At 47.8% G+C, this 70,376-nt stretch overlaps 3 protein-coding genes across 3 annotated transcripts; 1 reads left to right on the plus strand and 2 right to left on the minus strand.

Moving 5' to 3' along the window:
• The first annotated feature begins 3,114 nt into the window (after positions 1-3,114).
• TMPRSS9 (transmembrane serine protease 9) lies at positions 3,115-18,251 on the plus strand. The gene is made up of 19 exons (XM_051639870.1): positions 3,115-3,238; positions 4,132-4,259; positions 4,692-4,759; positions 5,658-5,836; positions 6,937-6,978; positions 7,292-7,405; positions 7,972-8,143; positions 8,601-8,875; positions 9,021-9,157; positions 10,279-10,600; positions 11,436-11,607; positions 13,315-13,586; positions 14,273-14,409; positions 14,964-15,309; positions 15,404-15,520; positions 16,210-16,381; positions 16,687-16,952; positions 17,460-17,596; positions 18,090-18,251. The coding sequence occupies exons 1-19, from the start codon at positions 3,115-3,117 to the stop codon at positions 18,249-18,251; spliced, it is 3,342 nt and encodes a 1,113-aa protein (XP_051495830.1).
• Positions 18,252-19,866: 1,615 nt separating this feature from the next.
• Positions 19,867-21,530, minus strand: TIMM13 (translocase of inner mitochondrial membrane 13). Its single transcript, XM_051639918.1, has 3 exons — positions 21,347-21,530; positions 20,689-20,757; positions 19,867-20,617 (listed from the first exon to the last, which is right to left on the minus strand). The coding sequence occupies exons 1-3, from the start codon at positions 21,482-21,484 to the stop codon at positions 20,519-20,521; spliced, it is 306 nt and encodes a 101-aa protein (XP_051495878.1). The 5' UTR covers positions 21,485-21,530; the 3' UTR covers positions 19,867-20,518.
• A 3,426-nt stretch (positions 21,531-24,956) lies between these two features.
• LMNB2 (lamin B2) lies at positions 24,957-57,733 on the minus strand. The gene is made up of 12 exons (XM_051639886.1): positions 57,410-57,733; positions 49,860-49,996; positions 42,674-42,830; positions 41,902-42,027; positions 39,140-39,310; positions 36,867-36,992; positions 35,981-36,201; positions 35,222-35,513; positions 34,618-34,725; positions 33,611-33,730; positions 31,230-31,331; positions 24,957-30,093 (listed from the first exon to the last, which is right to left on the minus strand). Exons 1-12 carry the CDS (start codon positions 57,608-57,610, stop codon positions 30,052-30,054), a joined length of 1,803 nt encoding a protein of 600 aa, XP_051495846.1. The 5' UTR covers positions 57,611-57,733; the 3' UTR covers positions 24,957-30,051.
• Positions 57,734-70,376: the final 12,643 nt, after the last annotated feature.

Raw genomic sequence — 70,376 nt, forward strand, 5'->3', positions numbered from 1 at the left:
TACATAAATGTGCTTTTATTCTGAACATTTCTACTGGAAACTCACGCTTCTCTGACCATTAATACTCAATTTGTGCCCCCACCAACAAAGTCTACTTTTCACTCATCTGATTTTATGCAACAATAGTTTTCAACATTTATAGCTCCTTGCTGCTCATCTCCACTTTGTATTAATAGATGTTCCTCATCTTCTTTTACTATAAAAAATTCCAGTCTCTATTTAGCTCTTGCAAGCTGGGCTTCCCATTTACATGTCTTTTAAATTCTTTTTTAATTCCCACCTCTCACACCAAAACAAAATAAACTTTCCTTATGCAAAGAAGACCAGTTTTGATCATTTGTCCAGCCAAAATGCCAGTGCAATCAACAAGAAAAACTTCTTCCTAGGGTCCCAAGTACCTTTTATTGTAGTATAACTTACCATGCATCTAAGACTAGTTCAGACTAACTTGTGTTGTCACAATAACTTGCAGCCATAGCCAATTTTGTCTTGATGTTAATTTTTTTTCTCAGACACAGTTTTCCTACCCCTAATGTCCATCGATAGTAGGTCAGCACACCTGGACTAGATTTCTGAACTTCCACGTTCAGCAAGAGAGCCCATGACTCCAAAACCCACTGACACAGCAGAGAAGGGATCACTCATCTATATGTGTTCGGGCCACAGGTACCTCTGGGAAAAATGTTTCCTGTTTCCTCTTAGAGCTGAATTGTCCAACTGGAGATCCCATTAGCAAAGCACAGGGGCCCAACCTGCCCATCTCTGCCGGGCTCAGTTACAGCTGAAAAAGAATGTTTGGAGTCTGTTCTAAAACAGAGGCATCTTGGCTGGACTCTCCCTTCCTCTCCCCTTTCCCTCTGTGTTGCCTCACAAAGAAGTGACTTTTCAAAATCCCTTATCAAGAAACTTCAGTTTAAAGAGCTGAGTTTAAAGAGCTGCTGACGCTTCTTGGAAACCACTGAAAAGCTCTTCTGAAGCTGCTGGTCCCCATCTCCTGGGTCCCTTTTTCCCCCTCTTTCATCAGTGGATGCATTTGTATTAGAAAAGGCTGTTCCTCAGCAGCTCCTGTTTGCTGAAGTCACAGTCTGATTTATGGCATTAGTAAAGAGCCCAACCACTCACAGCATCTTCTGAACTGGTAGGAAGTGGCCGGGGCTGAAGTGAGTAGATGAGATGTTCCACAGCAGGACAGAATTTGGGACTAAGGAAGGAAAAGCTGAGTTTCATGCTCTTGAAGCTGTTAATATCTAGACTGAGTAAGTTTGAGAGATTAATTTTTCTTGCCAAGACTCTTCTGTAAACCTGAAGTTTCCCAGCAGCTGGAGGCTGAGTCCTAAAAACACTCACTCTGAAGCTGAGGAACTTTGGAAGGCTGAACTGCCGTGTATTTCAACTCTGAACAGCCAAAGTGTCCTAGATAGCCTTTTTGTGTGCCAGTCTGAATGAGAGGATTGTGTCTTCTTACCACCTGTGAGGGAGGAATATTCACCCTGTAATTGAATACCTTCTAGGGCCAGAGGAAACCAGTGCCCCTTCTTGTCTTGTCAGGCTTCCTGCAAAAACTGCGATGGCTGAGGCGAGGCTGATGGAACAGTGTGGGTAAAGCAGGACATCCCAGGCTGTTTCATTCCTTGCTGATGACATGCAAAAGGACTGGCAAGAGTGCAGAGAGAAAAACAAGAGAAGTGCCCTATTCTTGGCACTTTTGAGATCACATTTGGAATATTGGATTCTGTCTGAGCACCTTCAGGGCTTGAAAAGCATTGACCCCCTGGATCAAGCACAGCAGAGGCCACTAAGTTCACCTCAGGAAGAAAGATCACATGAAGGTGCTTTGGTTCCTGTGCAGGATTGAAGCAAAATACTGGAAGCATCAGTGCCAGTGGTGACCCCAGGGAAAAGGAAACTCCTCCTCAGGATAGTAACACACCTGTTATTAAAGCACATATTAATTTTACTTAATTACTGGGCACTAGGAGTTCTCTGCTGAGCACTGTAGTGAGTTTTGTAATCTGCTGAAATCAGTGATGGTGGTTTTGTATTTCCTTCCCAATTCTTGCAAACATATGGGATCACATTGGGCTATAAATGAAACCTTACCCTGGAACCTGCCTCATAAACAAGTACAGGGTGAGGTTTAGTAATTAGCCAGTTTAAATCCACACCATGGGGGTACCAGTAGCCCAATGTCAGGGTTTCAGTAGCCAGATCAGAATGATTCAGTAGAAGCAGCCAAGGATTCTGGAGGTTTTTCAATGCCAGTTGGCTTGGGTACATTGAGTGGCCAGAGTCCCAGGCAGGTCTCTCTCCACAGCTCCCTACTCAGCCTGCAGAATTCCATGTAAAAGGATGTGACTGCAGCCCAGTCTAGTTACTTACTGGGATAAATATTGTGCTTTCTAACCTAACTGCTCTACCTGCTACTGCAGCTCCGTGACTTCCAAGCAGCACCAAAGCATCTGCTAGTGACACTGGTTGGTTTTAGGATCTTTCCTAGGGGTGATGTCTGAGGCAGAAGGAGCAAGCCAAGATGCCAAGCCTGGTCCATGCTGACCCCTCGTTATGAGCTGGCATGGCAGTGCCCCCTGGCATCATAGGTGGTAGGACCTTGAACCCTGCTGCTAAATCAAGCCTGGGGGACCTGCCTGCTGAAGAGCAGATGCCATGTCCTGCCCTGAGGTAGGGCCTGTGATGCTGGGACACCAGTTCAATGCTCACCCAGAGCACGTGTCACCAAAAGCACCTGTGCAGAGAACAGAGATGGAGGCATCGGGCTGGTTCGTGCTCACAACAGACGTGGCCATGCTGAGTGGGGCCAGAAGAAAGGAAGAAAAGGAAGGGAACCCAGTCAGGGAGAGGCCACCATGGTAAAAGAGTTCAAGTCCTACAACCTGAATATAAAAGTAAAATCTCCTGAGTGCAGCCTGAGGCACATCCAGGGGATGCAGTGTGGATCCATCCTTTCAGTTGTTGTGAGAATGCACTGGTGAGAATCTCACTGTTGTGAGAAAGCTCCTGGGGTAACCATAGCTGGCATGTCACTTTTGATCCCAGGCTTGTCCTTTTTCTCCTCTTCTTAATCACAGAGGCCATCTGCAGAGCTGCTCAGAAAGCATGGACCAGATAAAGCCAGTGCTAGGGCCCCAGAGAAGGGGCCTGAGGGTCAGCTGCTGGAAGGTAACCATTGCTGCTGCCGTGGTGGGCAGTGTGGCAGCCCTCTACCTGGGGATCCTGCTGGGTGAGTGTGCAGCTGGGTATGTTCTTTCAGTTTATGTGCTCCAAAATAGAACTGGTCTGCAGAGCCCATAGTCCTCATAGCAAAAATCCCCCAAAGCCTTTTGCTGAGGATAAAGTGCTGTCAACCCTCCCCACTAAAGCAAACAAAGTGGAAGGGCTGTAGTCAACTCATGCTCTGAATGTCTGACTTTGAAGCACTCTGTCTTCAGTGTCACATGAGATGTGTGCTCTGTTCCTCTCCTCCAACCTCTCCCTGTGACTCCCCAAGTTCCTGTCACTGGACCTTGCTGGCCCAGCCATCTCCTTTCACAATCTCTTGCAGCCACTGACCACTGCCTGCTTTACTGTCCCACTCCTGGGCATGACCACTATCTCCTCACCTCTCCCACCTCCCTCCTGCAGTCTCTGGTGCCACATGGCCAGATGCCACCTCAGCCAGCACCCTGGTGAGGACCCCAGCCTGACAAGACTGACAGATCCCACCAGCACAACTCTGCTGTACAGCACAGCTCTCTAAGCTGACTCTGGAACCCAACACACCTTCCCCAGCTGTTTCTGCAAGGACATGGCCAATCTGGGATTACTCTGCCAGGCTGTACTTACTCAGCTGTTCATCAACTTTTGCTTCAGGCTTAACAAAAATCTACATTTTCAATTTCAAATTAGTCCAGTGCAAAATTCTCCTGTTGCACATTGCAGGGTAGACTGGCATGGCCATGGGGACCCTCAGGGCAGCCAGGGGGGTCAGGGACAGTCAGGCTGCTCTAATGGTCAGGGTCTAAAGGACCTGATGAGATCCATGTTCCAGAGCAGATGGTGAGGAAAGCTGGGTCCAGCCATAGCCCCAAACCTCCACGTGTCCTTTTTGCCTCTGACACCTTCCCTCTCTGGCAGCCTGCCATCCCACTGGAGAGACCAGCTTTGAGCACACGGTGGAGCTGCAAGGAATCCCGTTCGACAGCAGTTTGCAGCTGGAGAGCTCAGACTACTACAGGGTGCTGACCCCTGCTCTTGAGAGGCTGGTGAGTTGACTTGGGCTTGCCAGGAAAAGACTTGGGAAAGACCATGGTGGTTCCCCAGGACCCAGCTCAACCATCCTCATTCAGCAGAATCTGGATTCCAAGGGCAGGAGGAAAACAGGGTTTTCTTAAACATCAGCAAGGTACATGTGGGGCTGGGCTGAGCTTCAAGGGGCCCTAAGAGGTATTTGTGGAGCGGGAAATGTGAGCTCAGGTCTGTTGCTTGCAAAAGAGAGTGGTAGGAAGGCCTGAAGAAGGGATGTGCCTCATGTCCTGAGCCAGAGTGGGAGAAGGTGGACACAGGTGCTCCTGCAGACACAAGAGAAGATACTTCAGCTGACTCCAGCTCCCTGCAAAATCCCAGGCACTTTCTAGTCCCATCTCCCTGGGGTCTTCTGCCTGGTAAGTGTGTGACCATTGTTCTTTCCTTTGCAGTTTCTGTCCAGTTTCAAGGCCTCTCAGCTGGACTGGAGCTGCACTGGTTGCACCATCCTGGGCTACAGGTGAGTGGAGGCAGCTCTGGCCACAGACTGTGCAGCTTGTGCTTCAGGGCTTCTGACAAGCTCCACCAATACAATGAGCTCACACCTGCGGTCTTGTTCAAAACTAGTACAGAGAAACTGCTTTTTGGTCAAGGCTGGATTTTCTTCTGGGATTGCACCAGTGTTCTGGAACCTTTTGTTTGGAAATGTAGACAGAAAGGCAGAGGAAAAGACCTTTGTTCAACCAAAGCTGAATTTCAGGCCAAAGAAAAAAGTGCCAACGACCATTTCAACCCAGAGCACTGCTCAGCACTGGGGAGGCCTCAGCTCCAGTCCTGGGGGCAGCTCTGGGCCCCTCACTGCAAGAAGGATCTGGAGGTGCTGGAGCAGGTCCAGAGGAGACAACAAGGCTGGTGAAGGGACTGGAGGGAAAGTCTTACAGGGAGAGGCTGAGGGAGCTGAGGTTGTTTATCCTGGAGGAGACTCAGGGGGATCTTCTCACTCTCTACAGCCACTTGAAGGGAGGTTGTGCTCAAGTGGGGTCTGGGCTCTTCTCCCAGGCAACCAGTGACAGGACCAGAGGGCCTGACCTGAAGCTGCTCCAGGGGAGGTTTAGGTTGGATATCAGGAAGCTCTTCCTCATGGAAAGGGTGATCAGACATTGGAACAGACTGCCTGGGGAAGTGGTGGAGGCACCATCCCTGGAGGTGTTGAAGGAAAGGCTGATGTGGCACTTAGTGCCCTGGTCTGGAGATGTGGTGGTGTCAGGTCATAGATGGACTTGATGATCTCAGAGGTCTTTTCCAACCTTGGTGAATTAGTTTTGTTTCCCTGGAGTTCCCTGGAGGCAGCTAGCACAAGAGCCTGTCCTTTGTGCTGACCATGGAGCCAATGTACCCACTCATTCTCTGTCTTCCAGTAGGAATGGAAACTCAAGTGTGATTGTCCGTTTCCGCCTCCGCTTCGCCCCGCAGGATTCCCAGCCCCTGAGCTCCACCATGGAGGAGGAAGCTCTCAGGCATGGCCTGGCAGCTGCTCTGCAGGAGCAAGGTCTCTCCCTGGCTGCCTATGGGACTATATCCTCAGCTTCTCTGACAGGTATGCTCCTCACACACCTGCCGGGCAGCCAGAGCAGGGTGCCCTGTGCTGGTGCTGCTGGCACCAAGGGTCACCCTAGCACAACAACACGCTGTGTCTCAGGTAGCCAGCCTGTCACAGGGCTTCAGCTCTGGGTGTCCACTTAAGGCTTCATGCCCAGCAGCAATGTCAGACCTTGAAGTGCTGTTGAGCACCAGAGCAAACCAGCAAGAGATGCTCTGCCTGACTCCAGGTGCTACCAGCTTCACAATGCTGAAAGATGATCTTGGCAGCTGCTCAACGGACCCAGGAGTCCTCAGGTCTCCCTCCAACACTAATGCTGTCCTGCTGCTTTCTGCCCTGTAAGAGCAGCTTTGGGGCCCTGCAGCAACAGCAGAGCCTCAAGCATAACCTGCAGCTTCTTTGGCATTTCTTGCAGCAGTTGTAACCAGCCCGAGGAGCAAGAGATCCAGCCTCAGATGGTTGATTGCTGGGCTGCCTGTATGTGCAGTGCCCAGCAGCCCTTAGGCACTGTTCAGAGGTGTAGCAATAATTCCTGTTTGGGAAGACACTTCTCATATTTGAATTATTCTCTGAAACCTTCTGGCTAGAAATTCTCCTTTCCTTCAGTGCCTGTTGCATGTGATCACAGAACCTCAGGTCCTGAAAAAAACCCACGTCTGGAAACACGAAGGTGTGTGTTCCTCTGCAGCTCCCTCTGCAAGGGTGGCCCAGGGTCCCTGGATCTCTGGGATCCTTGTGCAGCCCAGGTGGAAGGTGCACAGATAACCTTGGCTTTAGGCAGCAGCCGTGCACAGCTTCAGCCTTGGAGCCTGGGAGGCTACAGCTCTTGAGAAGTCCTCCCTGTACCTCAGATCACTCCAAAAGCCTGCAGGGCCATAGAGGCAGCTCTGGGCCCCTGGTGGAGCAAACTGAGAAGGGGTCTTGGGAAGAGGACTGTACCAGGAGCTCACTGGTGGCTGTGGGGCAGGGAAAGTGATTGCTAGGCAGGAGGAAAAGATGAAACTAAACCTCTGCCCACCCTGGCCCTGGAGAAGCATGGTCCATGGGAGCCCCCACAGGAACACTCACTGATCCCCATTCCTTCCACTTCATCACAGGTCCCAGTGAGGCTTCTCCTCCCAGACCCGGACTGAAATCAGGTAAGAGCCTGGCAGCAGGAGGAGCCACCTGCCCCAGCTCCTTTGGCTGCACTCTGCAGCCTGACCTGTAGCCTCTCCCTGGTGGTCTGCAGATACCAGAGATGCTCGTGCCCCATCTTGTTTATAACTTTAGCTCAGGGCCTGCACCCCTTTGCCCCTGCAAGCTCAACAAGAGCTGCAGCTCCACTCCCAGCTCCATCCCTGCCAGGGAGCAATGACACGGATATCATGGTGGTTGCATCTGGGGAAACCTGGGGATGGTTGCTGGGAGGGCTGCAGAAGACACAAGTGACTCAAGCCTTGCTGTCCCCAGGGAGCTGCCCTGGAGACACGTTCACCTGCCTCAACACCCAGTGTGTGCGGAAAGAAAACCCTGAATGCGATGGGCAAAAAGACTGCGCCGACACCTCTGATGAAAGGGGCTGTGGTGAGTCTCTCACAGGTCTCCTGGACATGGGGGACAGGCCACAACCCACTGCTGCAGACCTTGACTGCTGTAACACCATCAGGGCATCTTGGCACCAAAGAGACCCAAGGACACAGCACAATTAGTCAGACCAATAGTAGATGTCTGCATCAGGGTGAGGGGAATTGTACCCCAGGAACAGCTTGGTCCCACCACTGACTGCAAAGGGTCGTGACAAGGATCACCTTCCTGGGGGCTGGCATGCTGGACAAGTGCCACATGCCCAGAAGCTGCTGGGATCAGATCATGAGGCAGTGACTAAGCTTGTGAAACTAGCCAAGGTATTTCTCTCCAGCATTCCTTGCTTTAGAAGATGATCAGGGAGGATGCTCTCATGGCCCAGTGCTTTGCAGTGCTCTTTTCCAAGCCTGCAGGTTGAAGTCTGCCCTGACATAGATGTCCTGCTGCTTGCGCATGTGTTGGTGGCATGGACGGAGCTTCAGCAGCTTTTCCCACTTGCCAGTAAAAACACTTGTCTGGGGGGGGGCATCCTGCAGGGTCCTGACTGGCTCCCTCCTCCCTTTCAGACTGCGGCAGCCGCCCCGCCATGCAGACTGCCAGCAGGATCGTGGGAGGCTCAGAGGCATCCAGAGGGGAGTTCCCATGGCAGGTCAGCCTGCGGGAGAACAACGAGCACTTCTGTGGTGCTGCAATCCTCACGGAGAAGTGGCTGGTGTCTGCTGCTCACTGCTTTACCGAGTAAGCTGGTGCTGCTGGCACAACCAGCACTTACACTAGCACAACCACAAACTGTGTCTCAGGTAGCCAACCTGTCACAGGGTTTTAGCTCTGGGTGTCCACTCAAGGCTTCATGCCCAGCAGCAATGTTAGACATGGAAGTGCTGCCAGGCACTGAAGCAAACCATGCTAGCTTGTCCCAACTCATCTCCAAAACCTGCTGTATTTTCCAGCTCAAGCTCCCACTGCTCTGCTCTGGCCCCTTGTTCTGGTTTCCTTCCCCTGCCAGATGGAGCCTTGGGGGGTTGCTGGCCCAGCATGAGGGCAGGATGGGCAGGTTGGGCAGGATGGGCTGGATGGGCAGGTTGGGCAGGAGACAGCACCACCCCCACACACACCTCCACCCCCCGACCCCCGTGGCTCTGTTCTGCAGGGCGATGCAGCAGCTGGTGGGTCTCACCAACCTTCTCTCTCCCAGGTTTCAGGACCCAGCCATGTGGGCAGCTTACACAGGGACCACCTCCCTGCGAGGCTCAGACGGTGCCGCGGTGAAAATGGGCATCGCCCGGATCATCCCACACCCCTCCTACAACACCGACACGGCCGACTACGACGTGGCTGTGCTAGAGCTGAAGAGACCTGTGACCTTCACCAAGTACATCCAGCCTGTGTGCCTGCCAGATGCTGGGCACCACTTCCCCACCAGCAAGAAGTGCCTCATCTCTGGCTGGGGCTACCTCAGGGACGATTTCTGTAAGCAAAGCGTGGTGGGCAGCAAGGGGACGTGGGGGGCTGAGGGGTTCCAGAGGCACCAGGGAAGGGAACTCAGCTCTGGTCAGGCTGTAACATGGGCAGCTGGTCCATCTGGGGAGCTCATGGCCACATCTTTCTTCTTTAGTGGTGAAACCCGAAGTCCTGCAGAAAGCAACAGTGGAGCTGCTGGACCAGACGCTGTGCTCCAGCCTCTACAGCCATGCTCTCACAGACAGGATGATGTGTGCTGGCTACCTGGAGGGGAAAATTGACTCCTGCCAGGTAAGCTTTGCCCAGGAAAGCCAGCACACCTCCCCACAGGAGACTTTTGCCTCCCAGTATGCAGCAAGCAGCACTTCAACAAGCAGAATCTGACACCTTGCACCCAAGTAGAGAGCAGGGACTGCAGAAGATAAAAATGAGTATGTGTTCTCTAGTGCTTAGAGCAGGGGCTCTTCTGGCTGTTTATCTGCTTTTCTCTACTTCCTGAGCTGTAACCAGGGCTGGCACTGCCACTGTAACCTGGCAGGTCCTCAGATCAAAATCCAGGTGGCTAAGGGAGGCAATGGAAACTTCAAACATATACAACAGTTTTTTGTGAACTCAGTGTTTTCTCTAGTTAGCCTTTATCCAGCTGGGAATTGCAAGTGGTCAGCTGGAGAAAAATCCTGCCTTTCACACCTTGTGGGGAGAGGACTGTGATTTCCACAGCTGTCCCTATGGTTTGGCAGGGCCCTTCACACACACAGCTGCATGTCTCTGGTGGTGGCGCTTGATATTTCTGCACCAAATGCAGCACAAACACGAGAAAAGGTGCCAAGAATGGAAGATTTGAGGTTGGATGAGGAATGTGACCCATCCTGTTATTCATTACTCACCTAGAGCTATCCGGCCCCTAGAAGGCACTGCCAGCTTCACAGACACCATGTCCTACATCGGTGACACTCATGTGCCCCCCAGTACGAAAGAATTAAGCAGGGAACCAAAGACCAAATCAAGAAAACTGCCAAGTTCAGCATCGTCTCCCTGGGTTGCATATCATGTGATGGACGCCATCATCTGGCTGTTCAGGGGATGCTGGGCTGAACCTTTAAGAGCAGAAGTTTAAAAGTGATTAAAGCAGTAGAAATGCTTACCTTTGGTTTTATGGAAGATGTTCTTGTGCTCTTCTGGCATATCAAGGGCACAAGGCTACTGCCTGACAGCAGGACAGTGTGCCCAGGGGAGCAGCCAAAGGCCAGCACAGGAGATGCTTCACTTATCACTAGGGCAGAGTAACTAAGCAGAGGTGAGCTGGAACACACAGGGGCAGAGAGACAGAGTCTGGCAGGAAATGTGCTGCGGGTGGCCAGAATGAGCTTGGAGCATCCCAAGGAGAGCTCACCATCTGGCTTCTCTTGCAGGGTGACTCTGGTGGGCCTCTGGTTTGCCAAGAACCATCTGGCAAGTTTTTCCTGGCGGGAATCGTGAGCTGGGGGATTGGATGTGCTGAAGCCAGGAGACCCGGGGTTTACACACGTGTTACCAAACTCAGAGACTGGATCTTGGATGCTATTTCTGCCTTCCCCACCTCCATAGCCCGTACCAGCCCTCCAGTGCACTCCAGTACCAACAGCAACGTGGTCAGCTCTGAAGAGCTCAACACCACCACCACCACCAGAGCAGTGCCCACCATGTCACCAGCCCCAGCTGCCAGCAAGCCAGTGACTGCATCAAGACCACAAGGTATGAGCACCCACAGGGTGGGTGCACCTGGGTAGAACTGGCTGGAAAGATCCAAATGTCAGATTCATCCTTTGACTGAGCTGAAATCACCTTCAGTAGGGTGACCCACACAAGCCTTGCCTAAGTGCTCAGGGCACAAGTGACAGCAGCTGGGTGCCCCAGCTTAGCCCAGAGCAGCCTGGTACAATCACTCAGTGCCTGTGCAGATGAGTTTTGTGGGCTCCTTTGCTTTTGCAACTGAATGTGTAATTTTGTCTGCTGTCTGTGTAACTGGTCTGCTCCAGCCAGCCCAGGACAGGGTACTAAGACACAACAGTGTCTGACACTGTTTCACCTGGTGACCACTCACTTTTTTTGGCCACCTAAGGATCTCCCAGCAGTTCAAGGTTGACTTCATAGCAGCCGTGCATCTTCTCTCTGAAGGGAAGGAGGGCAAGTGTCTACAGGATGGCCTGTCAGCTCCAAGGAGCTCTCCCAGAAGCTCTGCAGGGAAATGCAGGTGCAGGGTATTTTTCTAAACTTATTAAATTTTGATCTGGAATGGCAAGGCTGAGAGGCACAGAACTGCTGGTTACCCTGTCTTTGAGAAAGGCACAGGATTAAGGACTTGCCAAAAGGAAGATGCAGAATAGCAGCTAGTGTGAAAGTCCATGTATGGCTGTGCACAGCCACAGTCAGGGACCACCATGATCAGCAGGCAGGCCTTGGGCAGGTGCCTCACCCTTCAGCCCTGAGCTGTCCCTTGCACAGACTTAGCTCTTAGAGAGAGCAAAAGTCTCTCCTCGCTTGTCTTCTGCTAGGAGAACTCACAAGTCATACTTTGCCTTTTGTTCAGAGTGTGGAGGACGACCTGGGTTCTCTAAACCCAGTAAGATCGTGGGAGGAACAGATGCTTCCAGAGGAGAGATCCCCTGGCAAGTCAGCCTGAAAGAAGACTCAAGTCATTTCTGTGGAGCCACCATAATTGGGGACCGCTGGCTGCTGTCGGCAGCTCACTGCTTCAATGAGTAAGAGTCCAGCCCTGCCAGCCCTGCAGCACAGCCTGGGCAGCTCCAGGAGCCACACAGCCCACCCGTGGCACAGCCTGGGCAGCTCCAGGAGCCACACAGCCCACCCGTGGCACAGCCTGGGCAGCTCCAGGAGCCACACAGCCCACCCGTGGCACAGCCTGGGCAGCTCCAGGAGCCACACAGCCCACCCGTGGCACAGCCTGGGCAGCTCCAGGAGCCACACAGCCCACCCGTGGCACAGCCTGGGCAGCACAGCCTGCTTGGCAGCCTGACCCACAGCTGTGGCACGTTAGTCACTGGGGAAGAAAACCAACTCAACACATTGGATGTGAATTCTTGTCAGAGCCAGAGATTCATAGCAGAAGGGAGTTAGTGGGGAGGCTGGGATGAGGCAAGGAGCAAGAACAGCACATCTAACAGGGGTGGAAAAGGACAGGTGCTACAGGAGAGTTTCTTCACAAAATTTAACCTTCAAAATTGGCTGAAATACAGGAAATAGAGCTGAAAAGGGAACATGGTTGGTTCAATCCTGCATAGTTCTATTAAACAGCAGGAGCCCAAGCCCAAGGTTAATTATAAATAACCTACAGAAAGCCATGAGTTACAAGAGGAGGATGTTGGTCAAGAATGAAAATTCCTGAAGGCAGAAAGGGGAACTAACTATGAAAAGTTTCAAGACAACCTGATGCATTAAATAGCTGGGCAATAACACAGCAAGTGAAATGCAAGGTGGGCAAGTGAGTCACACAAGTCAAGTGAGGCACATCACAAAAAAGCAGCATCACTGTCTGCAGATGGTGATGGATCTGCAGTAGCTTTTGCCATTCAGATAAAGGTGAGAAATACTGTGGATATTGTCATGAGAACAGCAGTTCTGTGGGCAGTGGCAATTAAAGAGCAAGTGAATGCCAGTAATTATTAGAAAAACTACTAAGATTGCTAGGATGCTGCTGGTAAGTCACAGCACAGAGACATGACAAACACTGCATGCAGTGGTAGAACAACATTGTGAGAAGGTTGAGATAAGACACAAAGATGAGTTGGGGGTGGAACAGCATCCACAACAAGCATGACCAAATAGATCAGACTAGACTTGGGAAAAGAGACAGCTGGGGGAAGGGACTGTTTGATTACAACAGGTACAGACACAGTGTCTAGGGAATGTCTTGTGACTGGTTTGCTAAGACATGAAATAAGCCCCCAAGAGCAGGTGCGAAAAAATCAGAAGGAAGCAGTTCTTCATGAATGTCAATAAATTGAAGGTTTAAAATTCACATGAGGTTAAAAAACAACAAAACCACAGGTTTAGAAAAATCCAACTAAAACCCCCAAATCCAACAAGGCCTACTGAATATAGAAGCACCACCTGTATGCCAGAACACTCCTGAAATCTCAAGTTTCTGGAGGTGAGGAGAGCATCACTGTATGTTCACCTTCAGGAGACATCCAACATGTGCCTCTGCTGGAAAGTTTTTTGGGGCTGACTTAGCAGGACTTCTCTCCTGCCTGCTGGGCTCTGCTTTAGTAAAAGAGGGTTTTGAACTCTGGTCATTTAAACTTGTCTGCAATGTAAATGTCAGAATTCATGCTAGGCTTGTGTGGGTGAGCACACATAGAAATCATAGAATGTGCTGAGTTGGAAGGGACCCACCAGCATCATCCAGTCCAGCTCCTGTATTTGTATGGACCATTATGTGTTTGCAGGACAAATCCAGAAGAGATCGAAGCCTACGTGGGAACAACATCACTGAATGGAACGGATGGGAATGCAGTGAAAGTCAATATAACAAGGGTGATCCAGCATCCCCTCTTCAACCCTCTTGTTCTGGACTTTGATGTGGCTGTACTTGAACTGGCAAGACCCCTTGTCTTCAACAAATACATCCAACCCATCTGTCTCCCACCTGCTGAGCAGATGTTTCCTGTTGGCAAGAAATGCATCATTTCTGGGTGGGGTAACCTTGAAGAAGGGAATGGTAAGCAGTGATCTATTACCACTTGATTTGCTCTCCAGCAAAGACAAACTCAGCAGCTGAGCCTGTGGCACTGCAACTCAGAGAGACCTGGGAGCATCCAGTAGAGGGGACAGCAACAGGGACAGGCAGGAACTGACAGAACTAGGGCACACAGAGCACTACCTTAACCCACAGCTATTCAGGAGCCAGCAGCAAACATGGAGAGAGCAGCTTGGCAGGAACTAGAGAAACCTGATGGGCTCATCACTAGTTCTCCCATACTAAGCAAGAGTGGGGCACTGCCTTGGTGGCCTCTGTAGCTCTGGCAGGACAGTATGTTACCCTCTGCAACCACGCTCAGTCACAAAAATGTTCCAAGCAATTAGAAAAAGCAAAGGTCCTATCATAGGGAGAAGGTCTGAGGGTGGCACCTGTGCTACCAAAGAAACTCTACTGTCCCTCTAACAGTTGACCAGGAGCCAAAAGTTGTCAAGACAACAGGAATTGCTGACTTTGTGCAGTATCCTTTGCACAGGAATGGAACTTCACCCTGGGGTGAGCTAGGAGCTTGTGGGCTGCTGAGAGAGTAGCTCATACAGGCCTCAACTTCTGTGTGAGAGTAGAGCCTGTTTTCCTGGAGTATGTCTTGGGTCAGTCTAAAAGCCATTATCTCCCACTTCCCTCACTAATCCATGGTTTTCATGCAGTCACCATGCCTGAGATCCTGCAGAAAGCCTCTGTGGGCATCATAGACCAGGAGACCTGCAACTTCCTCTACAACTTCTCCCTCACTGACCAAATGATCTGTGCTGGTTTCCTGGAGGGGAAGATAGACTCATGCCAGGTAAGAGTCTGAGGTTTCTCTGCTCCTATGTGGATTCTTCCAGAAAGCTGTGCTAACTCACACAGCCTCAGCACCTCCTTGGGAAATATTTTCAGAGCTGCTCTGTTCAGGCTGTAATCCCTTAGCTCAAGAAACTCAGTCCATTGCCTTGGAGCTTTAGGAAAGCAGATAAAACTTGAGCAGGACTTTAACCAACATCCCACTCCTCTGTCTGGCCAAACCAGAGTCCTGGACGATGTAGGTCTCCTCCTGTGGCAGCAAGACAGTTGTAGTTGGTGGTGGCTGTCCTTCACTTGTGGAAGGGGGCTGTCAGGACCTATTAACTTGCATGACAAATGTCACTTGTATCTGTGCAGCCAGATTGAGACACAGACCCTAGTTTCAGTCTCTGCACACTCAAGCCTTGCACACCCTCTGCGTGGCAGCAGCCAGCCTTGCAGGGCTGGAAGAGTCTAGGGCTAGCTGAGCCCTCCCAGCGCGGCTGAGGAGCAGCCCCATCTAGATCTGTCTCGCGGAGACTGGGCTGAGCAGCCATTGCTTTGCTTCTTCTTCAGGGAGATTCAGGTGGACCCTTGGCCTGTGAGGTGACCCCAGGAGTGTTCTATCTGGCCGGCATCGTGAGCTGGGGAATTGGTTGTGCCCAGGCTACAAAACCCGGTGTGTACTCTAGAATTACCAAACTCAAAGACTGGATCCTAGATACCATCTCTCAGTTGCCCAGGCCTGGCACAGGCACCCCTTCCAGTTCAGCCATCACTAGAGCTCCCACTGCAGCCATCCTCACCCGCCAGCCCAGCACAATCAACAGAATCACCCTGGGGATGAAGATGACCACAGCCATGAAAGAAACCTCTACAGCTCTGATAACCACTGAGCCTGCCAAGCCCACCTATTCACCAGGTAAAATTTGCAGCAGATTTATTGACATGTCAGTAGGAGACCTTCAGCCCCAGAACAGATGGTACTGAGCAGACCATGGGTTATTGTCTTCCAGTGGTGCCTTGTACCAGCCTCACCTTCAAATGTTCCAGTAACATCTGTATTGGAAAGGAAAATCCTGAGTGTGATGGAATTGTTGACTGCAGCAACGGCTTTGATGAGCACAACTGTGGTGAGCACTGCTTTGCAGCCTGCAGCTGCTGCCCAGCCTGCAGCTGCTGCCCAGCCTTATGCTCCATGGACCAGACTCCCCAGTGCAACCCACCAAATTCACATGGGCTCTCTTGGGCCTCCAATTATATCCTGAGGGCTTGGGCCAGCCCCTTGTGGTCCAGGTTGATCTGCCAACCTTGTGGTGCTTGGTCTGCCAGAGTCTGTAACAAGATAAAGCTGGATGAGCAGGGTTCAAATTTTCTGCCAGGGAATGTGGCCCCTTCTCCTGTGCTACAAACATGAGAATTAATTTCCCAGCAGACAGGCCTTCTGGCCAGTCAGTCTTCTAGTACATGGTGGCAAGACAACTCTGGCACAACGTGGCAGCCCAGAACATGTCTTGTCATCCCCAGGACTGCTCCTTGGTCAGCACATTTCTTGCTGTGTGACAGCTGAGCCAGTCCATCCAAACGTCCCCTCCTCATGTACCTCAACCTTTGAAGGTGTGATCTGTGATAACAGTAGAAGTATCCAAACCACACCATGTCTGCCAAGCCTTGCCCTCAGATGGGTGAATGAAATCCATGGCTTCCCCTGCCCTGTGTGTCTCCCCAGAAGGCTGCCCCATGGCACGGGCTGTGGAAGGAGGGCAGACATCCCTTTCACTTCCAGTTACTAAAAACCACGGTGCCTCTTCTTTTGTCCCAGACTGTGGGTTGACCAGTGCTCTGGCCTTCAGCAAGATCGTGGGTGGCAGCACTGCAGCTCGAGGAGAATGGCCCTGGCAAGTCAGTCTCTGGCTGCGGCGCAAGGAGCACAAGTGTGGAGCTGTCCTCATCGCCGCCCGGTGGCTGCTCTCTGCAGCTCACTGCTTTGATATGTAAGTCTGTGGTGGGCTGGTGAAGCTTTGGCCTCACTCTCCTCAGCCCATCTGCCCTTCCCCCCCCCTGCAGTCCAGCCCCATGGCTGGGAGGCTGTGCCCCACTGCCTGTTACAGATGTGCCCCTACAGGTAAGCATGAAGAGGAATGAGTGGAGCAAAGCCTGGGTATGTCCACAGTGTGATGGAGACAGGGGTCCTGGCCTCACAAGGTGTGGCCATAGTGCATCCCAGCCCCACAAGTAGAGGAACATCCCTCCTTGTGAGGCCATGCCCCTAACGGCCAGGTTTACTGTCTTTCTGCAGTTACAGTGACCCCAAAATGTGGGTGGCCTTTCTAGGAACACCCTTCCTGAGTGGCATTGATGGCAAAATGGAGAAAATACTCCGCATCTACAAGCATCCTTTTTACAACGTCTACAGCCTGGACTATGATGTGGCACTGCTGGAGCTGAACACACCTGTCAAGTTCAGCAGCACCATCAAACCTATATGTCTCCCAGACAATTCACACATCTTCCATGAAGGAGCCAGATGCTTCATCACAGGCTGGGGCTCCACGAAGGAAGGAGGTAATGGCTGAGAGGTCTCCCATCATGGCCAAGCTAAGTGCCACCTACCCTGTCAGCCCAAACATCTGTGATTCCCACTCCCTTGCCCCGAGCACTCCCTGTGCCAGGCCAGATGCTGCAGGGGACACCAACCTGGGCAAGGTCTGGTGTCACCACAATCTCCTGTCCAGTTGCCATGCACTCTTCCATTTGGTTACACCTCTGTCCTCTTGCAGCCTTCCCAAGCTTTCCACATGCCAGCCACAGTGCTGCCCAGCCCTGCAGCAGCTGCTCCAGCTGTGCTCCTGCAGCACAAGGACCACCATACCATTTCTGTCTGGTCAGCCAAGCTGCCTGACAATCTATGCACCAGAGACCTTCCTGTGCTTGCTCTGCCAGGGAGAAACCAGATTGACTTTCCCAGTGCAGGTCTCTCCCTTTGGCCAGCAAGGCTGCACAGACCCCACTTCTACACACGCTGCTGTTGCTTCTCCCACATTCTGCACCAATTAACACTTGCCTCCTCAGGTCTCATGTCAAAGCATCTGCAAAAAGCAGCAGTGAACATGATTGGAGACCAGGCCTGCAAGAAGTTCTACCCTATGCAGATCAGCAGCAGGATGGTGTGTGCTGGCTTCCCACAGGGCACCGTCGACAGTTGTTCAGTGAGTGCAAGTGCAGCAAACGCTGCTGCTGGGACAGAGCAAACTTGTGCCAAGTCCCTGGGCTACATTCTCTCAGGAGGCCCTTGTCCTGCCTCCCCTAGCTCAGCTGTCTGTCCATCCATCTCTACTGGCTGTCACTATTACCCAAGTCCAACCTACACACATCTCATTCTGCTCACCCCACCAACCTGTGGCAGGCCAGGGAAACATGCAGGCAGGTAAAGCCAAGCAAGAGACCACAGGGATGCGATGGAGCCTGTTTCATAACCCTGTTGTACCTCCAAACATCATCTTCCATGTTCCAGAGCCCCTACCTCACACTGTGCATGCAAGGACATCACTGAGTAGTCCTCCATCTCAGAAGCAGGCTCCTGGGGAGGCGGGCAACAGGACAGCAAATGCTCCTATGTCCCAGAGAGAAAGAATATCTGACAGCTGGGGGGGCTGGGATGCCTTTTGGGCTTGATACAGGAGGACCCTTCTCTCTCCACAGGGCGATGCAGGTGGGCCCCTGGCATGTAAAGAACCCTCAGGGACGTGGTTTCTAGCAGGAATCACAAGCTGGGGCTATGGCTGTGCCAGGCCATACTTCCCTGGTGTCTACACCAAAGTCACAGCTGTCCAGGACTGGATTGCTCAGAACCTCAAGCTCTGAAGCTGCATCTCACCACTCAGGGAAGGCAACGAATGAGAGGAGTCATTGCCAGAGAATGCACTAACCCCTCAGCTATTGTACAGTTTTTTGATGCTGCAAAAGGGTGAAGATGGCCTGCAGGTATGAAGCAAATGCCAGTGTTGTGACCCACTGCAGCTGTGACACCAGGGCATTTGATAACTGCTTTGCATAGAAAGGTACAATCCTAGGTATTTTCTATAAATAAATGAGGCCTGTCCCATCGTAAGACCTGGCCAAACATCCTATGCATTAAAACATGGCCTTTCTAGTTTGAGGGCCTGAAACATCTGCTGGAGATCCGTGTGAATTCAACTGACCTCTGTCTCTGAGCTGTCATCCCCAAGCCAAGAGACAAGTGAGCTTTGCCCCAGGCCTCACTGCCTTGATGGAGCTGTTACCTTGTGCAGTGGCTTTTGGAAAGGGTGTGCTCCTCTCTCCACTGAATGTTCGCCTGGTTCCCCATTTCATCACAAGAGAAGGTATGACTAAAATATTGGTATTTAAGGCTGCACAGAATCTCATGTGTAAGAGAATCAGGACAGGCTCCTCATGCCCCCCCCCCCCCCCAGCTCCCTTTGCATAAGAGAACAAATTATTAAATTGACAAAGGTCAAAGCACAGCCCCACAGATCAGTTCTGGTTAAGGTGGGTGGGAAGAATTCAAAGTGCTGAGAGAGTGGCCCAAAGATACAACTCCTTCAGTGGGAAGTCAAGTCCCACCAGCCACCACAAGGCACACAGACTACCTCTGTTCACAAAAACTGATGCAGAGCTCATGTACCAAGTCTTGGGCAGGCTTAGACATCTCATAAATCTGACAACCAAAGCAGCTAGTAGCCCAATCCCCTTCCTAGTCTTTGACACGTAAGCTCTGCATTAGGGTACAAGAGTTGTCTTCCTTCCCAACCCAGCTGGCAGTGAGATCCCTCACTTTCCCAGCAAGGTGGGAGAGACCTGGCTTCCAGGAATAGCTCAGCTGGAGATGGGTTCAGATCAGGCTGGAACACTTGTGGCACACTCCCCTCAGAACACAGGGGACCCTGCACAGCCAGTGCCACAAAACTCACACAGCCATAAAGAAAAGTAACAAGGCCCTAAGCAAACGTGGCTAGAAAGCACTGTATTTTCAAGTAGTCATTCTGCCCACTCTGGATGGGAAGCTCCAGTTTCAATTAGTCCAAATATCCAGCTATCTCCTAATTTATCTTATGTGAGACTTGTGTGACTTTAAACCCTTCACAGAAGCTCCACATTGGGAGATTAAATGAAATTAGGTCCCACATCCCTTTGAATCTCCTAACAGCTGAGAAGACATCACCTTCCAGTCTGTTTCCCTGTTCCAGCAAACAAAATTCAAATCTCACTACAGGGGCTTGGGGTCTTTTAATCTCCAGAACTCTCCTCTTCCATCTGCTGTCCACACAACATGAACAGACCTTTCCAGAGAGGGGTATAAGCCAAGAACAATAGAGAGCTCAGCCCCAAACCAGACCCAAATCCTGTGTTGCAGAAGTCCTCCCTCAAAAATGATGCCTAGAAGGTAGGCTTCAAGATGGAACATCTGTGCCAGGGTCAAACCAGAAGTTACAGAATATCACAGCCACACAATATATTTTATTCTATAAATAAATAAATAAAAGTACTTCCCAACCCCTTTCATCCCCAGCTGTGCTTGTACAGCTATTTTCAAGGCCATTCTGCAAACCCAGTAAGAGCACCCCTGCCTCCCAACACTCTGCTTCAGCTGAGTCACACCCCACAAGCCCAAAAGTGAGCCCCACATACCCCTACACAAATACAAGGGAAAAAAGAGCCAAGTGTGGCATGTGGAGCATCTTATGGCAGCTTTTCCACTGATGAGAAGGGACTGGGTGACTACCTGATGGCTGGGTCCATGCTTGCTTCCTGGGCAAGGGGACTGTGTTGCTGGCTTGGCCTCCCTTTTCCTTGCCTCTCACAGCCTCTCAGTAGGGATTTATCAACTGCTGTATGTAGTGGGCAGTCTGGACCAGTGGGAAGGGCATGAAGCAAACCAAGCAGCTCACGGTGGCTCTCAAGGCTGGAAAATTCACTTGCTCCTGGGTCTGGTGCTAATAAAAGCCAATGGATGCAAAATGTTCAGTGAGGGTTTATTGCTCTGCCATGGCAGGGGCTGGAAAGGCAGCAGGATTTTGCCCCCAACCACCTGGACTGGCCACTCGCCCCTTCCCCACATGGTCCCTCCCTGGTCCAGGAGCTGGGGCACTTCACATGTTGGCTCTCTCCCGCTGCAGCCGAGAGTTGTAGGCTCGGGAAACCGTGTTCCAGGAGTCCATGTACCGATCCATGCACATGGCGATGCACTTCTGCGGGACAGAGACCCCTCAGCGGCAGCCCCGGGGCGGCCGCGGGTCCCGCTGCTCCCGCCCGCGCTCACCTGCTCCGAGTTGTCCAGCGCCCCGCCGGGCTTCCCGATGCACTTCCGAAAGCATTTGTCCGTCATGCGCTGCGGAGAGAGGCCGGGAGCCCGTGAGGGGCCGGGGGAGCCCGTGAGGGGCCGGGGGAGCCCGTGAGGGGCCGGGGGAGCCCGTGAGGGGCTGCGGGCCCCGGCCAGAGCAGCCGCCGCGCCGGGAGCCCCGGCCGCTGCCGCGTCCCCTTCCCCGCACGCCGGAGGGGCAGCGGCTCGGCTCGGCTGGGCTCGGCTCGGCTGGGCTCGGCTCGGCACGGCTCGGCTGGGCTCGGCACGGCTGGGCTCGGCTCGGCTCGGCACGGCTGGGCTCGGCTCGGCTCGGCACGGCTGGGCTCGGCTCGGCTGGGCTCGGCTCGGCACGGCTGGGCTCGGCTCGGCTCGGCACGGCTCGGCTCGGCTGGGCTCGGCTCGGCACGGCTCGGCTCGGCACGGCTCGGCTCGGCTGGACTCGGCACGGCTCGGCACGGCTCGGCTCGGCTCGGCTCGGCACGGCTCGGCTGGGCTCGGCTCGGCTCGGCTCGGCTCGGCTCTCCCGGGCCGCAGAGCAGCCCCCGCTGCCCAGCAGCGAGTGGGACCAGAACAGGACGGGACCCGCCCCCGGACAGGCCCCGCGTCCCCTCCTGACCTGCAAGAGCTCCTGCGCGTTGGCCACGGCGATCTGCACTTTCACCTGCTCCATGATGAGCCCCGGGTCCAGCTTCCCCCCGCCGCCACCCCCGGAGCCGAAGTCGGCGCCGAACCCGGAGCCGAACCCGCCCTCCATGGCGCCCGCGCTGCGGGAAATGGCGGCTGCTGGGACCGCGGCTCCCGGCGTGCCCCGCGCGGGCACCGCCCGCGGCTGAGGCGGGGCCGGGGCCGGGGGGGCCGGGGGGGCCGGGGGGCTCGGGGGGCGGCGGGTCCCGCCCCGTGTCGGGAGCGGCTTCGGTGCCAGCGCCGGCTGCGCCGCAGGGGGCCCGAGCGAGCGCCCCGTGCCGGGCTGGCATCGCCCCGTGCGGGGCTGCATCGCCCCGTGCCGGGCTGCATCGCTCCGTGCGGGGCTGCATCGCCCCGTGCGGGGCTGCATCGCTCCGTGCGGGGCTGGCATCGCCCCGTGCCGGGCTGCATCGCTCCGTGCGGGGCTGGCATCGCCCCGTGCCGGGCTGCATCGCTCCGTGCGGGGCTGGCATCGCCCCGTGCGGGGCTGGCATCGCTCCGCCGGCCGCCCCGGGTGTCCCGGCCGGGCGGGTCCTCCCCCCGCGCCTCAGGTCAGGGTCAGGGCGAGCACACCTGAGGTGCAGGTACTGGGTTTAAACACAGCCCTACATGTTACCGTTCTAAACACAAAGTGACTACGTTCAGGCCAGTTAACCTCCCCTCTGTCCCCGGGAGGGGATGGAGCGACTCGTTCTGGGTGAAGAGGTTACGGGAAGCGTTCAGCACAGGTTTGCCGAGAGTAAATCGTGCTTGACCAAGCTGCCAGCCTTCTATGATGGCATAACTGGTTGGCTGGATGAGGGGAGAGCAGCAGATGTCATTTACCTTCAGCAAGGCTTGACACTGCCTCCCATAGCATCCTCATTAGGAAACTGAGGCAGTGAGGGCTAGATTAGTGGACAGTGAGGTAGGTGGGTGGAGAGCTGGTGGTGTGTGACAGAACTCAGAGGGTTGTGATCAATGGAGCAGGGTCAAGTTGGAGGCCTGTAGCCAGTGGTGTCCCCAAGGGACAATATTTGGTCCAGTCTTCTTCAACATATTCATCAATGACCTGGATGAGGGGACAGAGTGTGACCTCAGTGAGTTCACTGGTGACACCAAACTGGGAGGGGTGGTGACAGTCCAGAGGGCTGTGCTGCCATCCAGTGTGACCTGGACAGGCTGGAGAGCTGGGAAGAGAGGAACCTCATGAGGTTTGACAAGGGCAAGTGTAGGGTCCTGCACCTGGGGAGGAAGAACCCCAGGCACCAATATAGGTTAGGGGTGGACCTGCTGGAAAGCAGTTCTGAGGAGAAGGATCTGGGAGTCCTGGTGGATGGTAAATGATCCATGAGCCAGCAAAGGAGATCATTGGAATCCTGGGGTGCATATCTCAGTGTGGGTACGAAGAGGATGGAGCCAGACTCTGTTCAGTAGTTCCCAGTGTCAGAATGAGGGGAAATGGGCACAAGCTGGCACATGGTAAGTTCTATCTGAACACGAGGGAAAACTTCTTTACCGTGAGGATGACAGAGCCCTGGGACAGGCTGCCCAGGGAGGGTGTGGAATCCCCTTCTTTGGAGACATTCCAAGCCCACCTGGATGCAGCCCTGGGTGATGTGCTCCAGATCCAGCTTTAGCAGAGGAATTGGACTAGATGGTCTCTAGAGGTCCCTTCCAACTCTGACAACTTGGTGATTCCATGAAGGAAACATTGTTTATGGCAGGTTTGTGCAGAGCTGGGGGCTCAGTGCACTCCCACAAATCAAGCACAGCTCCCTCATAATACAGGGTTTCTTTTATACAGCAAGTGCACCGATACTGACATCTACACACCTACCTGTCGAGTTCTTTTGAGGAGGGGATCCTTCCTGGTATGTTTAACTACACATTGTTCTCTGCTACCTGTAAGACCTCTCTCTGGGTCTCTGCCCTCACTAAGTTACATTCACACCAAGAAGCACCCCCTTCCCTTGGTCACACTGGCTTCCATCACACACACTGCGACAACAGAAAGGGACTTGAACAGGCTTCACCACAGAGAGAAATGCTGCACAACTCCATCCTATATGAAATATGAAACTCCATCCTATATGAAATATGAGTATTATGATCTGAGCTCCCTATAGAGAACAACTCCCTGGTGAATTGTCTCTGGAATTAATAATTCTCTCCTTTGAGGATATGACAACGGTTCTCTCTGCCTTAGGTGACTCTTAAGAGCACATTCCATGATGGTCCATCCTCCATTAAATAGGAAGGTAAGAATGCTGTGGGAGTTGGTAAAAGCAAATAGAATCATAGAAAGGTTTGGGTTGAAAGGGACCTTAAAGATCATCTAGATCCAACACCTCCCACCAGACCAGGTTGCTCAGAGCTCCATCCAACCTATCCTTCAACACTGCCAGGGATGGGGTTTTCACGACCTCCCTGGGCAACCTGTTCCAGCATCTCACCACCCTCATAGTAAAGTTTCCTCCTAGTATCTAATCTAAATCTCCAAGTTTTAAACCATTGCCCCTTGTCCTCTCACTACGTGCCTGTGCAAAAAGTCCTGCCCCAGCTTTCTTGTAGGCCCTTCAGGTATTGGAAAGCCACTAGGTCACCTCGGAGCCTCCTCTTCTCCAGGCTGAACCACCCCAGCTCCCTCAGCCTGTCTTCACAGGGGAGCTGCTCATCTCTGATCATTTTTGTCCCCCTCCTCTGGACTCTCTCCCAGAGCTCCATGTCCTTATGCTGGGGGCTCCAGAACTGGACACAGTGCTCCAGGTGGGGATCTCACCAGAGCAGAGGGGGAGAATCACCTCTAACAACTGGGAGACAACAACCCTGTGGAGCTTTCTGCACATCACAGGAGCCCACAAGATGAGCAGAAGGGAGAGCTTAGCTTAGCCCCTGTGAGATGAGGAACTGAGCATCACAGCAGAGCTGAAGCCAAGACTACTCTACTAGCTAGAGCCTACACATATGACAGATGATTGTACTGTGGGTTTGTCCACTTGAACAAGAAACCTTTCCTCACCTCAGTGTTACCATCAGCCAACTATGGTACAATTTTAGGAGTACAGACTAGTGAGGTGGACTGGTGACAGAGCTCCTAAGGATCAAGCACTGCCAGGGCCCAGTAGCTGCTTTTATTCTCTCATGTCAGCATCAAGTGGGCTGGATGGAAACCCCTTCAGTGCAGGGGGTGACCAGAAAGGAAGGGGACATTTATCTGCTCCAGCTCCTCAAGCTCTCCCCTCTGCTTCTGCTGGGAGCAGTGCTGTTGATCAGGAAGGAGAGCACTGCCCCTGAGCACCACACCTGTGTACAGCTTAGAGGAAAGTGTTTGCACACCAGCCCTGGAGACATCTAAAAAGATGTGGTGCCAGGGCACAGGGTTCAGTGGTGGAGTTAGGGTGTGGTTGGACTTGATGATCTTGAAGGTCTTTTCCACCCAGAGTGATCCTGTGACACTGTGAGGAGTGGAGACAATTCACTGTCTCTCTCCCCACATCCCTGGGATGAATCCTGTCAAACATGCTCTGTGGCCTCTCTGTTCATTAAATGAAAGGAGGAAACAAAATGCAAAACATTTATTTGAGTGTGTTGTACAAAAAGTTTCCAGTCATAAAATGTATATTACAAATCATTGAAAAAGACAAGACATTTGGCATGCATATTCTAAAAAGGAAAAAAATAACACTTTGAAATGGTAAAGTCTAGATCATCATGTAGTTTTCTTAAGTTCCACGTGAGCATTTTCACCATTTTGTCTTTATTATTTCCATTTGCAACCTTTTCCAAAATTCCTTATTTTAAAAACTTGACCCTTCCAAAAACTCCTCTGCAGCAGCTGATGGAGGTGACCTAGAGCTCATCTAAAGATTGTGTTAGGGGAAAAAAACAACCACACCAATCAAGTCACCAGACATCACTGTTATGAAAATAGAGTTCAATTATGTTTTGTGTCCAAATGGAAAGCATTCTGACTTCATCTTGTTTAAAATAGCTTATTGCTTGTAATTTTAGTGTGATGATGACATGGATAGCTGGAATACACAAAAACATCCACCTTACCAACACAACTGTCACTTCATTAAAAAGCTAACTAGAAAATGTGGAAGTTAAATGAAACATTTTCTTTTCCTGAACTCCAAGTCAATTCACTGCTTGTGCTCTTCTGAATGGACTCTTTCAATATTAAGGATCTACTTCACTCTCTAGACCTTAGCATTTCAAGAAAGGCATTATGTTTACATGTAAATATGGTCTTGTATAAAAAAACAAACACTTTAAATTATTTTAAACTGGTTTAAAGCTAAGCATATTGAAGGGCAAATCAAAATTCTGTTTCCCAGGCCATGTTATGTAAGAAAAGAAACTCTCCAATATAAGTGGTCTTGACATTCAGCTAAAACAATGCTCTGAAAAATGCAATCACTGTCTCACCTTCCATTCACTGGTTTACATCAAGGTGTCATTTCCTGCTCACACAGGGTTTGGACCCAACAGTGGCAATAAAATCCAGTGTCAAATATGGAGATGTCTTTGTTTAGAGATAAGACTTTCTAAAGAAGGTAAGGAAAGAAGAGACAGAATGGCTTAACAGAGAGGAAGTGACAGAAGTGGCTACAAGAGATAAAAAACATACAATATGCATCTTTTCATACAGCATAAACATCTGAGGCACACAAAAGAAACAGATGATCAAATATTCTGGGGTGTAGAGAGGATTCCTACAAGCCTCTTCTAATTATCCCCTGCTAAGGCTGCAGTTAAAGGGCCTTTAATAAGCATTATAAAGAAAAGGATGTAAAAACCTGAAGATGAGGTGTCCAGTTGCTCAAGGACAAACACACATCAAGTGATCTGTCACAGCCTGGTCTGTTTCACACTGCAGTACAATTTTAAGGACCAGTGCAAGCTGCAGACAAGCTCCTCTGGCTTTGACATTACAGGTCATGGGAAGCAGAAGTTCCTTTTCTTCCTGAGACTTTTGGTTCCTGCTACAAACACTGTGTGATCCACACAGCAGGGTAAACTATTGTTTGTGTCAGGGCAAAACTAGGAACTAGCCTAAGTAGACATGGGGAAACAAAGCTGTGCAGCAACAAGGGAATCACAGCCACTCTTTACTTGGAATAAGTCACAGATAAGTCACTTGGAGTAAGTTACTGCAACACAACAGATACAGGAACTAGAACAAAAGCAAGGGAGAAAGAAGTGGTGTGAAATGCTGGGGGCTCTGTGGCCCCCACAGAGCAGAGCACCACGTAATGGGTGGTTCTGGATGGAGGGACTTGCTCTAACAAGCATTTTCACAGCATCAACCCAGGAGGAGGCAGAACGTGGTTACCATCTGACATTATTATAAGCTACGCAATGAAAAGATCGGTTTAACTCTTCTGCAGCTGTTATGCTGTTATTCCTTCCCCTCTTAACCACTGAGAATAATTTAGTAATAATTGTAACTACTTCATCCAGAATAAAGTTGTTGGCTCATTCTTCTGGAATAAGAACATCCACATAAGTAGTTACATTCAAGTAACTACTCTGATAGAAACAATAGTGGCTCATTTCCCTAAGCTGAGAAACCTTGAAATAATTTTTCTACTGACAAGTCAAATCTATTTCTCCTTCAAGCTCTACAGCTGGTATCAGACACTGGAGTAGAAACACTGCCTATCCTCTAACTTCTTCAAGAGTGGTTCACACACAGGATCAAATAAGAGGGCAAAGGGACACTGGATTTTATGTGAACAAAAAGCTTTAATTATCCTGAAAAAAATATTAAAAGAAAAAAAAAAAAAACAAAACCTACGCTTTTTGGTTTGGTTAAGCCAAAAAACTTCCCAGTATGAAGCACCAGCTTGAAGAGGCAGTGCTGATACATGAAGCTCAAAAGCAAGAGGAAAGGATGGCAGCTAGAGAAGATGCACACACAACAAATAAAGTATGTGGAATACAGTAGGTTTTGTGTCTTGTAATTTACAGCTAGGAATTATTTCTCAAAGCACTGTGGTGACAGAACTACCCACAGTTAGACTGTTGGCATTCAGCTTTTCCCACAGTGTCAGTCACTGGTTTATGAACACCTGAATATACCTAAACATGGTACTGAAGAATCAAACTGTTCCCAAAGGTCAAGGACACAGTTCCACACCTAAGGACAAACTCTGCAGACTGTTGCTGAGGGCACAGTGCTCACTGCAGAAGACCTGCAGGCACCAGCCCTTAAAGCTACAAGACAAAACACTCCCCATACAGTAGCTGTTAAGAAAACTATGGCTCAGGTATCAAGAGGTTTTTCCTCATTCAAGCTGCCTTTCCCAGCCCATTCTTTACAGGAAAAAAAACAACCAAAAAAATCACAGAAAAATGGAAATTAACTACACACTCAGTGCTTTAGTATTTAAGATCACAGGACAATCTTAAATTTACAGGACAATCTTAAAGAAAAATAAGCAAATCTGAAACTGGCCAATGTAAAAAAATGTAAATACAGATCTTTAGAAAATAAGCAAAAAGCCCTCAAATGTAAATATATCACAGAAGTGGTGGGTCAGAAAGGGAAATGCTGCCCAGTGGTTGGAAGGTGCATTGCAAAAATACTTTTACATCGATTGCATTCATTTGCATAACAACAAATTTAGAAAAGGTAATTGATAACAGTATGTCTGAGAAACATAATTTCACTAGATAACATTTTACAGAGAGATAAGACATGATTTACTACATATTTAACCTTCTACTCAAGCAGAGTGGGAAAATTACATGAGAAAAATGGCCAATTACATCACTTGAGTTATTCCCTTAGCCCAAACAGCCAAATTTTCATACTGCTTCATACTTCTTTTTTGTATCTTTGGATCTTCTGATACTGGATTAAAACACAATTATAAATTTCTCTTTGTTCAGCTTCAGTAATTGAGTCATCCCACTCAAAACAGAGAGAAAAAGTAGCATATTTGATTTCTTTTTAAATGGCTAAATAAATCTGTAAGCTTAAAAAACCCCTTTTGTTCCCACCCTGCTTGCATTACAAAGCCACCAGTCAAAGCCACTAAACTGACCTTCTAGGTTATATCTGTCAGTCACAATACTGTTCAGAGAACATAATGTCCAAAAGCCACCGAAAACATCCAAACCTTTTATCTTGTTTGATGAGTCTATTTGAATGGCAAGAGGTCAAGAGTGCAGGTAAAAACAGGATTCTATGCTGGCATAAAGGGGTATCCAAATTTTGTATCCAAACTAATAGATAGCAGAAAATACATTTGCTTGTACAGTAGCCAAAACATTCTTTGAAGCAGTCAAGTATTTGACCTAGTGCTTGAAGATGCACCACTAGATGAATACTAACCCTTACAGGAGTTATCTCCACAGAAATGCAGCAGAAGAAACCTTAAGCTAAAGGGACACTGTTAGGTACAAACTGCATCACACTGAAATAAAACTATCCTGCTACTCATACAAGGTATTTTTTATAAAAAATTTCTCTCCCTTCACTAGTGAGACTTGGAGCATTTGAACACTCCAAAGCTTATGTCCTGAACAACAACAGTTCCTCTTAACTTTAAGGTAATTAAACTATTTCTGTACTATTTTGCAAATACTGCTCCTTAAGATACCTGACAATGCCCCTTTGAATATGAGAGAAAGACAAACAAGCTGCATCTAGATCTGATTTTACAAGTCAACATTTACACAGGATAACCTTCAAAATTCCCAATATTTATCCCTGCCAAAAGTAAAAATATCTTTAACATCTAAAAATCTTAATAATTCTGTTTAATGCTGAATATGTCAAAAGCATTAAATCATGCTTAACATCATAAATACATCACAGCTTATGTCCATGGTTTAACAAGGTCTTATTTGTGACAATGTCAAAACTCCCTGAAAATAACAGTTAAAATTCTGGGTTTGACACTTCCATACCTGAAGATAGTGTCTATATTCAGTAGGCAGAACCCACCCTTCTCCATCTTCTGAAGGAACAAGCTAAGGTGCTGACAGACTCAGATCCCTGGAGCAGGGCAAGATGCCCTGGTCCTGAGCCAAGAATGTCCCAAGAAGCAGCTTCCATTTATCACTCACTTACTTCCATTGGTGGAGTGGGATTTTTAATGAATATGGAGTCTAATTTTCCTAAGCAGGGAACTGCTGAAGATACCAGGCAAGACACTATCATTTCATAAAGTATGGAGGTAACACTACTGAGAATCTCTCCTGGGGCCCTGCAGATGAACACACGTATTAAATTTCTGGTTTTTTGAAGTTATCCTGGTTATAAATGCAATCTAGATTTACCACACACTCAAGGACTCTCATCCCATTTTAGCTAAAAATTTCTTTTCTGCTGCAGGTTTGTACATAAGACTTTAAATTCTGTATAGGGGAAAAATATTGTATTCCAAGATAGTGCTTCAAAAAAAGGGCAAAATAAAGAAATCTATTAAAAATTCTGGCAGTTTTGTTCAGTAAAGTCTTTTTTTAAAATTTTTTTATAAAAATGTACCAAGGAGTAAACTTCAAAGAAATCAGATGATGCATATAAAAATAGTTTTCAGTGGCTCTGGAGGGAAAAAATAGCAAAAATAAAAAGGAAATAAGTGGAAAAAAAATAGCAAATAATAAGTTGGTTCTTGTTGTTTGTTTTTCTTTCTTTCTTCACATCACTGAGCATCCTCTAGAAGTTGTTCTGGGATCCCCCTAAAATAAGACAGACAGAGTTGAATTCCGTTCTTACTAGCTTTTCATATTTTAAGCAGAGACTCTGGTTATCACCTCAGTCATCAAAGGCATTTTTTGGTAGTTTAGTTATACTCAGGGAACATCCCAACCACACAGAAAGGACAGCACACAGCATGTCTAGTGCCAGGATCCAGACACTGCTGCTCTGGTTGTGGTTTCTATGCCTGGTTGATCCCTGTGCTCTCAGCACTGACACAGGTAACAAATGGAAACTGTGATGTCATTAGCTTCAGAAGAGGAAGTGCCAGCTTTTATTTCAAATTATGTTTCCATTTGAGAAATATCTTTGCATAGAAACTTCTGCTTCAGTTGCTTTACACTACAAATCTACTGCTCAGTCTCCTGAAGACCTAAAAAAGCCTTGAGAACCCAACTTAAAAGCAGCACAGAATGAATCTTTTGTGAAAAGAGCTACTGATCAGGAAACACTGAAAAGGCCTCTGATCAGAAGAACAATTCACTTGAGTTTGAAGTAAATTTTAAATATTTTCTGGTATCAACTCTACGAAGTATCTCTCTCCTTTTCATTCTACCAGCTGCTGGTTGGTTTTTTCACATATTTAATTAAGGGTTGTGAAAATAGCTGCTATTATTAAGAAAAAAACAAGTTTATTTGAGAGGTAGCTGAAGTTTGCAGCAACAGAAGCACTCCCCCTTTCCTGGTTTTTAGTGGTTATAATTCCTAATGGTTATATTCCACTTACAGCAGGAATCCCACAGACTATTTTACAGAGAAGCAAGTACTGGAATGCGAGGAACACTGACTGCTAAAACTAATCTTACTAATCCTAAAAACAGCCCACGTCACTGCAATGCTGTAAATGTGACTTGTTGCATACTCCCAATAGATACCCTGGCCTCCAGCCCCTGCTTGAGCTGCACCATGATTGCTTCAAGGAGCAATTCCAGGATGAACTGCTCCCAGGACACTGCACTGCAGCAGGGCTGCCAGCCATTCTGACTGTCCTCTGCAGCCACTGGAAAGAATGGACCAGGAAGCTCAGAGCTGACCAAAGTTGAAGGAACTCCCTTAAATCTTCTGATTTATCCAACCAATGAGGCACAAGTTAAACATGTCGTCTGCATCTTATTACCTGTTGATTGAAAAGGTCTTCCTCTCCAAACTCTGCTTCATCTTCTTCCTCTTCGTTCTCTCGCATGACTACTGATTTAGTAACATTTCTCACTGCAACTTCCTACACAAAATGACAGGTAAGAAACAGATAGAGGCTACTGGCCATCTCCTTCAGTTTCTGCTATGCCATTAATATAATACCCCTATTAAATGTTAGAGCATTTAAAGCAACCTACATTTAATGTTAGCTATGCAACCAAATACTGGCAATATCCTGCAAGCCACATCAACATTTTTCTCTCCACGAAAAGGCTTGGTAATATCATTTAGCTTCAGGAATTTTATTACCTAGGGATTTTAGAGAAAGCAGCCACATTTCAGGAGGTCTTTAGGAAATTTTATACAAGCTCATGGCAGACCCAACCCTATAGGAGCTTCCTGAGACGTTCTCTGAGAACTTGAAGTTTCTCAGTATGATCACCCAGCATTAAGAATACTCCTTATTTCTACTAAATATTCTGTATCGATTGCATATGTAAATTATCAGGATGGTCTTCCAAAACAGGCACTAAAAAAGAATTCTAGAACCCCAGAAAAGCTTCCCTTATACTAAATTATTTTAACACATCATAGTGGTAAGAAATTCTTCTGTACATTTTCACCCTTGAAATCATAGGTGCAAATTTCTACTTGTGGAAGAAGTTGCCCTAAACACACCCTTCTAAGAAGGGATACTAAACGTAACCAGAGTAGGAATGGAAACAGATTTGAAATATTTTTCAGACACTTCTATTTGAATACTCAGCTAGTTAGCTTCCAATTTGTACAAATTACCCTCCTTCCTACCTTGTTCTGTTCTGCTTTTCCTGCACAAAGTGCTTCCACAGAACTGCCAGCAAGAAAAGCACCATGAAAACTGAGACAAATGTGGCCTCTTTCACTTTCCTATTTCTATCATATCACTGGGATAATGGCACGTTTATGAATAACAAACCAAAGCATGATCCTCCCTTGCAGCTTCCTTTTAGTTGTGGTAGATGTAGGACAATGCAGAATACACAAGAGAAATATGCCAAATAAAAGCTTCTGATGTACTTCCAACAGTGAAAGGAAAGCTATCTTCCTACACGAATATATTACATTACACCCCAGAATACTCGAGGTAATATATAATGGAACTTTGAATTGCCAGCAACGCTCTGTCTCCTCTGAAAACACATACTCAAATTGCAACCAAATTCTCTACTAGCAGGCTTTCTGAAACAGGAAAAAAAATGGATGTAAACAGGATGATGATCAGTTTTCCAAAATTTCCCAAAAATCTCAAAATACGTACAGATATTTAATTATTTCAATGTTACAAACTGTCTTATTTTAGAAGTCAACAGGGGAGATAGGATGCCATTGGATAGGAGTAGGACCTGCTGGCTAATGTGGCCACCAGCAGCCTGGCTTGTGTCAGCACCAGTGTGGTCAGCCTGCCCAGGGCAGGGATTGTCCCCCTGTGCTGGGCACTGGTGAGGCTGCATCTCAAATCCTGGGGTCAGTTCTGGGCCCCTCACCACAAGAAGGACATGGAGGGGCTGGAGCACGTCCAGAGAAGGGCAGTGGAGCTGGGGAAGGGGCTGGAGCACAAGTCTTAGAAGGAGGGGCTGAGGAAGCTGGGGGTTCAGCCTGGAGACAAGGAGGCTGAGGGGAGACCTGCTGGCTCTGCAGCTGCCTGAGAGGAGGTTGGAGCCAGGGGGGAGGGACGATGGTGTCAGTCTCTCCAACCAAGTAACTAGTGATAAGACAAGAAGTCTTATGTGCCAGGGGAGATTTAGATTGGATAGTGGGAACAACATCTTCCCCAAAAGGGTGGTCAGTCCCAGGAACAGGCTGCCCAGAGAAATGGTGGCATCACCATCCCTGGAGGTCTTCAAAAAAATGTGTAGATGTGGCACTTCAGGACATGGTTTAGCAGGGACGGTGGTGTTGAGCTGACAATTGGATTTGATCTTAGAGGTCTTTTCCAACCTTAATGATTCTATGCAGCAGAACAGGAGAAAATTGTTTCAAGTTGTGCCAGGGGAGGTTTAGATTGGGTATCAGAAGAAATACCTTCACTGAAAGGGTAATTAAACACTGGCACAGGCTGCTCAAGGATGTGGCTGAACCACTACCCCTGGGGGCATTTAAAAGACACATAGATGTGCTTAGGAATACGGTTTAGCACTGGACTCTGTACAGCTGGGTTAATGGTTGGACTTGATGATCCTAAAGGTCTTTTTAACCAGAACAATTCTGATTATGCAAGAATCAGATCTGCAAGATCTTAAACATCAGGATTTTGTCAGTCATCTCCCCCACCCCTGAATTAAAGAGTCTGAGAGATAACCCAGCCCACAGGTTTTTTCCTACCTCTCCTTCAGAGTTGACGAGGTATGTGCGGATAGTTCCCCCTGTGCCCCAGCTGCCTTGATTCTTCCACACGAGCACAGAAGGGGGGCTGTGAGATACACCTGCATCTGCACCCCAAATCTAGTGAGAAAGATACTCTGTAAGTAGCTATTTATGCACATTTTATTTTTCAATATACAGAACCCTTTTAATTCTCCTCCTTCTTTCTACACACCAGTTTCTACAGTTTGGCAGTTTCTACACACTGCCAATTCCAATGGCAGTTTTACTCTGCTTTTACCTACACTACTTGTACCAAGATATTATTCTCAGTCTGCAATAAAAAGTAACACTAGTCATATAAAAAACAAAAAAGAAAGTTACCTAACATTGCAGTCATCAATTCTCTTCTGAATATGCACATTTCTCCTACCATTGTCTCAAGGAGTATACCATACATAGAAAACAAAATGCACTTATAGTCTATCAATTTAACCTTTTATCTGTATCTCAACAATTGATACTTAAGTAAAAACAGCTGGAGCTGATTAAAAGAAAGCAATTTTTTTTCTTCCCAAAATACAGCTGTTGCAGACTTAACATAAAATACAAAATTATAGAAAAGCAGCTGTTCTACTACAGTTAAGGCTGAGAATATCTAGTCTTAAAGTCTACTAGACTGAACAAATGCTCTGAAATGTTCCTTCTTTTTTTTATTAAGAGGCTTGGAATCAGGTTCCAAACTTGGGCAAAGGTGTTTGAAAACAAACAGACCTTGATCCAGACCCCAAAATACTCTCTTCTTTTTCTTCAACTTTCCCTGTGCCCAAAATAGTCTTAAATACTGAAGCGCTAATAGAGAAATTCAATTTCTGGTTTGTATTTTTGTAATGGAAATCCTGCTCCTCTAAAGTGAGATCCATGAAACCCAAAGTTACACACCAAACCAGGCTGTACCGAACGTCAGATTTAGAGCTGCCACAGCATCAACCAAATATGTTTTTGACATACTCTTAAGGAGAACTTACTGTTACAGTCTGGCCAGCTCTGAGGACATACTTAGGAGTAAATTTATAAGCAATTTCTTCTCCATCTCCAATTTGTCGTTTCAGTCTCCAGTTACCCAAAGATTGATCCTAATGGGGAGAGTCATAAGGTTATTTAGGGTGAGCAAAACAGAGGAAAGAGGAATCAGAGCTCTTTGTAATTAATGGGAAAGTAAATTTGTTTACATGGTTGTTACGACATCTGTATGCAAACTCAAAAGTATTTTTCTATACCCACTAATAGGTTGAAGTGTAAATCCCACAAGGTTGTTAGCAAAACTGAAAAAGATACATATTTCACATAAAAAAGTTCTGCTAAACACAGAAAGGCTACTTACATGAACAAGGTACCAGCTACACATGGTTAGACATTCGGGACACAAACTGTGCTCTGTTTCTTCAGCAAACACACCCACACTCTCTAACGTTCAAATTTCAAACGCCCCTGTTAATTACTGCAAGATGTGGCACCTTGAGATGTTGCTCCTGCTCTGCAAGTGACTCCACCTACTCGTGCTACAAAAGCCTATGTAAGATTTCAGTGTAGCTCCTCCTCTTGCTTTCTAGGAGTTCTGCTGACACTCACCTTCTCCGAGTTGTTCTTCAGTTGAACATATTTGCCCTCCAGGTCTATCTCTTCTATGCTGATACTTCCTGTAGCTGAAGCTTGCTGGGACATCTGGAAGCTACTGGTGCTGCTGCTGCCACTAATACTTCCAGTGCCAATTCCACTTGTTCCACTGCCAGAAAGCTCCTCTGCTTCGATACGTTTTCTTTTGCCTCGGGAAGAGCGAACGAGTGAAGTGCTGCTGCTGCTGCTGCTGGAGGTAGCCCGAGAGACTGTAACACGGGAGGAGGGACTTGGAGAGAGCTTCAACCTGAACCGAATGAAGAAAACATTTTAATTAACATATCCAGGGAGCTACACACCAAGCAACAATGCCACAAGGTACTCAGGAACTGGACTATGGCACGTCCAAAGGCTGGAAGCAGCCTCAGTGTGTGTCAGGACCACATGTAAGAGAAATGAGGGGGAAATGAGAACAACACAGATCACTCAAGCCTCCCCTGTAGCGTATCTACTACTAAACACACTATTATTAGGCCACATCATATAAAAAATAGGAAAACACAGAAGCACTTAAATACAGATTAATGTCAAGCACAATTATATATTCCACTGTATTCAGACCATTGTAACAACCAAAATAAAGACACAGTGCAGGTGAGAACACATGCAAGTGTTCCATGTGCTGTGAAGCCAGTATCACTTCAGTGAGGCAGACTGGACATCCCTGCTCAAATGATTAAAAAAAGAAATGAAAAAAGTGCAGTCTCTACGTACCTTTCCTCTTCTCCTTCCAGGAGTTTTCGGTAAGCACTGATCTCCATGTCCAGTGCTAATTTAACATCAAGCAGCTCCTGGTACTCCGTGAGCTGCAGCTGCATCTGGTCCCTCATATCTGTCATTTCTCTCTCTTTTGCATCTAGCATCTTCCTGAACTTCTCCCGCTCCGCAGCCATCATCTCCTCCAGCTCACGGATGCGATCTTCTGCTGCACTAGCCTAGGGAGACAGCACCATGGAAACCCAGCTGACAGACATGTGGGTACAGGAAAAAGTTCAGAATTCATCTCCTTCCCAAATGATGATAACAAAAGACATCTCTCCATGACATTCAGAAAATCTGAAGGGACAGAAATGTTCATATATCCAAACAACAGTGCTTCACAGAAAGAAGTGGACCTGTTGGAATGTGTCCAGAGAAGGGCCAAAAAAATGATCTGAGGGCTGGAGCAGCTCTCATGAAGACAGGTTGAGGGAGTTGGGCTTGTTCAGCCTGGAGAAGAGAAGGCTCTGGGGGGACCTCCTAGCGACCTTCCAGTGCCTGAAGGGGCTCCAGGAAAGCTGGGGAGGGACTTGGGACAAGTATTGAGAGGACAGGGGGTAATGGTTTTAAACTGAAAGAGGAAAGATTTAGGTTAGAGATCAGGAGGAAATTCTTTAGTGTGAGGGTGATGAGACACTTGAACAGGTTGCCCAGGGAAGCTGTGGCTGCCCCATCCCTGGAAGTGTTGCAGGGCAGGTTGGATGGGGTTCTGAGCAGCTTTGTCTACTGGGTGGTGTCCCTGCCCATGCAGGATTCGATCTTTAAGGTCCCTTCCAACTCAAACCATTTCTATGGTTCAGTGATTCTATACTAGAGATGAAAGCAAATTTAGTCCATTTACCTGTTTCTGAAGGCCAGAAAGCTGGTAGCTCAGAGCCTCTATTCTCATGCGGGCCTCCTTCAGCTCCTCCCGAGCTGCACCAGCAGCTTTGTCATTTTGGTCAGAGGACAGCTTGGCATTCTCCAGCTGGAAGGCAAGTTTTAAACAAGCCATGTCAAGTTAGAGATCCTGCAAATATCCTTTTGGTAAAAAACAGAAGTTATACAATCTTAAACATTTTTAAAAGGAAATCTGGGAAGTTTATGGTAAGAATTGCATAATGTTAAGGAAATACCCTAAGGGCCAGGAAAATCTATTTCAGTTCTATTCCTATAGGATTTGCTTATGTAACTAACAAGAAATCCACTAGCCCTTCCATTACACAACCAGCCCTATAGTTTTCAAAAACTGAGGTTCATGTGATCACACCATCTGCCTGTTTGCCTCAAGAACAATTGCAGTGGGTCAGAATAAAGGCTGCTGGTTTATATCCTGCTGTAACAGCTCCCTGGATGCCCAGGGACTAAGCCCAATGGCTACTATATCTTAGCTGGCCATTGGCAACTCAGACTTCCTAAGCCAGGGACACTATTTTCATGCTTACTCTCTTCTCAGTGGATCTTTCAGGTAGGAATTTGTCTCTGCTTTTTGAATTTATGAGGCAAGGAGTTTAGCTCTATATTAATGCAGAACAACCTTCTTTTGCTTTTTCCCCAAAATCTGTGTCTGGCCATTCACTGTCCCTACTTCTACCAAAAAATAAGATACAATCACTCCTCAGTCACCTTCTCTGTGCTGTTCAAGCTGATAATACCAAGGGTGTGGAGTAGCTGACATCCTAAAGGGAAGGGATGCCATCCAGAGGGACCCTGACAGGCTGCAGAGGTGGGCCCATCCCAACCTCATGAAGTTCAACAAGGCCAAGTGCAAGGTCCTGCCCCTGGGTTGCTGCAACCCCAGGCACAAATCCAGGCTGGGTGGAGAATGGCTGGAGAGCAGCCCTGAGGAGAAGGACTTGGGGGTGGGAGGAGATGAGAAGCTGAACATGAGTCATCAGTGAGCACGGGAGCCCAGAGAGACAATTGTGTCCTGGGCTGCACCACAAGAAGTGTGGCCAGCAGGGCCAGGGAGGGGATTCTGCCCCTCTACTCTGGTGAGACGCCATCTGGAGTGCTGTGTACAGCTCTGGAGCCCTCAGCACAGGAGACATGGAACTGATGGAGTTGACCTGCTGGAAAGCAGCCCCATGGAGAAGGACCTTGGGGACAGTGGAAACAGCACCAAGTGACAACACAGGAAGTTCTGCCTCAACATGAGGAGAAACTTCTTTCCTGTGAGGGTGACAGAGCCGTGGGACAGGCTGCCCAGAGAGGTTGTGGAGTCTCCTTCTCTGGAGACTTTCAAGACCCATCTGGACACATTCCTGTGTGATCTGCCCTGGGTGTCCCTGCTGTAGCAGGAAGGTTGGACTTGATCTTCAGAGGTCTCTTCCAACCCCTGTGATTCTATGACATCACACTCCTTAACAGCCCCTCATGCTTTCTGTGAACACATCCTGACACAGAAATCCACATAATGAATCTCACAGCTAAGGCTGTCAGAGGAGCAACAGGCCTCACATCCTTGGGGTGAACCTGTGAGCTGAAAAACACATGGGAGTGAAGGTATCATGAAAAATATTTCAAAAGCTCGTTTCAAAACCCAGCTACTTCACCCTAAAAATATTGATAATCAGGATGGGCCCAATTTGAGCCCTTCCTGAACAGCAGCTGGACTGCATGCCAGGTGACTGTCCCCTTGAGCAGGGACACCTCTCAATCTTTGAGATTCTTTACCTGAAACTAAGAGCTCCTTCCTTACTGAAGGCAGGGATTTCCCTTACCTGTGACAGGCCCTCAGTAAGTCACTGACTACAAGCTGTGAAACGTTATTCCTCCATTCTGGAGAAATTACTAAATCAAATTATATCAATAAAAACATCCTTTTTAGCAAAAAACATTGTCTAATCAGCTGTGGTATGACATCCACAATTCCCACTGTGTCCTCTGCAGTGACCAACAGTTCGATGTGTCTTCACACAAACTGGCCTTTTTTAGTTAAAACTATTCCAAGGGCTATAACCCTTCTGGAAATACATCTACACACAAGCAGCAGAGAAGGCTTTCAAACACCAGGACAAAGCTTCTTCTAATGAATAATGATTTGTCTCCTTAAAAACAGCAGGGCTGATGGAAGTTGTTTTATCTCACTGACTGGACTCCCTGCCAGACAGTGCTGTGGACAGCATTAGTTACCTTAGCCTGATAGGTCTGCTCGAGCTCCATTTTGTACAGTTTGACTTGTTCATCATGTTGATTTCGCAGATCCTCCAGGGCCTGAGTCATTTTGGATTCATACTCCTGTTGGCGACTAGTGTCCACCTCGATCAAACGATGTTCATGGCGTTTTCTTGTTTCCCTTATTTCCTACACAGACACAAGACAAAAAAAGGGGGGACAAATTCCCAAATTAGGGTAAACCGTACAAGCAATTACATTCAGACAACAATTAACTATTTCAGTACTAATTATTTGGTATATAGAAGCTCAAGTACTAAATGCATTTAAGCCTGAGAATGCCTCGTGTACCAACAGAAGATCGTTCTCATTTGGCAGAACATAATTCTTCAAAGTGATCTGACTTAAAGTTGCATTAAAGTTTAAAATCCCCATACACAGCTTAAGTAGAGAGCTGCTTTATGCTACAAAAATAAAAATGGGGGAGAAAGGAAGAAAAACATTAATTTTTACATAGTGAAGAGAAATTCAAGGTGCTGCACCTCAAACCCCTTCCTTCTCAATGCACATCCCTATATTACACTCTGCAAGGGGTTAGATAAACATGAACACCTGTGACCTTTACACATATTGAAAAAAGTCATTATAGAAAAAAATTGCATCTTCAGAATTCACTTTTAAGCATTTTCTATCTACTGGATGACCTATATGATTCCTGTATGACTGGACTGCCCCCTCCCTGGAGGTGTTCAGGTCCAGGTTGGACAGGGCTTTGGTGCAACCTGGTCCAGTTGGAAGTGTCCCTGCCCTTGCAGGGGAGTTGGAACTAGATGATCTTTTAGGTCCCTTCCAACCCAGACCATTCTATGATTCTAATGACCTCTACACATGAGATTTTCATTGCGTTAGTAATAAAGCAGCAACCCAAGCAATCTTGAAGACGGTTTTTACTGGTCAGAGTTTGTACTAAGAAATTTTCATTTTTAGAGAAGCAAGTTCTGTGCCTAGAACACTGGCCTCAAACTAGCGAGGTCAGACTCCCTCATGCACTTCTTCATGTTGAGCCCTGCAGAGACCTGGCCAGGCCTGAGTGCAGGATATGAGAAAGAAACAATTTCTCCCCTCAAAGCAGGACAAACAACAGAGCAGTTTCAAGTACTGGGACAAGGCCTGAAGAACCTGGTATGTACTTACTATCCCATACGCTCATCAGCTCCCTCCCACTACTAGTCACAATCCTCTACCTCCACCTACAAGTAGGTACTCCTAATATTAGAATTAACCCCTCCCACACTCACCAACTCCAGAACTAGTCTCCTATCAAGCCCAGCCCTACTAATAGCATTAGTAGCAGACCTGAAGGGAAGCAGCAGGACCATGAGGAAGAACAGCAGGCAAGGGAAGAAGGCTCACTTTGCATGCCTGACCTGGAGTTAACACCAATTCAGAGGTACCTTACAAGTTGTTTTGCAGAAATGCTCAGACATCTAAAAATAGACTCTTTGAAACATACCCTTCTGCTCACAGCAATGTGACCTGATGTGATCTGGAAGAAGCTTTTCCTTCTGTGGCAAATCTTTATGCCAAGAAAACTGGCAAACAGCACTCTCTCATTAACAATGACCCTCAATGGCCACAAAAATATCTCAGTGGACTACAAAGTATCAGGTGAAGGGCTGAGCTGATCTTTCAGTTCAGCTACACCAGAATAAGGAAGCTCCACTTGCCACACTCCCCAGTCATGATGTTATAACTCCAGCTTAGCTTTGGACCCTTCACTGAACCAAATTAATTCACTAATCTAAAGGAAACCAATTCCTTTTTTACTTTGTGTGCTGACTTAGTCCATAGAAGGATCAAAGAGCTCCAGATGGCTCAAGGAACACACCCACTTCAGCACAGCAAGCTTGAAGATTAGCTTCTGCTGTCTCATTTAGCTTCACCTTTAGTCAGCAGCAACAAGATTTTCCTTGGGAAGCAAAGTTACTTTAAAGTCCTACAACCAAGCAAGGGTCTGTCACTGCAGTCATGTGCAGCAATCCAGGGCACAGAAGTGAGACAATGGCCAGTATAACTCGGGTTGACCTAACTGGCTGGTTTCTTCGCCCTGCTCCAGCCCCAGCCCTTAGCAACACAGCCCTGCCCTAAGTATTTTACTAATTAATCAGGCTGAAATGGTTTGGTGCATGGCATGCCAAACATCACAACTAGCATAGGTAAGATGAGAGAAGTGTATGCGATAATTGCTCAGCAGCCACTACTTTAATGAGCTTGCAGAAGAACCAAAGGTCAGAGCTGGTTTTCACAGGATGGAATAAATTGGCAACACTTCTAATCTGGTACAGAGAAGGTCATGCTTCCCTTCCCAGTCCCCACCCGTGCATTCCCACAACTTACAAAAACTCTCACCCTCACTCGAACTACTATGAGCCAACTCAATTCACTGAGCAGACAGAAAACTACCCCTGCAAAAAAAGCAGGGTAATTGCATATTGTTCTTACCAACAAAAATAGGTTATAGTGAGGTCCAACAATCACCAAAGGTGGTGCAGGTAAGAAACAAGGCTATGCAACCAGGCCCAGAGAGAGGGACAAAGATTTTCTCACAGCAGTCAGTTGTTACATTAGCTCATGTACCCATGGAATGATAATACCCTTGCCACTTGGCTCTCATGCCAGCTCTGCCACTGATCTACCTGGACTAGTTAGTAATCGTTTATAGTCAGTTTGAATACAAGCCACATAAACTTCAGACTTTGAGATTACTAGGTTGATAATACCTCCTCAAACACATTCTTCCTGAAATCCAGGTCCTCTTGCAAGCTCTGGCATCGGTTCTCCAGGTCCACACGCATAAGTGTCTCCTTCTCCAACTGCTTCTTAGCCACAGCATGACCATCTTCAGCCTAGTAAAGAATTTGAAAGATAAAGTTTTAAATTTTGTCTGGGTCTTTATTTTCCATCCATAATCCCTTTATAATCTTCATTTTACATCTTAGGAACAATTATTTACAGCAAATCTAATGTCAAGCCATGGATTTCAAACAAACAAAAAGCAACCAATAAAAAAGAAAGAGTCCATGTGTGCTTATGAATATTTACAATAAGCTTTCGTGTTTGCATACCGGTTATTTAAAACATGGGATTATTTCCATGCAGTATGATAATGGAGCTGAGGACTAATAATTCCTCAAACACAATTTGTTTTATGTTCCTTTTTCTTGCTAGCGTAGGCCCACTGGGTACTCAACACAATTTTGAAATTATGTAGGACCTTACAAAGTACAACATTTAGTAACCTGGTATCTCATGAATACAGAAACACCAGAATTTTTTAAATAAAAGCTTTTGACTGGCAAAATGTATTAAACAAGATGCTACTTTGACTGGTTTACAGGGATTTCTTAAAATTCAGTTTGATATCCAAGAAGGGAAGGCAAAGGTTCAACAGTAAGTGAGCTGGATCAATGTTTATAAACTGACTGCAAACAAAAATAAGTTTTACAACACAGCCTCTCCTGTGCTGAAGCAAGGAAGCACTCACTGCCCTACCTTAGCAAGCTGGGCACGCAGATCAGCCACCTCTGCCTCCAGACTGCGTTTCTCATTCAGGACAGTGTTGAGTTCTGCTTCACTTCTATGGAACAGCACTTCCAGATCCTTAATGCGACCCTGAGCCACAGACAAGTCTGCATCTTTCTTCTTGTAGCTGAAAAACAAAAGGTAATTATATTTATATGTGGGTGCACAGATATCTTAAGCATGTCTTAGTTACAACTACATGCATTTTATTATGCACATTTTATTAGGATTAGTGAACCACTAGACAGTTCTTAAGAGTAACCTGCAAACATAGCTAATAGAAATAATCCTAAACACCTCTTAAAACCCACAGCTTGTACCAATGTGCAGTAAATGCACTGCCTAAGAAAGAACATGTATCGCGGACTAGCAAGAGAAAAACTACAGGCTTTGAAAAGCTCTGCATTTGGTCTGCAGCTCCAAACATGGAAACAGACTGCAACAACAAAAAAGGTGAAAACCTTCTAGAGCTGAAAAGTTCTGGATTATACAAACCTTGCTCCCCCATCCAAACCCCAAGTCTTCTGATCCTCCTCTCAAGTTTCTAAATTTGTCCATAACAAAATGTGATGCCCCAAATTATTTTACAAAAGTCCTGCTTTATGGGGTACTGGTGTGCCCTACAGACAGTATTTATATGCATGCTTCAGCATGATGTGCATCTTTTTCTAACTACAAAATATATCAACACACTTAGTTTGTGATGTGCTTTATCAACAAGGCTCTTGTGCTCTCTCTGCATTCCTTGGTGTGGAATCTCTGAATTTGTTCTCATTTTATTGTAACCAATTTTTCTTATTCACTGGTCAAATATGTCACCACGAATCTTGTTCTGCAACATATGTGCACTGTCTTCAATATCAGCAGCTTGTAGGAGACAGAGACAAAACATGAATTCTACTTAAAGAGACAATTATTTAGCAGCAACCAGAAAGGCTTCAAAAAACTCTCCAGAGTCCTTGCATCACGTGTCTCGTGTAGTAAAACAAGCCACTCTGCATGTGTCAGACAACCAGATCTGGAAGTCTTCTGTTTGAGCAGTACCAAAAGGGGAAATGCCCTTTACTCACACAGAGTATGAGCAGCAGCACATGCTACTAAAGCCCAGAACTTCCTCTCACCTGCAGAAGCCAGGCAGCATTCCCAAGGAGATGGGAACAATCAGAAGCATTCAATGTACAGCTTGGCAAAGCTCCATAAAGAATTTCTGACTGTGACAAACTCCTACTCCTTCACAAACACTGACACTGGAAGACACTGCAAGCTGCTTTCATTCACATTGCATCTATCATTTCAGTCTGGTTTATTGCCCTCATACAAAAAGCTGCGAGCAGGCAACCTATTTTGGGGGTCTCTACAACGCCTGCAAGTTATAAACAGCCATGTGATGTGTCTGTTGAGATGTGCCAACGTTCTTTGAAGGACACCAGATACAAGTTCTTTTTTCCAGAAAGCAAACAAGTTTGCTCAAGGGAAATACTTTAGTGACCATGCAGGGTGTAAGCAGAGAGAGGAAGCTGCAAGAAGACAGTCACACAACTCAGAGCTGGGAGCTTGCAGCTCAAGCAGGAAGACTGCTAAAAAAAGCAGGTGGATGAAGTCTACATGTATCTACCTCCAGACTTTGCTTCACCTGGGCATCTGTGGCACTGTTAAAGATATGGACACTTTGTGAACATCAAGGCAAGAGACCTTCCTTAATGACATAATCAAAGTTACCTCCACTATGACCGAATGCACCCCCCTCCCTACACCAGGTCTGGTGCAGCAGTCTTGTGGGAGGGTGCTGTTCCACCACAGAATTGTTGTGCATCTCACTGGTAAATTAATGTTCCAATCTATATCACTTCCACTCATCTCCTTCCCTCAAGCAGCCAAAAGTTTTGTCAAGCAGCTACAGATGCACACAAAAGGCTGGAATCTGTAACATGATATATACTAGAGGAGCCTGGGAGCAGCACCCCAGTACCAGAGGGAGGGATCCAAAATGGCAATGATGACTCCACCATCACCACTGCAAACAACTGGGGATTAATCCAGGCCAATGAGACTAGTGTAAAACATGCCTCAGCTGTCTCCCAAAATGAAAACCTAAAGATCAGCCACCTGAAGTGTCTGTGTACAAACACACACAGTCTGGGATATAAACAGGAGGAACTGGAGCTCCATACCCAGTCAGATAGATACGATATCACAAGAGTAACTAAAACATGGCGGGACAAGTCACACCACTGGAGTACCTTGACAGATTGTCCAGGCTGTTCATAAAGACAGGCAGGGCAGAAGAGTGGAGAAAACACACTCTGTGTTAAGGAAAACCTCAAAAGTATAGAAGTCAACATTGGTAATTGTGGTAGCCCTGTTGACTGTCTCTGGGTCAAAAATCGTCCTTGTTGGAAAGGACCTTGAAGATCATCAAGTCCAACCATAACCTCATCTACCCATTCAGTGCTTAAATCATATCCCTAAGCACCACATCTATATTTCTTTTAAATATTTCCAGGGACAGTGACTCTACCACCTCCCTGGGCAGTTCCAGTGCCTGACTACTCTTTCAGTAAAGAAATTCTTTCTAATATCTAGTCTAAACCTCCCCAGGCACAACTTGAGGCCATTTTCTCCAGTCTTATCATTATTTACTTTAGAGAAGAGGCCAAATTCCACCTCTCTTCAACCTGCTTTCAGGTAGTTGTAGAGAGCAATGAGGTCTCCACTTGGCCTCCTCTTCTCCAAACTAAACAATCTCTGTTCCCTCAGCCTCTCCTCATAGGACTTGTCCTCAAACTTTTGTTTTTATAAAATGAAACTAACTGCTTTATTAACCTAGTTAAGAACTTGGCTCCATAGAAAAAAATTTAAATTTATGAGTTGTGTTCTTGTACATATTGTAAAACACAGAGAGTAACAGACTGGTTTGAATTGGAAGGGATCCTAAAGATCATCTAGTTCCAAACACTCTGCCATGGGCAGAGACACCTCCCACTAGACCAGGTTGATCAGAGCTCCATTCAGCCTGGTCTCGAACACTTTCAGGACAGCCACAGCTTCTCTGAGCAACCTCTTCCAGTGTCTCACCACCCTCACAGAAAAGAGTTTTTTCCTCATGTCCAATCTCAGTCTACCCTCTTCCAGCTCGAAACCATTCCCCCTTGTCCTCTCCCTCCCTGCCCTTGTCCCAAGTCCCTCCCCAGCTTTCCTGGAGCCCCTTCAGGCACTGGCAGGTGCTCTAAGGTCTCCCTGGAGCCTTCTCTTCTCCAGGCTGAACACCCCAACTCTCTCAGCCTGGCTCCAGAGCAGAGCTGCTCCAGCCCTCAGAGCATCTTTGTGGCCTCCTCTGGACTCACTCCAACAATTCCATAACGTTCTTATGTTGGGGACACCAAACCTGAACACAGCACTGAAGGCGGAGGTCTCACCAGAGCAAAGGGAAAGAATCCCCTCCCTCAACCTGATGCCCACACTTCTTTTGATGCAGCCCAGGATGTGATCAGCTTTCTGGGCTGCTAGCACAAACTGCCAGTGTGTATTAAGTTTTTCATCCTCCAATATCCCCAAGTTGTTGGGGAGAAGGCTCCAAGGAGACCTTATGGTGGTCTTTGAATAACTTACAGGGACAACTCTCCACCAGAATATCTCTGCACTGGGACACCAGCACAGCCCTGTGTCATCTGCTGATCCACAGGGAGATGTCCCAGCAGAGAGATGTCCTAGACCCTTTCAATAGCACCTGCTGCAATCGGACAAGGGGTGATGGTTTTATTATTGTTCTGGTTTGGTGGGTTTTTTGGTAGCAGTAGGGAAGGGCCACAGGGATGGCTCCAGTAAGAAGCTGAGAAGTTCCCCCTGCTTCCAAAACCCAGCCAAAGATCCATTAGAGGGACAACAGATGCATCTCAGCGATTAATATACAAAAGAACAGCTGTAACACCTGAGCAGAGAGGTACTTGGGGAGAGAAGAGCTGTGCAGGAGAGCGGTGCTGGGGGAGGAGAGCAGTGCCAGTGGTTGGTGAGGAAGAAGGGGAAGAAGGTGATCAGGGCAGAAGTTTCCCTGCAACCCATGGCGAGATGGCATCTGTCCTCTTGCACTCATGGAGGAACGTAGTAGAACATTCCCTGAAGGCACCAGGAGGGGTGAATTTGGCCACTGGACTTGGATTTTGTGGCCAGAGGATTTGCTGCCTGTGGACTCTGGTTGCGCAGCTTTGGAAGACGCCAGGCCAGGGGAGTTTGTTCCCGAAGGAACCCGTGACTCTGTGAGAAGCCCATGCTGGAGCAGCTTCAGACCTCATGGGGAGAACTCATGATGGAGGGGTTTGTGGAGGACTCTGCCATGGGAGGGACCCCGTGGGGAAGCAGAGCAGGACTCTCAGGAATCCTTCTCCTTGAGGAGAAGGACTGACTCCAAATCCCATCCCCCTGTGCCATTGGGGGGAAGGAGGGAGTGAAACCAGGAACAAAGTGATTTGGGCCTGGGAAGAAGGGAGGGGTAGGGTAACGTGTGTGAGCCCTGCTCTGGGTGTGTCTGTGTCTTGTGTTTGATTAGTGTGAAATTAAACTAGGATTTTTTCCCCAAGTTGAGTCTGTTTTGCCCAGGACTTTAATCAGTGAAGAATCCTCCTTGTCCTTTGTCTCAACCCAGGAGCACTGTCCTCCTCATCTCTGAGTGTGTAGGGGGGGGGGGGGGGGGGGGGGGGGGGAGAGTTGAGTGAGCAGCCATGTGGCTGTTCCTTCAGTTGTCATGTTGTCTCAAACCACAACAATTATAAAAGAGGGTAGATCCTGACTAGATATAAGGAAGAAATTTTATACAATGAGGGTGGTGAAACACTGGAACAGGCTTCCCAGTGAGGCAGTGGGTGCTCCATCCCTGGAAACATTCAGGTTCAGGCTGGACAGGGCTCTGAGCAACCTCATCTAGTTGAACATGTCCCTGCTCCCTGCTCACTGCAGAGGGGTTGGACTAGATGACCTTTAGAGGTCCCTTCCAACACAAATGATTCTATGAACCAGTAAAGCACAGGAGCAAAGACAACTAAAGGTATCCTGGGCTGTATTAATAAGAACATGGCAGGTAAAACACAGGAAGCGATTGTCCCCTTCTGATAAGCTCTCAGCAGATCACCTCTTTGCCCATTATTGCTTCCAGCTGTAGACCTCCCAGTGCAATAAAGACATTGATAGACTGGAGCAAGTTCAGCGGAGCCCACCAAGGTGCTTAGAGAGTTGGAGTGCATGCCCTGTTCACAGAGGCTGGAGAAACTGAATCTGGCCAACCTGGAGATAAGGCAGCTTCCACAGGACCTGACCAGAATGACAGTATGTTAAAAGAAGGAAAATAACAAATAAAATACCAACTTTTTAAATGGAGAAACTCAGGCCCTGCTATTTGTATGGATAAAATTAGACAAAGGCATTAATTAAGAGAAATACAGGGCACATGCATAAGATTCAGAGTGAATTTGGTTTTGTAAAATCAAGGTAAGGATGGTAGGCAGGGGTAACAACCCTGCATAGTTTAAAATTAGCCTGGCAAAATTAATCAGTCATTGAAGTGACTCGTCAGGGGCAAGTCAGTTTTCCAAACAGAGAGCAAGAGAGATGACCCAAGGGAAAACACCTCCATCACCTGAACTGCACATTGTACGAGGTATTAGCACTATCAAAAGCCTCAAGAACCAGAATAAATTTGCACCAATTCTCATGAGCTGCCAAGTGAAGAGATGTCTGACAGGGATGTCTTCATCAAAATACAGAAATTAACATCTGACAGGAGAGATTAACTAAATTCCTAGTGACTGCTGCTCTCTTTTGGACTTTGCTTTAAAAGCCAAGCAAGCAGAGTGTTTGCTATCATCAAGAGAGACATCCTTGATGGCCACGTACCACCAAATGCAGCCAAAAGTGTATTACCTGAAACAAATGCCAGTTATCACAGGGTCTTTTTATGGTTAATAAAGGCCTAGCTAAGTGAGTCCATAAATCTTAGTACACAGGTCATCTCATCATATCCAAGCGTACCTTCTGGTCTGAACTGTGCACCAAGCTCTAAAGGCTCTACAGTGACTTACTCAAATAGAGATGCTTACACTAGAGCTGCTTCATATTTGGACAGTTACTTTAGGGAGAAAGTCCACAAAATATCTGCAGTAGCTGACTTCAACAAGAAAGCCCAGCACAGGAAACTAAGATTCAGTGATCCAGAAAAATTTTAAAGAAAAAACAAGAAATACTTCCTCATAAATTAACTAACTAGTCAGAAAAAAACACAAGAGATGGAAACATTTCATTCCTTTTATAATCACTTAGATGCAAAAATGAAGGGAGATGGGAGACTTACAGTTGGCCATAAAATTGCCCAATAACATTCCTAGACAAGTGGTGTATGTACTGACATGGTCAGGAAAAATCTAAACTTCCCAAATCTTATCTACTACAACAGTACCAAAATTCAATCAAAAGTAAAAAAGCAATTTTGCTGCCAGATTTATTTGTTTTAAAATGAAGTTTCAACTGCTAAATAGTATATGATTACAAAAACTCCCTGGTGGGAATAGAAATAATTACTTTTGGCTTCAGTAGCCAGTTTATTAGAGGATGCAGACCAAATAGCAGTTTTTTTAAAATGTAGTTGGTACAAGGTCTTTTTCTAGCATGCTTGCATTGTAGCTTCATGTGTTTTCAACTCTGTCCACATTCCCAAATTGCTTGGGACAACCATTTCTCTTTTCCTTCATTTCAGCCCTCAGTCAATAAAGTGAACCAGACAATAAAAATTGTCACTTAAAAATTAACCTTCCTTGGATTGGTCAATTTTAATCTAGATCAGTTTCTCAACTCACTGTACCAAGGAGCTCCATGTGTGCATACTCACACAAGGAGAGGCACAACAGGACACATGCAGCTGCAGCCCCTCATTTCAGACTTTAGATGTCTGAATTGCTCCCATCACAGCACGTTCATCTTATATTCTACAAATACATTTGTGTATAGACTGGTTGGAATATCTGCTTTCACTGGCTGCATCAATAAGCTGAGGAATTTCCCTCTGACAAGCCTGGCATGTTAAGAAGCATCAATAGCATCATCCCCACTGCAAATATTGCCCATTCTAATTTAAAAAGAAAAAAAATTTAAAATCATGCGTGCCTTTCCTTACCTTTTATTGAACTCCTCAAGTTCTGCCCTCAGTTTTCCTATTTCAATCTGCAATCTGGCCCTCTCTTTGGCAGTTTCATCCAGAACTCTTCGAGCATCAGCCAGTTCAGACTCATAGAGACTCTTGATTCCACTCACCTAAGGGAAAAAGTATTCAGATATGAGAACATCGTAAAGACCATCAAAGAGCTGAAAGACAGCACCAAGTTTTACAAAGCCTTCTTTGAAAATAGGGTGTATGGTATTGTTTCTGTTTAAGCACATTCTATATCAAACATTTTCAATTAATATGCACCTACAATTAGATGTGATCTAGTCCCAAAGACAAGACATGTTTATTCCCAGTGGGACATCACAAAATATACTATGTTTGAAATGTGCAAGTCTTTCAAAGAGATAAGCTGAAGCAGATCATCACACTCTACAATCAGATCTTAAATTATTTGCTCTCATTTCCAATACTGCTGCTTTGGGAGATATTGTTTAAACACATATCATTTAAAGATAAATTATTACAGACTTATTTTGTGTAATACAGGTCCAAGGCCAAATTTGCTTCTGCTGTTCTTGCATGATAAAGCTAAAAAGAATCTGCAACTAGATGAACTACAGAAATATGAATTGTCTACAGATGAGCTTCCATTCTTGTTCTCTACCTCAGAGGATAAGGATCTACAGACCTCTCTCAGTCCCAACTCAATATATTTACATCATCAGCTAAACAGATTGCAGTGATGCACCTTAGTCTTTCACACCTTTCTTTTCTTTGGAATGGAAGGCTACATGAAAGGTGTATCAGACAGCTGAAATTTCAAGACCATGTAAGATTGCTGCTATTGCTTCTATGAAAGGTAAGAGAACAACTATTACTAATGTAAATTCAGAAACAAAGTAATCAGAGAGTGAGAAGAGCCAAAAGCAGAATGTACCAACTTTAGAAAGAGAGATTTCATAACAAAGTATAAAATGCAGGAACAAGAAAGCAAACTGTGTTATTCCTAGGAGTGCCTATTTCAGCATCAGAGTAGCATCAGTGACAGACTCAACCATCTGGTCTTCAAAAAGACTGATTTAAAGCAGTCAGGATATAATTAAATTCCTCAGACTATAATCTTGTAAAACTTCTGAAATTCACTAAAATGACAGTATGCAGACTGAGAAGCCTTAGTTTAAAAGTGTATCACATACCAGAAATTACTTGGCTGCCTATCCATGTCATCTTACTAAATAATTATTTCAAGCTTTATTTAACTGAAGTTTTGGGGCTGGTTGTCTTTTGATTTTTTCCCCATAGCCGATATCCAGAGGTTGCTTATGGCACAACCAACTCTGTATTAGTAGTTACAAAGCTTAGGATGTCCTACCAAAAGTGTACCAAGACTTCACTAAACTCTTCAATACAGAACTCAATAATGCCAAGGAAAATAAATTTAAAAATGAGAGTCTTGCTTCTGTGATACTTAAAAAAGGAGGTAAATCATTTATGCTTTTGAGGCATTACAGACAATACAGAGCTTAACAACTCCAAAACAACAACACCCTGAACAGAGAACAATTAATGCAAATCCTCTGTAGAGAAGATACATCTCCATGGAGTTAAAAATTGCATGATGAAAGCAGTTTCAGAACCTGTTGGTTAAAAGAGATCCAGAGACTGTGCTGGTAAATGAAAAAGGGCTGATTCATTCCCAGCATCACCAGTTGTGGTAACTTAGTATGCATTTTTCTCCTGCAGCACCTTAAGCTTGTCTTTGCTCTTACTCCAGTAAAAAAAATGAGAAGGAAACACACAGATTCAAATCGCAGCCCAAAGTGTTTGTCAAAAAGCCACTTTCACTAGAATTTTAAGCTAATCCACTAAGTGGACAGAAGTAACTGAGACTTAAGGACACACTGCAGCTTCCAGCACAGGGAGGCAGCAACACCTTCAACCACTGCGCACAAAGACAACCACAAAACACCTCCACAAAAAAACCAAAACCTTTGCCAGAACTCGAACAACAGGATGCAAAGAGAATATGGATACACGATATAATTGATAAAAGTTTTAGATTAACAGACTGAACTGGACAGCAGTTCAAGATACTATTTCTAGATCATTAATTAACATTTTGTTTATTTTCAGCACTGCTCAAGTGGAGAGAACCAAACACAGCAACAGGCTCAGAGGAATATAAGTGGTGCCAGCCCAGCTGAACTAGCCTGGTACAATGTGCCTGACAACACTTCTAGCCTCTAACTGTTACCCATTGGAAATACCCTTTCTGGCCCAGCACAGGGAAATTCTGGGAAGTATTTCTGTTCCCAAGACCCTCAAAAAAAAAAAAAAGAAAAAAGCAGAGATAAGAAAAGTAAGCATAGATAAGTCATACAGCCCATTGAGACTCAGTAGCCACAATGTCCAGAATGCAAGCCTCTAGGGAGCAGTAAAACTCCCCAGATGGCAGCTCAGGACAGCAAATGGGTCCCTCCACTCTGAAAATGTAGCCCCCCCACATCTGAAGGTGATGGAAGAAAACAAGTTTAAACCTCAAAGTTGAGTTCAGCAGGAATGAGACGACAGGCTGCAGCCTGATCCACCACTACATGTCAGCGTGCACTCAATCCTGACTCTTCCCACTGAGAGGCCAAGCTGAGCTGTACCTACAAATTGTACTATCCATGTGCTTTCACTTTTTTTTTTTTATTTTGCTGGCAAAAGAGCAAGTTTGCAATTGGGCAACACAGTGGACAAGGAGCATGTGGAGAACAAGAAAACTGAGATGTTTCCATAGCACAGTCTGAAAGGCAGAACTGCTAGATGCTACCAACCTGTGCTGGGGAGCACTCAAAGCTCACTCTGCAGCAGTTACAGGACAGGCACAGCAACATAGATCCTGCCACAGCAATCACTTGAGAAAAGCTACAAGACATCACTCAGTGAAGACACGGGGAACATGCCAAGAAGGAAGTGAACCTACACGCTAGGCAAGAAGCATGTTCCCTCCAACCACAAGTGAGTCCAGAAATTTGATGAGACATTAATCTCATTAACATGAATTAATGTGCAAAACATACGTGTATTGCCTCCAGGTGTGGCTCAATATATTCTTATTTACCCATTTACAGATTGACAAAGCACTGCAAGTCAAGTAGGTTCGGACTCTCCAAGAACATCAGTCAGGTTCTCAAGAACAATTAAAATGTGCATTGCATATCACCATCACCTCCTAGATGATGTCTCTAGTGCCAGAAGACCATCGCATCCCATGTCATGGAGGCTACAACTCGAGTGAACCCTCCATCCACAGCAGCATCTGAACATTTATTTTGTATGTAGCAACTACGCAAAACCAAACCCATGTAACCTGGGCATGACAGTGTCTCTGATGACTGTGGTAGCCACCTACACAGAGATGGGAAGACAAAGATGAAGATGGAATCCTCTGTAGGTTCTGCTTTTGTCACAAAGGCAATTGCTGTCAGCAGATGAGGCTCCCAGGGATCTCCTTTCTTCCCCCCCCTCACTTCTCCTTTCTGTGGGTGAGAACAGTGGGATGTCCTCAGAACAGTGTGGTAACCCTTCCCTTGCCCATAAAAACTTATTTTCTGGAAGGCCGCAATCATGAGCTCTGCAGGGGAGGGCAGAGTGTAAGCAGAAAGGGAACTGAGGAGAGCTCTAGGACTCTTCCTCTTAGCCCTTCCAGATTCCCCCTCCCAGTCTCAGACATCAGGTTACGGTAACAGCAATCCCAACAGTGAGAACAGCCTCAGTCATGTACTAGGGAGGTAAAGAAACTAGGGGATGGGCTCAGTTTTTCTTCTGTCCTAGGCTAAGCTACACAAGGGGACTCATGCAGGAGAGCAAAGAGGAAGAATTAAGACAAATAGAGGTTCCCCCCAGCTCCAACAGCAAAATATTTTTTGTATTAACTGAGGGCTTACGGCATATATTTTGATTTTTCTTTTCTAGAGGACTACTGCATACAAGTAAAGGTAGAACTACTGGATAGGGCTAGGAAAAGAAGAAAAAAAGGGTATAATTAGTAGAGGACTAGAGATGAATCCTTTTCTCTACTGCTAAGAGGTGGTAGACCTGTGTTCCTCAAAAAGAGCAACCACAGTTACTTTGTTCCAAGGCCATAATGCAGCTGTGGTCTGTAAAACTAAGGAGATTGCCCCAACAGAGGAGGGGAAAATGGCTGCTTCTTCTACCTTCTGCAGATGGGTGATGAAAACAACAAGGAAAAAGAACATCATCAGTTTATGATAAACAGTCTCTAGCAGCCATTGCCTGAACAGCATCAGAAGAAAAATTTCTCATCTAGAAGATATTCCCCTAAACCAGAGCTTTGAGAACAAGATCAGAAATTGCCAATCCTTTCTTCCTGTGTCTGCAGGGTTGAGGGGAGTGGGTCACAGAACAGTTTGGGTTGGAAGGGACCTTAAAGATCATCCAGTCCTACCCCCTGCCATGGGCAGGGACACCTCCCACTAGACCACGTTGCTCCAACCCCATCTAACCTGCCCTTCAACACTGCCAGGGATGGGGCAGCCACAGCTTCTCTGGGCAAGCTGGGCCAGGGCTTCATCATCTTCACACTAGGTAACTTCTTCCTAATGTCTAACATAAATCTCCACTCTTCCAGTTTAAACCCATTACCCCTCATCCTCTAACTACATGCCCTTGCAAGAAGTCCCTTCTCAGGTTTCCTGTAGACCCCAGCAAAGTCAGTAATGGTCTCAACCCAGCCCCTTTCTCCAACAGTCACTGTGGGATACTGGAGTGATAAGGAACAAACATCTCCCTCATGATACATTGCTCTTGTCTACTGCTTGTCATAGCAATCCTCAAATGGGAACAAACCTCCCATTTGCCTTGGATTATGAACCCATCACCTGCTCTCGAGGCAGAAGTCTCAGGTGTGAACACAGCACCCACAGGGGAGCAGCCACTCCTGCTTGCTATCCCACAAGGTGCATCATCCCATCTACCACAGTAGCAAACTACTTTCCTAGTCACTACCAGAGATAATCCAAGAATACCACAGTATTCAGGCACCTAAAAAAATTACATAAATCAGGAACAAATTTATACACTGTTCAGGATGACCAAGGGGAAATTTTGTCTTGAACACCCTGGGAAAAGTAAATAGCTCTTTTAAGCATGCAGAGCTAATATAAAAATATAATTATGTAGCCCGACCAGTATGACAATACCACTGGACTATGCTTCACAGCACTTCTACACAGAAGTTAGAATTGCTTTGGGGCTGGTTTGGGTTTTTTGGTCTTTTTGTGGGGTTTGGAGGGTTTATTTTTAATTAATACCTTACTTCATGCTGAGCCTAATAATTTTATGAACACAAATTCTAAGAGAGCAACAAGAAAACTGGATCGTCAGCAGAAAATCCAGTTTACTGGATTGGGCCTGGAAGTGAAAGGACAGGATTCTCCCATTCCAGTAAACCCAAAAAGGCTTTACACAGCCTTTCACAGTCCTGACCTGCTGTCCACTATTCTGCATCAAAACAATAAGACTACGAAGTCTCCTTTTCTGGATGAATGTAAATAATAAATAAGCTGTCCTAAAGGGATGGGAAACATTTAATAAATGCAGTCCAGAGACCATGTAAAGTCTCTTACATTGTTCCTGACACAGCAAAGAAGAGCCTGAGGAATCTTGACAAAATTTGATAGAATATGTCTAAGAATTAGGACTTTTTCTGAAGTCTGGAAGAAAAGTGAGGAAGGAAAGCTCAAGGGCAAAGCAAAATCTTCAAGCTTATTTTTCCAATTGATATATGAGAGTATTTTTCCAGAATTGATAACACATGGAACTGCTATGAGGATTTGGTTTATGTTCATATTAAAAACCTAATTAGATTTTATCTGTTTTCTGTTTGTCCAGTTCTTACTCTTGTTATATGTGCACTGTCAATTACATTCTGCCTTCTACCTTTAAAACACTTACTCTTTCTAGTCTGCACCAATCTATAAGGTAGAAGAACCACACATGGTTATTTTATATTATTTCACATAGGGCAAGTGATGTAGCCATGTTGTATGTTTAGAAATATCTAGTTATTTTGAAAACATAAAAGCTATAATATATTAATAAGTGGTACTAAGGGATTTCAAAGTACTTAAATCCTGAATGTACACTGATGGCAGGTAGGCAAACCACTCCCAAAACAAGACACTATAATATCTGGGCTTCTTAAAGCAAATGAATTCAAACACTCCTCCCGCCACCCACCAGACCCTTAAATGGGGAAGCCCACACAGCGGCACAGCAATCCATTGCATCACACAACTTAGAGTAACAGTTGTTAGCTTACAGGCTTTCCACAGAAGTTTCACTTCATCTCAGAGGTGGGACATGCCACCTCACAGCCTGCCTCCAACAGATGGAGGAGAGGGGATTTGGTCTGGTACAGGATGGGTGGGACCGTCCCCAGCAGGGTCACTGACTACATCCTTCCTCCATATGGGAAGGAGAGCCCTGGGGGAAAGCAGATAGAACAGAGGGAAAAGCAAAACAAAAAGGATCAGCCAATTTTGCCTCCAAGATCACAGGAAACAGACCAGATCCCCTTCCACGATGGGAACTATCAGCAGAGCAGTTCCCACCACAAGGACTGAATCCCAGGCATTTGCAGGGACTAAGACAGATTTCCTCTGGCGGAAAGAAAAGCTAGTCTAGACCCTTTCAAATTTTTGAATCTCATCACATGGGCCGGGCAGGACAGCGGCCGCACGGAACAAGTTCACACCCAGCTGCCACAACTGCGGGACGCACGTGCCGGGCAGGGGCGCAGCCCGCGCGGGAAACAGGCAGACCCCGCGCGGGAAACAGGCAGACCCCGCGCGGGAAACAGGCAGACCCCGCGCGGGAAACAGGCAGACCCCGCGCGGGAAACAGGCAGACCCCGCGCGGGAAACAGGCAGACCCCGCCGCAGCCGCCACCGGCGCCGCGCGCGGCACCTACGAGCGTTCGGAGGGTCCCGCGCGCTGCTCGCGCTGCCAGAGGCGGGAGCAGCCAACGCCCCCGGCCGCCCCCGCGAAGAAAGGCGCCCGGCCCCGCCGCCCCGCGCCCGCCCAGGGGCCGAATTTTCACTCGGTGCCGATCCCGGCCTGAGCCGCCTTCAGTGTGACTGAAGCAGCCTCTCTGCTCAACAGCGCGGCCAAAGAGCCCCTGACAGCCCCCGAGGGGCCACAAAATTACAGGCAGGCGCTGGATCCCCACCAGCCCCCCACCCCCGCCCCCAGCCCCGCCCAGCCCCCAGGGGTCTCGCCCGTAGCCCCGAGCCCCACGGCCGGAGCCCACTGCCCGAGGGACCCGCGGCCGGAGCCGGGCGGGCCGGGCCGGGCAGGGCGGGCCGCGCATGGCGCCACGAGCCCGGCCGCGCCGAGCCCCGGCAGCGCGGCCCGGGAACTGCTCGGCCGAGTCCCTGGGCCGCGGAGCCCTTCCCGGGACGGAGCGAAGAAACGCCTCCAACGAGCCGCTGGTGCTCGCCCTTCCGCCCCAGAGCCGCGGGCGAGGGCCAGCAGGCCATCCCGAGCCGTACCTCCCGGGTGGTGACCTCCTCCTTCTCGGAGATCTTCAGCAGCAGCCGGTCATTTTCCAGCTCCAGCGACCGCACACGGTCGATGTAAACGGCCAGCCGGTCATTGAGCTGCCGCAGCTCCTCCTTCTCCTGCAGGCGGGAGATGCGAGTCGGGGACAGCGGGGTCCCGCCGGGGGTGCCGCGGCTCGGGGTGCCTGACATGGCGCTCAGTTGGCGGGCAGCGGGCTCATTCAATCCAGCCGCACCGGGGGAGGAGAGGGCGGTAAGATGGCGGACATGGCCCCGCCGCGCCGCCTGGGAAATGAAGTCTGGGCGCCAAGATGGCGGCGCCGCCGCAGGGCGCGCCGGGACGTGCAGTCCGGCCCCGCCGTGCTGGGGCGGCCTGGCGGGTCCGCGCCTCAGCCTGCTTCCAAGTGCAGCGTGTGCCGCGCATTGAAGCACAAAATTAGGCCGTCGTGAGTGTGAGCAAAGAGCAGGGAGCGACAGGCCAATCCTGAAGGCAGGATCTTTTTTTTTTTTGCAATAAAGCCAGAGGGACTAATGCTGCTTACCAGGATGGCTCCTGCACACTCCGCAGCTTCCAGCAGCTGCTCCCGGTGCCCCACCTGCAGCCGCTCGGGCTTGGTGGGTGCGGGTCACCCCACGGGCCCCCCATCACCGCATGTCCCCACCCGCCGCCGTCTGTCCCTGCAGCCCCCTGTCCTGTCCCTTCAGCCCTGCTGTCCCTGCAGCCCTGCTGTCCCTGCAGCCCCCCTGTCCTGTCCCTGCAGCCCCCTGTCCTGTCCCTGCAGCCCCCCTGTCCTGTCCCTGCAGCCCCCCTGTCCTGTCCCTGCAGCCCCCCTGTCCTGTCCCTGCAGCCCTGCTGTCCTGTCCCTGCAGCCCCCTGTCCTGTCCCTGCAGCCCCCTGTCCTGTCCCTGCAGCCCCCCTGTCCTGTCCCTGCAGCCCCCCCTGTCCTGTCCCTGCAGCCCCCCTGTCCTGTCCCTGCAGCCCTGCTGTCCTGTCCCTGCAGCCCCCCTGTCCTGTCCCTGCAGCCCCGCTGTCCTGTCCCTGCAGCCCCCCTGTCCTGTCCCTGCAGCCCCGCGCCCACCAGGCCCATCCGACCGACCGCCATCGCACCCCGCAGCAAGCTGCTCCCAAGTGACACCCTGCTGCTCCTTCTCACCATTGTGTTCTCCCCTCTGTAGTACTTCTCTTACAGGATATGTTTACACATTAGTTATCTAAAGGGTTACACAACCCCGGTTTGAGCCACTTTCGAAGCTGCTGTGCTTCGCTATTAGCACTTAAGTTTTACAGGCCAGAGACCTGCTGCTTGCTTAAATTGGGGGTGAAGAAATACTGATCAGCTATTTCTGAGGGTGAAGTTTTAGGAATGCTGTTTTGTAGATTTTAGAAATTTCCTCTGAAGTTTTATGGAAAGGTTGCAATGCCTCCCAGCCTCTGATTAGAATGTTCAAGAAGGAAGCTATCCTGAAATCCCTTTGCAGTCCCAGGGAATGCAGCCGAATTTTGTACAAACTAAAATTCACTGGGAAGCTTTCCTTTCCTAAAGATTTTGAGTATTATTTTTCTCACAATATATTTCTAGTGAATATACGCCAACTTCTGTCAGTTCTTGTGCGCTAACTAGTATAAAATGGATTACCGTTCTCATGAGCTAATTCCTTATGCCGCGAAGTTTTGGAGGCTGAAAAGCTCTTACTGCTGCTGTGCCTTTCACCTACTGAGGAAGGCTGAGAAAAGGGAGATTTTCTGCCTGGGAAGAAAAAACAGATTCAAAGTCTGTTGTCCATACACATGGACAGGAAGAAAAAAAGCTGCATGAACATTATGCGAAGAAGTGCTGTGCATGAGGGAGGACAGATCTAGACAGAGAAACATGAAAGCCAGCAATAAAATACTGCACATGATATATGAAACTGAGGGAGCTAGTCTTGAACACATAGGTGCAAACGAGTTTATCCTCAAAACAGAAGCTAGATGATCCTCACGTTAGAGGATCTGGGTTCCTAATACCAAGTACACCTCAAACTGGAAAACCTCAGAATAAATCCAGGAATTCTTGAGGCAAAGAGCTCTAAGTCCCTCTTGAAATCACTGCATATCTTTAGCAGCTGACACACAGTAAACAGTAGGTTTTCACCTGAATGCATTTCTTTAAAGACATGCATCCCACGTGCAGAGCTGTCCTGGCTTCCTCTGTAGGCAACACGGTGCCCATCCCACCGGCTCGGGCATCGTCCCCCAACTGCCCTGGCTGCTCCTTCCCCTGTCTCCTACAGAGAGCTGAAGGCAGGGATCTCCACACCGAGTCCGTGGGTATCAGTGGGTTACTTGGAGGGAGTTCATGAATGACAGCTGAAGTGGAAATAAGCGCACAGGTCACACGGGTGCACTTTCTGCAGGCATGTGCCTGCCTGCCCTCCTGCTCTGACTGTTGCAAGATCTTTATCGGTGAGATCTGATAATGTTATATACAACTCGGTGTGAAACGCAGCTTGCCGACGGAATTCCAGTTGGGTCTGACTGGAGCGGCTCCGGGAAGGGGTCAGGAGGCAGAGCCTACAAGTCCCAGGGTGCTGCGGGCCGTGCGGGTCAGCCCGGCCCCGCCGCCGCCCGGCCCCGCGGCCCCAGCCGCGCCCCCGCCATTGTTCCCACCCGCGGGCCCGGATTTCAAGCACGGTGCGTTTTTTGAATTTTGGCGCCTGTCTGCAAACTGCAACCACCCAACCGCTGCTGGAGCGGCCCCGGCCCCGGCCCCGGCCCCGGCCCCGCGCTCTGCCCCGCGCCTCCAGCTCTGCCCTCGCAACCAGCTTTTCTCTCCCAACACGCACTTCCCAACACCAGCACACCCCTGAACAGCAGTTATAAACTTCGATTACGTTAAGCCAGGAACAAAAAAAAAAATATTTTAGTAGTGCTGGAAGCACCTGCGTAAGCATTTTGGGGTTTGCTCATTTCTTCCCTGGTGATTTGTTGTGGTATTTTTGCACATCTGTCATGTTTTGTAAATTCTTTTAAACCTTTTGCCTAATTTGGATTGATAATGTAAATCAATAAATCAACCAGATGTAAATCCCCTTTGTTCATGAATTTTAGCCCAAACTCCCACATTATTTTGTCTGTCAGGTTTTTTAGATGGTAGCTTAGAAACTTTTGAATATTCAAAGATTTGGGTTTTTTTCCCTTTGCTTCTAACACTGCCAGTTATTTTCATAGTGCTGGTACCAACTGTGTTGCAATCAAATATATTTTTCTAAATATACTTCCTGATATATGGCTCAATATAAATACTTAGTATTTTCTACATTTTTAGAAGGTTCCTTTTTTTAGCAGTAACCAGAACACGTGCACACTTCCATCCTTGGCACCAGGTTCCCCTCATTTTTACCAAAATATGAATGCTCACTTTTCCTTTCTCTGCTAAAAGGAAGATAACAGTTGGGGGGTGGGATGAGGAGAGGAAAGCATCAAGGGAGGAGGGGAAGTGCAAAAGCTGAGAACCCACTAGGCAACTGTGTTTTACAGGGTTGTTCTCTTTGGTAGTGGAATGAGCATCTGTTCAAACGCTGGTCCTCTTGGATCACTCTGATGCTACAGGTTAGTACTGAGCCAGTGTCCGTGTTGTCATTTGGCTCTCAATATTTGGCAATTAATTTTCCATTAAGGACCTTGACAGTTCAGTGCTACCCAAACCAATTTTTGTCATAAACTCCCTCTCTGTTTTCAGAAGGTAGAATTGATTTGTTAGCCCAGGACTGAATCACTTCGTGTTGAACAAAGCCTCAGCGCAGGGATGTGTCAGCCTTACCAGACCAGGGTGGCAGGGGGCCAAGACAATCCCTGGGGCTGCATTCCCTTTTACAGCTTTTCAGATTAGGAACCTGTTTGGGGCACACCAAGGCTCCTGCCTCACCCACTCCCCCAGGTTTTACTCTCTGTGGAAAGGAGAGCACAGAAGTAGGTTGGTGACTGTACAAGTTTCACCCTGATACAAAGTCAGCAACATGCCATTGCCCCAGGCTCAGGATCAGAGCTCTAGCTCAAAGGTACTTCCAATATATCTGACTGTCTGGGTAGAATTAGAGTACATTTTGTGGATGTCAGGTAACACAGGCAGCAGTGACAGGCTCTGCCTAGCACTGGAGTGCTTCTCCCGTCAGATAAATGAAGAGATTACTTACAGTATGTAATAAAGACAAGGGAAAACCTTGTATATCCTTTGATGCAGAGCATCAACTCAGTCGTTGACCTGTTTCCTGCACAGTTGGGTGTAACAAGTTTTCTGATGCTGTCTGGGATTTCATAATGACTCTGACATTTTCACAAATCTGGGGATGCAGGATTTCCACCACTATTTCTTAACCTCAACTGCTTTAGTTTCTCAGCATCTACTGCCATGCCCTCTGCTTTCTCACTCTACACTTTATTATTTGTATGTCTTTAATAGCAGAATTATTTCTGTCTTTTCCATAGTCACCTAATTTCCCCTCTGCCTCATGTACCTTATCTCACTCTGAACTGCCTGTCAATATTGAATTGATTGTGTCAGGTATTTTAATTAATTTCAGAAAGGCACAAATAACATTTTTCTATCAGTCCAAATTCAATCCAGCTCAGCATTAGTGCTTAAAAAACTGCTAGCAATTTTGTCCAAATTCAGTTAATTCTGTGTCCATATCAGCCCAAGTATAATTCCTAACTGGAGTGTTCTCAATTCTTTTAATATGAATGGCCACATTTTTTAACTCTCCAGGTAGCCCTCTAATTAAAACATCATTCTCTCTGGATCCACTGTTAGCATTAGGGGACTCACCTGGTGAGGAACAAGAAGATGATAATGAATCAATGACTTCAAGTCTGGAAGAAGCCACTCACTGCAGATTTCTGCTCCAGCATTTCAGCTTTCATTGAATAAAATTTTATTCCAGCAGTGTAAGGACAGAAAGCACCAAAGCAAGTAGAGAAAATTGTTAGTATGATGTGTCATGGATGAGATCTTCCTCATCTGCTATGAGAAATTTTGCTAAGAGACATGTAAAAAAGAGCAAAGAGGAACACAGTGCACAGCTGTGGGATTAAAGCAGACAGCAGTCTGTATGCAGAACAAGGAGTTTTTTCATGACAAGACACCATGCTGTAACATGTAGAGGGCATATTTATTTCTATTTCCAGGCATATAATGTTTGGCAGGAGCCTTGAACAATACTGTTCTTCTGCTACAGCACTTCTCTCAGCAGAATTCGACCTCTGTCACACCAGGGGAAACATTAACCACGCCTGAGGAGGAGAATTCACATTTGTTCTTGGGATTGTTCACTCCTTTTTAGCAGGAAACTTCTCACAGGTGAGTGACTTTCATCATCAGGAGGGCCTGGATGGCCCTTTAGACTCTTGTACTGGAACCAGACCCTGGTATCATGTCACCAGAAATAAATGAAAATTGCATTTAAAAACCCTCTAATCTTTTCCCCCATCTCAACAGAAAAGAGGCAAAGGAAGAAGCTGAGGGGTGTCAGTGCTCAGGGCTCCTCCACTGTCCCCAGTTCTACTTCATCACTTCTCCACACAGAAATTATGATACCACATGCTAAAAAGAGCCACGTCTGTAACACAGGAGCAGTGGAGAGGCTTCTGCACTACAATTCATCAGAGCCTTTATCAGGCAAAGGGAGTGTTGTGATGTGGGATATACCCCAGCCTCCAGTGCAGCATCAGCTGCTGAGTCTTCCTCTCACTGGCTCCCCATAGCTCAGGAATTCTTCCAAAGACAGATTTCTTGGCAATAAAACACTGTGAAAACATCACTGAAAGCAGATGAGGTGGCCAGGTAGGAACAGTATCACCATCTCCTTCTGGCCAGGCTGCTGGCAGTCCTGGAGTCCGTGGAGCTGGAACCATGGGTGTTCATGTCCATAATTAGCTGCTATTTCAGAGAATCACAGAATCATCATGGTTGGAAAGGGCCTCTAAAATCACCAAGTCCAGCCATCAACACAAAAACCCCCACAACCTTGGCCACTAGAGCGTGTCCTGAAGTTCCAAACGTACACTGCTTGATATAGGTAACTGCAAAACTAATCTAAGATCAAGGAAGTGATTATTCATATCATCTTTACTGAGTAATTGGCCAACAATCCCTAACATTATGAGTTTTGATTTTCACATGCAGAGCTGAGTTCCACTCTAGCTACACTTTCAGGAATCCAAAGATAAAAGGGATCTGGAGGTGCTGGAGCAGGTCCAGAGGAGACAACAAGGCTGGTGAAGGGACCAGAGGGAAAGTCTTACAGGGAGAGGCTGAGGGAGCTGGGGTTGTTTATCCTGGAGGAGACTCAGGGGGGACTTCTCACTCTCTACAACCACCTGAAGGGAGGTTGTGCTCAGGTGGGGTCTGGGCTCTTCTCCCAGGAAACCAGTGACAGGACCAGAGGGCCTGGCCTGAAGCTGCTCCAGGGGAGGTTTAGGTTGGATATCAGGAAGCACCTCCTCATGGAAAGGGTGATCAGACATTGGGATGGGCTGCCCAGGGAAGTGGTGGAGGCACCATCCCTGGAGGTGTTGAAGGAAAGGCTGATGTGGCACTTAGTGCCATGGTCTGGAGATGTGGTGGTGTCAGGTCATAGATGGACTTGATGATCTCAGAGGTCTTTTCCAGCCTTGGGGATTCTGTGATTCCGAGGGAGTCCTGCCTGCCAGGGTACCCCGGTCCTCAGCGCTCCGTGGAGTCCAGGTTCCCTCATAGCAGGAGCAATCCCTGAAGCTTTCATCCATTTGGCAGCTCGACAGGCCATGGGGAGCAGGGCGGGGACTGAAGCGCATTCTCAGAGCTCACAAAGCCTGTTCCATCAGGAGCAGCCACCCCAGCTCTGCTCTGAGGTCACTGCAGCTCCTGCAGAGCCGGGGGAGGGACCTCAGCGCTGTTATTATGTAAAACCTGGCACTGATCTCAAACGGAATGAGAACAAACCCAGTGTTTTTTTCAAAACAACCATTTGGCGCCTGATTTTCAAATCTGCAGCTGGCTGCGTGCCCGTCACCGTGGAGCTGTTTACATCTCCCAGCAGCTGCAGTAACCTGTTCTGTACCTCGTGTCTGGTCGGGCTGGCTTAGCCTCTCGTGGGCTCGGAGGAGATGTTCCAATAATTTAATATTCCAATTTAGTTCTGTTAAACAAACAAACAAACACCCAGTGTGTTAGGAGCTCAGTTTCTAGCAAAGAAAGTTGAAAGCAGGAACCCCCACGCGTCATAATTAGATAAATGCTGGGAGTGCTGAGATTCCCCAAGACAAGGCCTCTGTCAAAGTGAAGTTTACAGAGCAAATGAATGTGAGAGAGGAGAAGACAGGTCTATGAAGATAAAGAGCTATGTGCATGGGATCAATCTCTCTTGTGCATATTATGTCATTCATAAAGGAGATGAAAGGAATGCTTTCTGCAATTCCAAAGTGTGCTCCACCCAAGATCTCAAAGTGTTTTACAAAGGATAATTTATCAAGCTTTATAATGATTTTGCAACAGAACTTAAGATAACCATGATGATTACTCAGTTAATGTCTGTATGTCTTGAACTTCATGAAGTACCTCCCTGGACCTTGCTTTCAGGCCCTACCAACGCATCTGCCTCATTGTTCCAGTCTGCAGGTGGTGAGAAAGTGCCAGAGCACAGGCTCAGTTAGCACTTGTGTTGGAGCTGCATGTCCTCAGCATGAGGGACAGCTCTGACTAACCATCAACCTACCACAGGAAGCCATTCACTGTCTTAAGTTTGGTTCCTGACTCTACAAACCAGCTCTCCTGCAGCCTGAGCTGTGTACTGAATTTTGAAGGCCAGCAGCATCATGTCACTTCTTCCCCTGTGTGAGTGGGTGTGGGTGGGTACGTGCAAGAATCAGATATTTTGGGCAGCTGTGAAGATTTGCTTCGATGGAGTAAATGAGCAGGAGCTACAGCAGATGAGGAGAAGCTTTAGGTTCTTGGAGGTTTAGGTTGATGGAGATATTTGCAGGCCACCTCAACACTGCTGAACTCCATTTCTGGATATGAGAATATCACAGCTTTCTAGGATTTAATTTGTTGTACAGTGTCTGCAGAAATCCTGCATATCAAGGGAGAATTAGCTTCAGCTTGGCCCTGTGTGGTGCAGCAGGGACAGAGTGGCACACAGGTTTTGGATACTGGAGATTGGGGCCATTAAAGACTGGGGTCTGGAGAGATGTTGCTTGGTGGGTAATGTGCTCAAGTGCAGGAATTTCAAAACTGGGCCTGCAATGACTCACCCCTGAGCTCCCTCAAGTGCAAAAGATTGGATGTAATTCCTAGAATCATTAAGGCAGGGTGGGGATTGTACAAGCCTTAAAGAAAGGAAAATAAACTCTGACTTTACAGGGAGATGTAATTTAAATAAATGCAGACAATGTGCTAGAGACAGATCTGAAACACAAATAGCCACCAACAGAATCCAGGGAAATTTGGTAATGTAGTAAGGGGCAACAAATGGGAATGAGCTCACAATGCTCTTCAGAGACCTCTCAAATTTGTATCATGCTACATCACTCCTAGTAATTTCAGATGCAGGGCTAAGGAGGCAGTGAGTTCTGGCATGGGATAGAGTAATGGAACAATGTTATCACTCAAATCAGTTTTATCTTTTTAATCTGCATGCAGAGAAATAACTAGTGAGTTTGAAATATTTAGCTTCCCAACCTGCAGAGAACTAACCAATGACATGAAGTCACTAGCTGGCAGTTCTTGCCATGCACCAGAGACCAGACCATTTCTCTCCCAGTACCTCAGGGAAGATTGCCTCAGTTAACCAGCACAGTGTCCCCCTCTGTCACTCTCAGTAGTGTGGACAGGTGCTCTGAATGGGTCTATAATCCTGCCACCATCAGTGATTCAGGGCTTCATCAGTCCCTGGGCAGTCTCATAGCATCAACAGAGGTGTCAACCCCAGGCATAATCCCCGTGCCACAGTGTACACTGCCCAGAGCAGATGTGTGCAACCCCTGTGCCACATGTGGATGTGTTCTTGACACCTGCCTGGGATCTAGCACCCTTTAGTGGTTGTCTTGGAGAGTGGCCTGCCCAAAAACACTTGCCTGACATGTGAGATCTGGACTCTATGCAAGTGCAACTGGTGAGATTAATCTGGTACCTGCTGGACAATAAAGCAGCAATTGATAAATAGTTGCAGCTGTGGGTGAACAGCAGCACCTGTTGCTGGGTTTGCATTTTTATAACACATTTGGAGTAGGAGTGCTAGGAAATGCAAACTGGTACATGGCCTAAGGTATGGGGGGAGGCAGAGGGGTTGGTGTGGGGTTAGTGGTTATCACAGAATCATAGGGAGGCACTGGCAGTTTATACTGTCAATTTAATGTAAAAAGCAGTGAAGAGTTAAGTCAGTGATGTGTCTGCAGGGGAACACCACGTGCATGGCTGACATCATGTAGATGACTGCCACTTGCAGGAGCCTGCATGCTGGTGGCTGGAGGTGAGTGTCCCCTTGCCTGTGCCTGTATCATGCTGGTCTGGAGGGGAAGACTGATCTGTGCAAGCCTGTCATGATGTCTGTGTGCTGCAGAATAGACATCACTATCCACCCACTATACCCCTTCTGCTAAACAAATACATTTTGATGGTAAGTCAGGTAGTGGTTCTGGTTCAGTGGCCACCCCACCCAGTTTCCCAGCGGCAGGGGTTGGTCTGAAGGACTGGCCTGGGGCCAGAAGATATCCACCCTGTATCTTGCAGGGAGCTGGGAGTCCTTCCAGTGTAGTGACAGGGCACCTCAGCTGCACAGAGATACTCAGCCAACCTCAGGACAGCTTCGGCTGCATGACCAGAAGGCAGGACTCCCACAAGGAGCAAATCCTGTGTGAAGACTCTACACTTGTACAGGCCACCCATGGGTACCAGGACTTCTGAGTCCTTGGCCTTTTCTCTCTCTTCACACAAATCTCTTGAGTTCTGTTTACTCTTTCATTGAAACAGCTTTCTCTTCCCCACCCTGCACTTTTCTCTTTTGTTGTCAACAACAGGCAGCACCCTGGCCACACCAACCAATGAATTTTTCCTGTTCATTCTTGTTAAAAAATGCCTTCTTCTTTAAAATAAACAGCAGCATTTGCTTTCTACAGGACTCTCCTCTTGGCATATATTCAAGCAAGGACTGACACCTCCTCGAAAGGTGGATACCCCCATTACTCCCTTCTCGGGAAACAGTCCTGCAGGGTTGTCCCTGCAATCCTTTGCCCGTTGGTGGGTCTTCTTCCAAAATAACTCACTTTCAGACGGACCCCCTCTTTGCAGTCTCCTCATCTTCCTCAACCCTTGTATCATTCTGCTGGTTTTCTGGCTTCCTTTGACCTAAGGATCTCTGTGCCCCATGGAGACTCTTTGCCCTGCAGGAGGTCACAGGTATGTCCCAAGCTCTGCAGATACAGCCAGCCTCCAAGGATAAAGCATGGGTAGGTAATCCATCCATGCAAGCAAGGAGTGGGGAATGTCAGAGCAGAGTCTTTGCTAAACATGCTGTGTCATGAGATCGGTCATGTAAAAACACTCCAGCTGCCTGGTGGCAGCCAGTGCCAGCAGCCAGCACAGCTGAGAGCCAGCTCACATGCAGCTGCTCCTCTGGCATCATGTTACTGCAGAAATAAAGTGCTGGGGAGCCCTTCTGGCCTCCTTCGGGGCATGCCAGTCAAAGCCCTCTGGGGTCAGAGACGTGCCCCTGCTTAGTGGGACAGATCTGGGCAGGCAGGGTCCAGACAGACAGGGCCAGTTTGCTTCTCTTCCCAGAAGCACCAGGGCCTGCTCAGGTAAAAGCACAGGGCACCTCGGGGCTGTGGGAAAACCCGTGCCAGACAGGTGAGGGATCCTTCAGACGGGCACTCTGCTGTGTGGGGCAGGTGGGCAGGTGTCCTTCCCCTGCAGCCCCTGCACAGGGCACAGGGGCCGTAGCAATCGTGGTGCCCACTGCCTGCGGCTGCTGCCTGGGTCTCTTGCCCATGTCGCAGAGCCATGGAGGGACAAGGTCCTGCTGAACTGAAATGAAAGTCAGCTCCAAACCTCCATATGAACCTTGAGGTCCTCACAGGCTCCACTCAGATGCCAGTCTGGGATTCTGCCTCCATCCAGAAGGCTCCTCATGGCTGGGACAGCCCAAAACCCTATGGGCACAGACTGAGAATTGGGCTGAGCTCATCTGGCCCCCCAGTCTGCCCAAAGGGGCAGTGCAGCCCTGGCTGCCCCAGCCACACCATCCAGCCTCCCTTGTGCCTGCAGGGACACCCAGCTGGCCCACCCAGGAACTGGGGCACGGGCTCATCCCCATGGAAGCCACTCATGTCCATGTGGCATTTAGCCACGGCAGAACATCAGCTGTCCTGTAAAAGGCAGCAACAACACTAATGGTGGCTGCATTTGTCCAAAGTGGCCAATGCTGTGGGAAATCTGTAGAGCTGTAAATGATCTTTCCCACCTGCTAAGGGTGAATCCCTTCCACCCCCAGCAACAGCAGCAAGTAGGAAAGGAAGGTAAGGCACTGTGGTCTTACTGAAAGGTGCAATGTCACGGGGCTGCAGGGGAACCCAGGGTCCTCTGTGTGCTTCCCTCCAGGAAGGCAGGACATTTGCTTCTCAATTACAGAAATAAAGGCTGTTTACCCATACACATCCTTTTCTCTTGGAAGTGATGAGCAACTTGCAAGGAAGACAAAAGCTGAGGCAGCTGTAATTGCAGAAGTGGATACAAAATGAAGGCATTTTGTTGCATTGCAGCAGAGGTTAAGTAGATTAGCCCAGGCTGTAAAGTCCAGGCGTTGCAAGCCCCAGTGCAGCCCCAGAAGGGTTAAATCCTCTTCTTCAGCTGGTAGAAGCAGCCTGCCTGGACTGGCAGCTGCAAACTGTTCCTCTGCTCAGGCAGAGCAGGCAGTTGGACTGGCCAGGTGGGCAAAAACCAGCCTTCTGCACAAGCTCCAAGGAACAGGCAGGGGTTGTTTTCCAGTTTTTTTTCCTATGGAGCAGGTGGACTTGGGAACAGATGCTGGTCTGTGGCAGCATGGGTGACAGTTTTAGCAGTGCACTTGTGCTATCAAAAAGCCTTTGCACAAATAACCTTAGAAATACACGTGGCCTTCCCTGTTCATTGGTGTCACTCCAATGGGGGAACCCTTTCCTCTCTGAGGAGTGCAGTTCTTGTGGCCTCTCTGCGGGTGTCTGTGTGTCCATGCACACGTGCTGCTTCAGACAGAAACCAAGGCTTGAGCAGAAATGCTGGTGCCCCTGCTTCTGGGGTGATGCAGAAGGACTTACCCTACTGTTTCCTCTCCTGGTTTTGGTGGCAGAGGCTGTTTACTTACCAAGACCAGAGTTTTTTAAAAAGTCAGGTTCGAACTACTTCAGCTGAAAAAAACAAGGAGCAGTGCTTAAACCTAACTAGTAAAACACCATCAGAGAAAGTGGTTAGAGTTGCTGATTGCTTCAAAGCAGAGATTTAAAACTTTATGAGAGAGACACTGAGCCCAGACTTGATCCCAAGATTCCAGGTGAGGCCTCATCAGTGCTGAGCATGGGAGGACGATCACTTCCCTACTCCTGCTGGCCACACCAGTGCTGGTACAAGCCAGGATGCTGGTGGCCTCCTTGGCCACCTGGGCACTCTCTGGTTCATATTCAGCTGCTGTGACCAACACCCCCAGATCCTTTTCCACAGGCACTTTCCAGCCCCTCTTCCCCAAGGCTGGAGCAGTGTCTGGGGTTGTGGTGACCCAAGGGCAGGACCCAGCACTTGGCCTTGTTGAACCTCAATCAATTGGCCTTAACCCATTGATCCAGCCTGTCCAGGTCCCTCTGCAGAGCCTTCCTACCCTCAGGACGATCAACACTCCCACCCAACTTGGTGTCATCTGCAAACTGACTGAGGGTGCCTTTGCTCCCCTCAACCAGATAATTGATAAAGAT

This window comes from Apus apus, chromosome 24 (genome assembly GCF_020740795.1).
Source record: "Apus apus isolate bApuApu2 chromosome 24, bApuApu2.pri.cur, whole genome shotgun sequence".
NCBI lineage: Eukaryota > Metazoa > Chordata > Aves > Apodiformes > Apodidae > Apus > Apus apus.

Coding starts and splice junctions, on each gene's coding strand:
- TMPRSS9 (XM_051639870.1), top strand. CDS start 3,115: ATGGACCAGATAAAGCCAGTGCTAGGGCCCCAGAGAAGGGGCCTGAGG. Junction 8,876..9,020: donor CTACCTCAGGGACGATTTCT/GTAAGCAAAGCG, acceptor TTTCTTCTTTAG/TGGTGAAACCCGAAGTCCTG. Junction 16,382..16,686: donor GCAGCTCACTGCTTTGATAT/GTAAGTCTGTGG, acceptor GTCTTTCTGCAG/TTACAGTGACCCCAAAATGT.
- LMNB2 (XM_051639886.1), bottom strand. CDS start 57,610: ATGTCAGGCACCCCGAGCCGCGGCACCCCCGGCGGGACCCCGCTGTCC. Junction 36,993..39,139: donor AGCAGACCTATCAGGCTAAG/GTAACTAATGCT, acceptor CTTGCCTTCCAG/CTGGAGAATGCCAAGCTGTC. Junction 30,094..31,229: donor AAGACCTTTTCAATCAACAG/GTAATAAGATGC, acceptor GTCTTATTTTAG/GGGGATCCCAGAACAACTTC.
- TIMM13 (XM_051639918.1), bottom strand. CDS start 21,484: ATGGAGGGCGGGTTCGGCTCCGGGTTCGGCGCCGACTTCGGCTCCGGG. Junction 20,758..21,346: donor ACGCGCAGGAGCTCTTGCAG/GTCAGGAGGGGA, acceptor CTCTCTCCGCAG/CGCATGACGGACAAATGCTT. Junction 20,618..20,688: donor CGCTGGACAACTCGGAGCAG/GTGAGCGCGGGC, acceptor TCTGTCCCGCAG/AAGTGCATCGCCATGTGCAT.